The following is a 60,928-nucleotide window of genomic DNA, read 5'->3' on the forward strand; positions in this document are numbered from 1 at the left end:
TCTTCTTCACCCATTCACCAATCACCTCAACACCTCTTCCCCAAAAACCCTTCACCTATCAAATCCCATCTTTCTCTTCACCACTCACATCCATCCTTCATAAAACCCCACCTACCTCACCCTTCAAATTCAAACCACTTTCCCTCCCAAACCCACCCATACATGACCGAACCATGAGCCCCCCCATTCCTATATAAACCCATCTTCACTCCTTCATTTTTACACAACCAAACCACCACTTCTCCCCCTTTTTTTGCCGAACACAAAGCCATTCCCTCCTTCTTCATTTCTTCTTCTTCTCCTCTCTTCTTTCTTCTTTTGCTCGAGGACGAGCAAACCTTTTAAGTTTGGTGTGGTAAAAGCATTGCTTTTTGTTTTTCCATAACCATTTATGGCATCTAAGGCCGGAGAAACCTCTAGAAAGAGGAAAGGAAAGGCAAAAGCTTTCACCTCCGAGTCACGGGAGATGGAGAGATTCATCTCAAGGGTGCATCAAGACCACTTCTATGAAGTTGTGGCCTTGAAGAAGGTGATCCCCGAGATCCCTTTCAAACTCAAAAAGGGTCAACTTTGATCAAAGGTTGGACCAAGTCTTCATAAACATTTGTGAAGAGGGCGCTCAATGGAAGAGAAACTCAAGAGGGAAGCGCTCTCAACGGCGTTGGAAAGTAGACATCCTGGGCTTTCCAGCAATATATGATAGTCCATACTTTGGTCAAGATTTGATGGCCCAAACCGGCGTTCAAAGTCACCCTCAGAATTCCCAGCATTAAACGCCGGAACTGGCACAAGAATGGGAGTTAAACGCCCAAACTGGCACCAAAGCTGGCGTTTAACTCCAAGAAGAGTCTCTACACGAAAATGCTTCAATGCTCAGCCAAAGCACACACCAAGTGGGCCCGGAAGTGGATTTTTATGTCATTTACTCATCTCTGTAAACCCTAGGCTACTAGTTCTCTATAAGTAGGACCATTTACTATTGTATTTTCATCTTGGTTCTTCTGGTTCCCTCTCTGGGGCCGAAACCAATGATCACTTTTGTTCTTATGTATTTTCAACGGTGGAGTTTCTACACACCATAGATTAAGGTGTGGAGCTCTGCTGTACCTCGAGTATTAATGCAATTACTATTGTTCTTCTATTCAATTCCGCTTGTTCTTGTTCTAAGATATCACTTGTTCTTCAACTTGATGAATGTGATGATCCGTGACACTCATCATCATTCTCACCTATGAACGTGTGCCTGACAACCACCTCCGTTCTACCTTAGATTGGGTGAATATCTCTTGGATTCCTGATACACGATGCATGGCTGATTGCTTGACAACCGAGTGCTCACCTGACAAACGAGCCAGCCATTCCGTGAGATCAGAGTCTTCGTGGTATAGGCTAGAACTGATGGCGGCATTCAATTGCATAAGCTTGCCATGGAAAGGAGTAAGAAGAATTGGATGAAGACAGTAGGAAAGCAGAGAGACGGAAGGAACACAGCATCTCCATACGCTTATCTGAAATTCCCACCAATGAATTGCGTAAGTATCTCTATCTTTATCTTTATGTTTTATTCGTATATCACCCATATCCATTTGAGTTTGCCTGACTAAGATTTACAAGGTGACCATAGCTTGCTTCATACCAACAATCTCTGTGGGATCGACCCTTACTCGCGTAAGGTTTATTACTTGGACGACCCAGTACACTTGCTGGTTAGTTGTGCGAAGTTGTGTTTATGCCATAGTATTGAACACCAAGTTTTTGGATTCGTTACCGGGGATTATTTGATTTGTGAAAAGTATTGATCACAATTTCGTGCACCAGCTCACTTCCAAAATGTCCTCCATACTGTGATCCGTGGCAGTGCCAGAGAATCTTCTGTGCTTCTTCTTTAGGCACACATCTACGGATTACTCCGTTTGCACATCTCTTGAAGAGATATGGTTCATCCCAAAGATAGTACTATGCATCGGTGATCAATTTCTTTGATTGCTGCCTACTGTACTCTTTGGGTTTAAATCTCACTGCCTTGTAGTTTGCAATGTCTGCAAACCATGGCACTTCCTGGATAGCAAAGAGTTGCTCATCCGGAAAGTTTTCAGAGATCTCAGTAAGAGGGAGGGACGCCCCTTCTACTGGTTTTATTCGGGACAAGTGATCTGCTACTTGATTCTCTGTCCTTTTTCTGTCTCTTATTTCTATATCAAACTCTTGCAGAAGCAATACCCATCTGATGAGTTTGGGTTTTGAATCCTGCTTTGTGAGTAGATATTTAAGAGCAGCATGGTCAGTGTACACAATCACTTTTGATCCTACTAAATAAGATCTAAACTTGTCAATGGCGTAAACCATTGCAAGTAACTCTTTTTCTGTGGTTGTGTAGTTCTTCTGTGCGTCATTTAAAACACGACTGGCATAGTAAATGATGTGCAGAAGCTTGTCATGCCTTTATCCCAACACTGCACCAATGGCATGGTCACTGGCATCACACATCAGTTCAAATGGTAATGTCCAGTCTGGTGCAGAGATGACTGGTGCTGTGACCAGCTTAGCTTGCAGAGTCTCAATCGCCTGCATACATTCCTCATCAAAGATAAATGGCGTGTCAGCAGCTAGCAGATTACTCAGAGGTTTGGCGATTTTTGAAAAATCTTTTATAAAGCTCCTATAGAATCCTGCATGCCCTAGAAAACTTCTGATTGCCTTAACAATGGCAGGTGGTGGTAATTTTTCAATTACCTCTACCTTAGCTTGATCCACCTCTATTCTCTTGTTCGAAATTTTATGCCCAAGGACAATTCCTTCAGTCACCATAAAGTGACATTTCTCCCAGTTTAAAACCAGGTTAGTCTCTTGGCACCTCTTTAGAACAAGTGCTAGATGGTCAAGACAAGAGCTGAATGAATCTCCAAATACTGAAAAGTCATCCATGAAGACTTCCAGAAATTTTTCCACCATATCAGAAAAAATGGAGAGCATGCACCTCTAAATGGTTGCAGGTGCATTACACAGGCCAAATGACATCCTTCTGTATTCCAATACGCCGGATGGACATGTGAATGCTATTTTCTCTTAATCTTGGGGGTCTACTACAATTTGATTATAGCCTGAATATCCATTTAGAAAGCAGTAGTATTCATGACCTGCTAGTCTTTCTAGCATTTGGTCTATGAATGGTAAAGGAAAATGATCCTTTCTGGTAGCTGTATTGAACCTTCTGTAATCAATACACATACGCCACCCTGTAATTGTTCTTGTAGGAACCAGTTCATTTTTTTCATTATGGACCACTGTCATACCACCCTTCTTGGGGACGAATTGGACATGGCTTACCCAGGGGCTATCAGAAATGGGATAAATAATCCCAGCCTCTAGTAATTTAATGACCTCCTTCTACACCACCTCCTTCATGGCTGGATTCAGCCACCTCTGTAGTTGAACCACAGGCTTAGCATCACCCTCCAATAGGATCTTGTGCATGCATCTGGCTGGGCTAATGCCCTTAAGATCACTAATGGACCATCCAAGAGCTGTCTTGTGTGTCCTTAGCACTTGAATTAGTGCTTCCTCTTCTTGTGGCTCAAAGGCAGAGCTTACAATTACAGGAAAGGTATCACCTTCTCCCAAAAATGCATATTTCAGGGATGGTGGTAATGGTTTGAGCTTGGGTTTAGGAGGTTTCTCCTCTTCCTGAGGGATTTTTAGAGGTTCTATTATTCTCTCTGGTTCCTCCAGATCAGGCTGAACATCTTTAAAGATATCCTCTAGCTCTGATTCGAGACTCTCAGCCATATTGACCTCTTTTACCAAAGAGTCAATAATATCAATGCACATGCAATCATTTTGGGTGTCTGGATGCTGCATAGCTTTGACAACATTCAACTTAAACTCGTCCTCATTGACTCTTAGGGTCACTTCCCCATTTTGGACGTCAATGAGGGTTCGTCTAGTTGCTAGGAAAGGTCTTCCTAGAATGAGAGTTTCACTCTTGTGTTCCTCCATTTCCAGCACCATAAAGTCAGTGGGAAAGGCAAGTGGCCCAACCTTGATAATCATGTCTTCAATTACGCCTGATGGGTATTTAATGGAGCCATCAGCAAGTTAGAGACATATCCGGGTTGGTTTAACTTCATCAGTTAACCCAAGCTTTTTGATAGTAGCTGTAGGTATTAGGTTAATACTTGCCCCAAGATCACATAGAGCTTGCTTGGTACAAGTACCTTCTAATGTGCATGGTATCATAAAGCTTCCCGGATCTTTAAGCTTCTCAGGTAAGCTTTTCAGAATGACTGGACTGCATTCTTCAGTGAGGTAAACTTTCTCAGTTTCCCTCTAATCCTTCTTATGACTTAAGATCTCTTTCATGAACTTAGCATAAGAAGGTATTTGCTCAAGTGCCTCTGCAAATGGAATCTTTATCTCAAGAATTTTGAGATAGTCTGTGAAGCGAGCAAATTGCTTATCCTGTTCCGCTTTGCGGAGTTTCTGAGGATAAGGCATTTTGGCTTTATATTCCTCAACCTTAGTTGCTGTAGGTTTATTGCCTACAGATGTAGGTTGAGAAGCCTTTTTAGAGGGGTTGCTATCAGCACTTGTATGTGTCTGATCTCGAACTGGCATTTGAATGCCAGGGGTGGAAGCTGGAGTGGCGTTAGACGCCAGCTCCTTACCTATTTCTGGCATCTGAACGCCAGAACTGTGCTTCCTTTGGGCGTTCAACGCCAATTCCATGCTTGTTTCTGGCATTGAACGCCAGGACTGAGCATGGTTTGGGCGTTCAACGCCAGCTTTCCACCCATTTTCTGGCGTTTGAGCGCCAAGATTATTCTTCTCTGGGCTCTTATTGTCCTCAGATGGATTTTGGGTGAGTGGTTTGCTCATTTCTTGGATTCCTGCTACCTTGAAGTGAGGTATTTAATGTTTTTCCACTTCTTAATTGAACTGTTTGGCACTCTTCTGTTATTTGTTTTGATAACTGCTGTTTTGTTTGCTTTAACTGTACCTCCATATTCATATTAGCCATTCTTGTTTCTTGTAGTATCTCCTTGAATTTGGCTAACTGTTTTGTTAGAAAATCTAATTGCTGATTGAATTCAGCAGCTTGATTTACATGACTGAGTTCAGCAGTTACTGTTTTAGCCTCTTCGTTGAAGGAAGATTCACTACTTAGGTACAGATGCTAATTTCTGGCAACTGTATCAATAAGCTCTTGAGCTTCTTCTATTGTCTTTCTCATGTGTATAGATCCACCAGCTGAGTAGTCTAGAGAAATCTGAGCTCTTTCTGTAAGCCTATAGTAGAAGATGTCTAACTGCACCCACTCTGAAAACATTTCAGAGAGGTATTTTCTTAGCATCTCTTTGTATCTCTCCCAGGCATCATAAAGGGATTCATTATCTCCTTGTTTGAAGCCTTGGATGCTCAGCCTTAGCTGTGTCGTCCATTTTGGAGGAAAATAGTGATTCAGGAATTTTTCTGACAGTTGTTTCCATGTCTTTATGCTGTCCTTAGGTTGGTTATTTAACCACCTCTTAGCTTGGTCCTTTACAGCAAATGGAAACAGTAATAATCTATAGACATCCTAATCTACTTCCTTATCATGTACTGTGTCAGCAATTTGTAAAAATTGTGCCAGAAACTCTGTAGGTTCTTCCTGTGGAAGACCGGAATACTGGCAACTTTGCTGCACCATGATAATGAGCTGAGGATTCAACTCAAAACTACTGACTCCAATGGAGGGTATACAGATACTACTCCCATATGAAGCAGTAGTGGGGTTAGCGTATGACCCCAGAGTCCTTGTAGACTGTTCATTTCCACTTAGGTCCATGTTGGAGTAAAGGAGGTAATGTGGATTTAAATTTTTTTTTGGAATATCGGAAATTAAATGGAAGATAAAATAAAATAAATGAAAAATTAAATAAAAATTTGAAAATTAGAAAACCAAATAAAATAAAAAAATTGAAAACAAGAATAATTAATTAATTGAAAAGATTTGAAAAATTTTGGATATAATTTTCGAAAATTCAAGAGAGAGAAAAAGTGGTTAGGAAGTTTTGAAAAAGATATGATTTTAAAAAATTTGACCAAGTCAACCAAAAGGATTTGAAAATAATGAACAATTAAAGGAAAAGATATTTTTTTGATAGTTAGAAAAGATTTTTTTTTGAATTTGAATTTTATGATGAAAGAGAAAAACACACAAAAGACACAAGACTTAAAAAGTTTTAGATCTAATGCTCCTTGTTTTCGAAAATTTTGGAGGGAAAACACCAAGGAACACCAAACTTAAAAATTTTAAGATCAAAACACAAGGAAGACTCAAGAACACCTTGAAGATTCACAAGAACACCAAGAACAAAAGAAAGAACACCAAACTTAAAATTTTTAGAAAATCATAATAAAATTTTCGAAAATTAAAGAAAGATTAACAAGAAAACACCAAACTTAAAGTTTGGCACAAGATTTAATCAAAGAAAAATTATTTTTTGAAAAAAGTTTAAAAGGAAGATACCCAATTCCCAAGAACATAAGCCAACGCTCTAGCCAACTGAGCTATTAATGTAACGTGTTTTAATATTGTATATAAAAAATATATTTTTTTTGAAAACTAATATTTTGAAAAAACACATGGAAAACACGAAAAATACACAAAATAGGAAAAATCAAAGATCAAACAAGAAAATTTGACAAGAACAATTTGAAGATCAAGAAAAAATAAAGAACATAAATTCGAAAATTTAAAGGAAAATATGAAATATGTAATTGACACCAAACTTAAAGTATAAAACTAAACTCACATAAAAATTAAAAATTAATAAGGAAAAATAAAATTTTTGAGAAAAAAAATTTTTTTTGAAAAGAAAATAGAGGACTCAGATTTAATGACTCTATAGCAACAAAAATAAATTATTCCTAATCTAAGCAAAAAAATAAACCATTAGTTGTTTAAACTCAAACAATCCCCGGCAACGGGGCCAAAAACTTGGTGCACGAAATGGTAATCCCACCTTTGCAATCCGCACAACTAACTAGCAAGTGCACTGGGTCGTCCAAGTAATACCTTACGTGAGTAAGGGTCGATCCCACGGAGATTGTTGGTATGAAGCAAGCTATGGTTATCTTATTAATCTTAGTCAGGATGCCAATAAGGTTCTTTGAATTTAATTGTAAAAAGTGAAAGTGTTTGGAATAAGTAATTGTTACTCAATAATGGAGAATATGTTAGAGTTTTGAAGATGCTTTGTCCTCTTTATTTCAGCTTTTCTCTCCTCTTCACACACGCAAGGCTCCTTCCATGGCAAGCTGTATGTAGGGCGTCACCGTTGTCAATGGCTACTTCCCATCCTCTGAGTGAAAATGGTCCAAATGCTCTGTCACAGCACGACTAATCATCTGTTGGTTCTCGATCATGTTGGAATAGAATCCATTGATTCTTTTGCATTTGTCATCACGCCCAACAATCGCAAGTTTGAAACTCGTCACAGTCATTCAATCATTGAATCCTACTCGGAATACCACAGACAAGGTTTAGACTTTCCGGATTCTCATGAATGCCGCCATAAATTCTAGCTTATACCACGAAGATTCTGATTAAGAAATCTAAGAGATACCCATTCAATCTAATGTAGAACGGAGGTGGTTGTCAGGCACACGCTCATGAATTAAGGAAGGTGATGAGTGTCACGGATCATCACCTTCTTCATAGTGAAGCGCAAATGAACATCTTAGATAGGAACAAGCGTGTTTGAATGGAAAACAGAAATAATTGCATTAATTCATCGAGACGCTGCAGAGCTCCTCACCCCCAACAATGGTGTTTAGAGACTCATGCCATCACAAGGTATATAATTCAGATCTAAAAATGTTATGAGATCCAAAATAAGTCTCTAAAAGTTGTTTAAATACTCGACTAGTAACCTAGGTTTACAGAAAATGAGTAAACTAAGATGGATAGCGCATAAATCCACTTCTGGGGCCCACTTGGTGTGTGCTGGGGCTGAGACTTAAGCTTCTCACGTGCCTGGGCTGTTTCTGGAGTTGAACGCCAGGTTGTAACCTGTTTCTGGCATTGAACTCTAACTTGCAACCTGTTTCTAGCGCTAAACGCCAGACTGCAACATGGAACTGGCGTTGAACGCCAGTTTACGTCATTTATCTTTGCGCAAAGTATGGATGATTATATATTGATGGAAAGCCCTGGATGTCTACTTTCCAACCGAAATGAGAGCGCACCAATTGGACTTCTATAGCTCCAAAAAATCCATTCCGAGTACAGGGAGATCAGAATCCAACAGCATCAGTAGTTCTTTTTCAGCCTGAATCAGATTTTTGCTCAGCTCCCTCAATTTCAGCCAGAAAATACCTGAAATCACAGAAAAACACAAAAACTCAAAGTAAAGTCCAAAAATATTATTTTTTCCTAAAAACTAATAAAAATATACTAAAAACTAACTAAAACACACTAAAATCTACATGAAATTACCCCCAAAAAGCGTATAAAATATCCGCTCATCAAAATCCACCTAACTACTTTTCTCTCTCTAATTCTCGAAAATTACCTCCCTCTTTTCCAAAATTCTTTTATTAACTAATTTTTTCAAATTTTAATTTTAATTTTAATTCTTCTCTTAATTTTCGAAAATCACTAACCCTTTTTTCAAAATTAATTTTCGAAATTCTCTCTCTCATCTCTTTCTATTTATTTATTTAATTACTAACACTTCTCTTTATCTTAAAAATTCGAACCCCCTCTTCCTCTCTGAGTTCAAATTTTCCTCTTTTCCTTCTTCTATTCTTTTCTTCTTCTACTAACATAAAGGAATCTCTCTACTGCGGTAAAGAGGATCCCTATTATTATTTTCTGTTCCCTTCTTTTTCATATGAGCATGAGCAAGGACAAGAATATTCTTGTTGAAGCAGATCCTGAAACTGAAAGGACTCTGAAGAGGAAACTAAGAGAAGCTAAATTATAACAATCCAGAGATAACCTTACAAAAACTTTCGAAAAGGAAGAGGAGATGGCAGCCAAAAATAATAATGCAAAGAGGATGCTTGGTGACTGTACTACACCCACTTCCAAGTTTGATGGAAGAAGCATCTCAATCCCTGCCATTGGAGTAAACAATTTTGAGCTGAAACCTCAACTAGTTGCTCTAATGCAACAGAACTGCAAGTTCCATGGACTTCCATCAGAAGATCCTTATTAGTTTTTAACTAAATTTTTACAGATCTGTGAGATTGTTAAGACTAATGGAGTAGATCCTAAAGTTTGCAGGCTCATGCTTTTCCCTTTTGCTATAAGAGACAAGGCTAGAACATGGTTGGACTCTCAACCTAAAGATAGCCTGGACTTTTGGGATAAGTTGGTCACGGCCTTCTTGGCTAAGTTCTTTCCTCTTCAAAAGCTGAGCAAGCTTAGAGTGCATGTTCAGACCATCAAACAAAAAAAGGGGTGAATCCCTCAATGAAGCTTGGGAAAGATACAAGCAGATGACCAAAAGGTTTCCTTCTGACATGCTTTCAGAGTGGACTATTTTGGATATATTTTATTATGGTATATCTGAGTTCTCTAAGATGTCACTGGACCATTCTATAGGTGGATCTATTCACCTAAAGAAAACACTTGCAGAAGCTCAAGAACTCATTGACATGGTTGCAAATAACCAATTCATGTACACTTCTGAGAGGAATTCTGTGAGTAATGAGATGCCTCAGAGGAAAGGAGTTCTTAAAATTGATGCTCTGAATGCCATATTGGCTCATAACAAAATATTGACCCAAAAAGTCAACATGATTTCTCAATGTCTGAATGGATGGCAAAAATGCATCCAACAGTACTAAAGAGGCATCTTATGAAGAAGAAGCTTATGATCCTGAGAACCCTGCAATGGCAGAGGTGAATTACATGGGTGAACCCTATGGGAACACCTATAATTCCTCATGGAGAAATCATCCAAATTTCTCATGGAAGGATCAACAAAAGCCTCAACAAAGCTTTAATAATGGTGGAAGAAACAGGCTTAGCAATAACAAGCCTTTTCCATTATCTTCTCAGCAACAGACAGAGAATTCTGAGCAGAGTCCCTCTAACTTAGCAAATATAGTCTCTGATCTGTCTAAGGCCACTTTGAGTTTCATGATTGAAACAAGGTCTTCCATTAGAAATTTGGAGGCACAAGTGGGCCAGCTGAGTAAGAAAATCACTGAAACTCCTCCTAGTACTCTCCCAAGTAATACAGAAGAGAATCCAAAAAGAGAGTGCAAGGCCATTGATATAATCAATATGGCTGAATGCACAAAGGAGGAGAAGGACGTGAATCCCAGTGAGGAAGACCTCCTGGGACGTCCCCCAGATAGAAAGGAGTTCCCTATTGAGGACCTAAAGGAATCTGAGTCTCACATAGAGACCATAGAGATTCCATTAAACCTCCTTCTGCCATTCATGAGCTCTGAAAACTATTCTTCCTCTGAAGAGGATGAAAATGTAACTGGAGAGCAAGTTGCTCAATATCTAGGAGCTATCATGAAGCTGAATGCCAAGTTGTTTGGTAATGAGACTTGGGAAGATGCACCTTCCTTGCTCATTAGTGAACTAGATACATGGGTTCAGTAAACTTTATCTCAAAAGAAACAAGATCCTGGTAAATTCTTAATACCCTGTACCATAGGCACCATGACCTTTAAGAAGGCTCTGTGTGACCTGGGATCAGGCATAAATCTTATGCCACTCTCTGTAATGGAGAAACTAGGGATCTTTGAGGTACAGGCTGCCACATTCTGATTAGAGATGGTAGACAAGTCAATAAGACAAGCTTATGGAATGGTAGAGGACGTGTTAGTGAAGGTTAAAAGCCTTTACATCCCTGCTGATTTCATAATCTTAGACACTAGGAAGGATAAGAATGAATCCATCATCCTTGGAAGACCCTTCCTAGCCACAGCAAGAGCTGTGATTGATGTTGACAGAGGAGAGCTAGTCCTTCAATTGAATGGGGACTACCTTGTGTTTAAAGCTCAAGGATCCTCCTCTGCATCCATGGAGAGGATACACGAAAACCTTCTCTCAATACAGAGTCAAACAGAGCCCCCACAATCAAACTCAAAGTTTGGTGTTGGGAAGCCACAACCAAACTCTAAGTTTGGTGTTAAACCCCCACATTTAAATTCTAAGTTTGGTGTTGGGAGGTGCCAACATTGCTCTGATGATTTGTGAGGCTCCATGAGAGCTCACTGTCAAGCTATTGACATTAAAGAAGCGCTTATTAGGAGGCAACCCAATTTTTTTTATTTATCTATATTTTTATTATTTTTTTTTGTTTTATTAGGTTCATGATCATGTGGAGTCACAAAACAATTACTACAATTAAAAACGGAATAAAAAATAGCAGAAGAAACAGCATACCCTGAAAGAAGAGCTTACTGGTGTTTAAACGCTAGTAAGGAGCATCTGGATGGCGTTCAACGCCAGAACAGAGCATGAATCTGGCATTGAATGCCAGAAACAAGCAGCAGTCTGGTGTTTAAATGCCAGGATTACACCCTGAGGAGAGTTGGTGTTAAACGCCAGAAACAAGCATGGAACTGGCGTTTAACGCCAGAAACATGCTGCAGATTGGTGTTGAACGCCCAAAACAAGCATAGAGCTGGCATTCAATGCTAGAAACAAGCATCAATCTGGCGTTGAATGCCAGGATTGCATGCAGAGGGCATTTTACACGCCTTATTGGTGCAGGGATGATAAATCCTTGACACCTCAGGATCTGTAGACCCCACAGGTTCATCTTAGGATCTGTAGACCCCACAAGATCCCCACCTACCTCAACTTACCTTCTCTCTTCTTCACATAATCCAATAACACTCTTCCCCAAAAACTCTTCACCAATCACCTCAATCTCTCTTCCCCATCACCTCTTCACCACTCACATCTATCCATTATACCCCATAAACCCCACCTACCTTCAAATTAAAAATCCCTTTCCCACCCAAACCCCTCCCTAATGACCGAACCTACTACCCTCTCCCTCCACTATATAAACCCCTCTATCCATCTTCATTTTCACACCTCACAACCCTCTCTTCTCCCCTTTGGCCAAATACACACCCCTCTCACTCTCCTTCACATCTTCTTCTTCTTCTTCTTCTTCTATTCTTTTTTTCTTTGCTCGAGGGCGAGCAACATTCTAAGTTTGGTGTGGTAAAAGAATAGCTTTTTTGTTTTTCCATAACCATCTATGGTACCTAAGGCCGGAGAAACCTCTAGAAAGAGGAAAGGGAAGACAAAAGCTTCCCCCTCCGAGTCATGGGAGATGGAGAGATTCATCTCAAAGGTCTATCAAGACCACTACCATGAAGTTGTGGCCAAGAAGAAGGTGATCCCTGAGGTCCCTTTCATGCTCAAGAAAAATGAGTATCCGGAGATCCGACATGAGATCCAAAGAAGAGGTTGGGAAGTTCTGACCAACCCCATTCAACAAGTCAGAATCTTAATGGTTCAAGAGTTCTATGCCAATGCATGGATCACTAGGAACCATGATCAAATTATGAACCCAAATCAAAAGAATTATCTTACAGTGGTTCAGGGAAAATACTTAGATTTCAGTCCGAAGAATGTAAGGTTGGCGTTTAACTTGCCTATGATGCAAGAAGATGCACGCCCCTACACTAGAAGGGTCAACTTTGATCAAAGGTTAGACCAAGTCCTTATAGACATATGTATGGAAGAAGCTCAGTGGAAAAGAGACTCAAAAGGTAAGACGATTCAATTGAGAAGACTAGACCTTAAGCCTGTGGCTAGAGGATGGTCGGAATTCATCCAACGCTCCATCATCCCCACTAGCAATTGATCCGAAGTAAATGTGGATCGGGCCATCATGATCCATAGCATCATGATTGGAGAGGAAGTAGAAGTTCATGAAGTCATCTCTCTAGAACTCTACAAAGTAGCCAAAAAGCCCTCCACCTTGGCAAGGCTAGCTTTTCCTCATCTTATTTGCCATCTATGCTACTCAGCTGGAGTTGTCATAGAAGGAGAATCCTCATTGAAGAGGACAAGCCCATCACTAAGAAGAGGATGGAGCAAACAAGAGAGGCCATCCATGGATCTCAAGAGACGCATGAGGAAGCTCATCATCAAGAAATCCCTAAGATGCCTCAAGGGATGCACTTTCCTCCAAACAACTATTGGAAACAACTCAACACTTCTCTAGAAGACTTGAGTTATAACATAAACCAATTAAGGGTGGAGCACCAAGAGCATTCCATCATTCTCCATGAGATTAGAGAAGATCAAAGAGCTATGAGGGAGGAGCAACAAAGGCAAGAAAGAGACATAGAGGAGCTCAAGGACGCCATTGGTCCTTCAAGAAGAAGACACCACCATCACTAAGGTGGACTCATTCCTTAACTTCCTTGTTCTTATCTCTCTATTTTTCGATTTTTATGCTATATGTTTGTCTAGGTTTGTGTCTTTCCTACATGATCATTAGTATTTAGTAACTATGTCTTAAGGCTATGAGTAATTCCATGAATCCTTCACCTTTCTTAAATGAAAAATGTTTCTAATACAAAAGAACAAGAAGTACATGAGTTTTGAATTCATCCTTGAAATTAGTTTAATTATATTGATGTGGTGACAATACTTTTTGTTTTCTGAATGAATGCTTGAACAGTGCATATTTTTTATCTTGTTGTTTATGAATGTTAAAATTGTTGGCTCTTGAAAGAATGATGAACAAGAGAAATGTTATTGATGATCTGAAAAATCATAAAATTGATTCATGAAGCAAGAAAAAGTAGTGAAGAACAAAAGCTTGCGAAAAAAAAAGTGGCAAAAAAAAAAAACAAAAGAAAAAGAAAAAGCAAGCAGAAGAAGCCAATAGCCCTTAAAACCAAAAGGCAAGGTAAAAAGGATCTAAGGCTTTGAGCATCAATGGATAGGAGGGCCCATGGAAATAAATCCAGGCCTAAGCGGCTAAATCAAGCTGTCCCTAACCATGTGCTTGTGGCATGCAGGTCCAAGTGAAAAGCTTGAGATTGAGTGGTTAAAGTCGTAATCCAAAGTAAAAGAGTGTGCTTAAGAGCTCTGGACACCTCTAACTGGGGACTTTAGCAAAGCTGAGTCACAATCTGAAAAGGTTCACCCAGTCATGTGTCTGTGGCATTTATGTATCTGGTGGTAATACTGGAAAACAAAGTGCTTAGGGCCACGTCCAAGACTCATAAAAGTAGCTGTCTTCAAGAATCAACATACTTAACTAGGAGAATCCATAACACTATCTGAACTCTGTGTTCCTATGGATGCCAATCATTCTAAACTTCAAAGGATAAAGTGAGATGCCAAAACTGTTCAGAAGTAAAAAGCTACAAGTCCCGCTCATCTAATTAGAACTAATATTCATTGATATTTTGGGATTTATAGTAAATTCTCTTCTTTTTATCCCATTTGATTTTCAGTTGCTTGGGGACAAGCAACAATTTAAGTTTGGTGTTGTGATGAGCGGATAATTTATATGCTTTTTGGCATTGTTTTTAGGTAGTTTTTAGTAGGATCTAGCTACTTTTAGGGATGTTTTCATTAGTTTTTATGAAAAATTCACATTTCTGGACTTTACTATGAGTTTGTGTGTTTTTCTGTGATTTCAGGTATTTTCTGGCTGAAATTGAGGGACTTGAGCAAAAATCTGATTTAGGCTGAAAAATGACTGCTGATGTTGTTGGATTCTGACCTCCCTGCACTCAGATTGGATTTTCTGGAGCTACAAAACTTCAAATGGCGCGATCTCAATGGCGTTGGAAATTAAACATCCAGAGCTTTCCATCAATATATAATAGTCCATACTTTATTTGAGATTAGACGATGCAAACTGTCGTTCAACGCCAGTTCCATGCTGCATTCTGGAGTCAAACGCCATAAACACGTCACAAACCAGAGTTAAACGCCAAAAACATGTTACAACTTGGTGTTTAACTCCAAGAGAAGCCTCTGCACGTGTAAAGCTCAAGCTCAGCCCAAGCACACACCAAAGTGGGCCCCGAAAGTGGATTTCTGCACTAAAACTTATTTCTGTAAACCCTAGTAGCTAGTTTTAGTATAAATAGAACTTTTTACTATTGTACTAGGGGTCTTTTTTCCCTATTTTTCGAATTCATATGTCTTTTGTGGAGGCTGGCCATTCGGCCATGCCTGGACCATCACTTATGTATTTTCAACGGTGGAGTTTCTACACACCATAGATTAAGGTGTGGAGCTCTGCTATACCTCAAGTTTCAATGCAATTACTACTATTTTCTATTCAATTCAGCTTATTCTTATTCTAAGATATTCGTTGCACTTCAACATGATGAGTATGATGATCCATGACACTCATCATCATTCTCACCTATGAATGCGTGATTGACAACCACTTTTGGTCTATCTTAGACATAACGAATATCTCTTGGGTTCCTTAATCAGAATCTTCGTGGTATAAGCTAGAATTATTGGCGGCCATTCTTGAGAAACCGGAAGGTCTAAACCTTGTCTGTGGTATTCCGAGTAGGATTCAGGGATTGAGTGGCTGTGACGAGTTTCCAACTCGCGACTGTTGGGCGTGATGACAAACGCAAAAGATTCAATAGATTCTATTCCGTCATGATTGAGAACCGACAGATGATTAGCCATGCTAACAGAGCATTTGGACCATTTTCACTGAGTGGATGGGATGTAGCCATTGACAACAGTGATGCCCTACATACAGCTTGCCATGGAAAGGAGAATGAAGGATTGGATGAAAGCAGCAGGAAAGCAGAAATTCAGAAGGAACACAGTATCTCCACACACTTATCTGAAATTCCCACCAATGATTTACAAAAGTTTCTCTATCTTATTTTATGCTTTATTTATTATTATTTTCGAAAACTCCATAACCATTTATTATCCGCCTAACTGAGACTTACAAGATGACCATAGCTTGCTTCATACCAACAATCTCCATGGGATCGACCCTTACTCACGTAAGGTATTACTTGGACTTTCCAGTGCACTTGCTGGTTAGTTGTGCGGAGTTGTGATAAAGTGTGATTCACGTTGGAGAGCGCTACCAAGTCTTTGGCGCCATTGTTGATGATCACAATTTCGTGCACCAGTGGGTATGGTGCCTTTGGCACATAAGGCTTCAAGATTGGCTTTGGTGAAGATGGGCTAGGGACCTTTTCTTTCTTCCTATTTTCAGGCCTTTCTGTAGCTTCTTCTTCGTGGTTCTCCTGGTTTTGGGTGGCTTCTTCTATCACTTTTCTACTTCTAAGTGTGATGGCCTTGCACTCTCCTCTTGGGTTGGCCATGGTGTCACTTGGAAATGTGTGTGTAGGCATTGGGATTTACTTGGATAAGAACCCTACTTGTGCTTCCAGCTTTGAGAATGCTGCACCTTGGTTCTTTAAATTTGACCTGTATTCTTCTTGGTTGGCATCTATATTCTTTTTAGCTTGTGCTTGCCTTTCCAAGAGGGTGGAAATGGCCCCTGTGAGCTGTGATGATACCTGTGCTATTGCGGCCTCTACTCTCTCAAAGTTACCCTTGATTTCACACGGTTGTGAAGTTGGGGTTAGTGTGTCTTAATGGTGGTGTGTTTGCTGGTTGGAAGGATATGATGTGTGAGGTAGATTGTGGTAAGGTCTGTTGTTATTTGACTAATGGTTGGAGTTGTGATCTTGGTTGTGATTTTGTTGGTTCCCCCACCCAAAATTTGGGTGGTTCTTCCATCCTGGGTTATATGTCTTGGAGTTAGGGTCATATGGTGTTCGAGAGGGGTTATGCACATAGTTTGCTTGCTCACATTTAACTTCTGGTTCATTTTCTTCTTGGGGTGGTGCTTGAGCTTGGACAACTGCAACTTGATTATTTTTTATTTTCTTGGTTAGGGCTGCCAATTGTGCTGCAATTGCCTTGTTTTGTGCCAATAGGGCATCCATATAATTGAGTTTCAGCACCCCCTTCTTTTGGCCTCTTTTTGAAGCATAGAAGTAGTCATCAGCTACAGTTTCAATGACATCTATGGCTTCCTCAATGGTCCTCTTCTTGTTGACTGAACCCCTTGAAGAGTGGCCCACAACCTTCTTCAATTCATAGGTTAATCCTTCATAGAAAATGTGGAGCTGCACCCACTCATTAAACATATCCGGTGGGCATTTTCTTGTTAGTTCTTTGAACCTCTCCCAGGCCTCATAGAGTGTTTCACCATCTAGCTGTCTGAAGGTTTGCACCTCAGCTCTTAGCCTATTGATCCTTTGTGGAGGGTAAAATCTCGCTAGAAATTTGTTCACAACATCCTCCCATGTGGTTAGGCTCTCCTTGGGGAATGATTCTATCCACTTTGTTGCCTTATCTCTGATCGAGAAAGGGAACAAAAGTAGTTTGTGGGTGTCAGGGTGTACACCATTGGACTTTACAGTATCGCATATCCTTAAGAATGTGTTGAGATGTAGATTTGGATCTTCTTGAGCACTTCCTCCATATGAGCAGTTATTCTGGACTAGTGTGATGAGTTGAGGTTTCAACTCAAAGTTGTTGGCATGGATTGTTGGCTTGAGGATGCTGTTGCCACAGTTTCCTGGATTTGGGTTGATCTAGGAGCCTAAGACTCTCCTCTATTGCCCAGCTTGATTTCCAGCTCCTCCTCCAACATCTTCGTGCACTTCGTCTTCCATGGTGGTCGTTAGATCTTCTTCTACTAGTTCTTCTCCAACTATACCCTTGCCTCTAGCCTCCCTCCTCAATCTAAGGAAGGTTCTCTCAAATTGACTATCAAAAGAGGATGAAGTCTCTCCTTTTCTACTTGTCATACAATCAACACACAGCAAGAAAATAGCAAGTGAAGGAATTTCCTTAGTTAAAATTAGTGATTAGCTTGAGTGATGCAATTAATCAAACTGTTAGAAGAGTGAAAGTATAAACAATGAATAGCTAAAGAAATATCAAAAAGACAAGAAAGAAAAACAGAGATTAGAAAGGAATTTAAAGGTTACACTAGGAAATGAATAAGAAAACAATTAAGGAGAAAAAATAAAAAATAAAAAAATGCTTAATCTAGCTCTCCAATCAGTTTAATCATTGTCAAATTCAAACCAATCCCCGGCAACGACGCCATAAAACTTGATGGGCGGAATTCACTACCCTTTCCCAATAATATTGATGAATCTGCTCTTGGCAAGCGCACCAAAATTATCGTCAAGTATTAACCCATAGTGGAGTGGGATCGTATCCACAGAGATTGGTAGATTTGAGCAATTTTAATTAATTGGTCAATTAGTCAAGCTCAACAGAATAAGTTGTAAGTGCAGAATTATAAATGGCAGAAACATAAATGGCAAAGGAATAAAAGAAAGCAATAAAATGCAGAAATGGAAATAACAGGAATGTAAAGGGGAATGGGATTTTGCAGAATGTAAGTAAAGCTATAAAAGAATGGGAGAGATAAGAATGGGGGAATTCATTGAGATCAGGAGATATTGTCTCTTTGGATTAAATCCAGCTCATATCCTCTTAAATCATGCAACTCATTGACCTCTTAGCAATCATGATTGATTGAGCCCCAATCCCTTGGTGACTCAATCTCTCAGATATTGATCAATAGCCAATTCCTTGGTCTAATTGCTCATGAAAAGAGATATGCTTGGTCCCTAATTATATCACACATCATCATAGGTCCAGGTAGAGGGAGGATTGTATGTCACCATATCCAAACACCAAACCTAGATTCTACTCAAGTGTGAGAAGGGATTTCTAGCACGGTTTCAGGTTTCCTTTTCCAAGGTTCCCATGAAACCCATTTTGCATTCAATATCTTTTCCAAGTTAATTGAACACTAAGCATGAAAATCAAAATTCCTTCTAGCAAATCAAAGAGAAGATGAAGAGAAGAAGAAATTTACTATCATTAGTCCATCAAGTACAATAGAGCTCCCTCTCTCAATGAGAGGGAATTTAGCTACTCATAGCTCAGAGAGAAAGTACAAAAGATGGAAGGGATGAAGTGTGAAAACTAAAAAGTGAAATCCCCAAAACTAAACTATGTGACTTGCTAACCCCCTTTTTCTAATACTTCCAAGGGTATTTATACTACTCCTAGATCTAGAAAATAAAAGAAAATTACAAAAGTGAAAAGAAAATTACAATTTGGAGGGAAAAGAAACACAACAAACGTAATCTTCGAGCTGGCGTGTGACTGGCGCTTCTCTGGTGTGTCATGCTCCTTCTGTTTCTGATTTGGTGTGCCACGCCTCTCTATTCAAGTGGCATGCCATCCTCTGTTTTACCCCTGGCGTGCCATGCCTTCAAGCCTAAGTGGCACGCCCAGGACATTTTAAATGGCCAAGTAACCTGGCGTGCCACGCTTTCGAGCCAAAGTGGCACACCCAAGGTCTTCTTCCTTATCTCTATGCTTCTGAAAATTTGTACCAGCATGGCACGCTCAGGGTCTAGTGTGCCACGTCCTTCTTAAAGCTTGATGAGCGGATAATTTATACGCTTTTTGGCATTATTTTTAGGTAGTTTTTAATAGGATCTAGCTACTTTTCGGGATGTTTTCATTAGTTTTTATGCTAAATTCACATTTTTGGACTTTACTATGAGTTTGTGTGTTTTTCTGTGATTTCAGGTAATTTCTGGCTGAAATTGAGGGACCTGAGCAAAATTCTGATAAAAGGCTGACAAAGGACTGCTAATGCTGTTGGATTCTGACCTCCCTGCACTCGAAATGGATTTTCTGGAGCTACAGAACTTCAAATGGCGCGCTCTCAACGGCTTTGGAAAGTAGACATCCAGAGCTTTCCATCAATATATAATAGTCTATACTTTATTTGAGACTAGACGACGTAAACTGGTGCTCAACGCCAGTTCCATGCTGCATTCTGGAGTCAAACGCTAGAAACACGTCACGAACCAGAGTTGAACGCCAAAAACATGTTACAACTTGGCGTTCAACTCCAAAAGAAGCCTCAGCTCGTGTAAAGCTCAAGCTCAGCCCAAACACACACAAAGTAGGCCCCGGAAGTGGATTTCTGCATCAATTACTTACTTCTGTAAACCTTAGTAGCTAGTCTAGTATAAATAAGACATTTTACTATTGTATTCGGTGTCTTTTGACCACGTTACATCTTTAGATTGTATTTTTTGATCTTTTGATCACGTTTGGGGGCTGGCCATTCAGCCATGCCTGAACCTTCATCACTTATGTATTTTCAATGGTGGAGTTTCTACACACCATAGATTAAGGGTGTGGAGCTCTACTGTACCTCAAGTTTCAATGCAATTACTACTATTTTCCATTTAATTCCGCTTGTTCTTATTCTAAGATATTCGTTGCACTTCAACATGAAGAATGTGATGATCCGTGACACTCATCATTATTCTCACCTATGAACGCGTGACTGACAACCACTTCCCTTCTGCCTTAGACCGGGCGCATATCTCTTGGATTCCTTAATCAGAATCTTCGTGGTATAAGCTAGAATTGATGGCGGCATTCATGGAAATCCGGAAAGTCTAACCTTGTCTGTGGTATTCCGAGTAGGATTCCGGATTTGAATGACTGTGACGAGCTTCAAACTCGTGATTATTGGGCGTGATGACAAACGCAAAAGAATCAAGAGATTCTATTCCAACATGATCGAGAACGACAGATGATTAGTCGTGCTGTGGCAGAGCATTTGGACCATTTTCACTGAGAGGATGGGATGTAGCCATTGACAACGGTGATGCCCTACATACAGCTTGCCATGAAAAGGAATAAGAAGGATTGAAGGAAGGCAGTAGAAAAGCAAAGATCCAACAAGGACAAGCATCTCTATACACTTATCTGAAATTCCCACCGTTGAATTACACGAGTAACTCTATCTTTATTTCCTGCTTTATTTACTATTCTAAAACTCCATAATATTTATTATCCGCCTGACTGAGATTTACAAGGTAACCATAGCTTGCTTCATACCAACAATCTCCGTGGGATCGACCCTTACTCATGTAAGGTATTACTTGGACAACCCAATGCACTTGTTGGTTAGTTGTGCGGAGTTGTGGCTAAGTGTGATTCACGTTTGAGAGCGCTACTAAGTTTTTGGCGCCATTGTTAATGATCACAATTTCGTGCACCAAGTTTTTGGCGCCGTTGCCGGGGATTGTTCGAGTATGGACAACTGACGGTTCATCTTGTTGCTCAGATTAGGTAATTTTCTTTTTTATTTTCTTTTCAAAAAGTTTTCAAAAATATTTTTCAAAATTTCTCACCTGTTTTCGAAAATTTTCAGAGTTTTCAAGAATGAATCCTAGAGTTTCATATAACATGTTTTAGCTTGGCTGGCTATTAAGCCATGGCTAATTCACAGGATTTTGATTGAGGACTTTGGATTCATTACTTTCTTTTTCCTATATGTTTTTCGAAAATATAAAAGAAAATCCAAAAAAATTATAAAATCATAAAAACCAAAAATATTTTGTATTTCTTGTTAGAGTCTTGAGTCAATTTTTAAGTTTGGTGTCAATTGCATATTCATATTGTTCTTGCATTTTTTCGAAAAATTCATGCATTCATGGTGTTCTTCATGATCTTCAAGTTGTTCTTGGTAAGTCTTCTTGTTTGATCTTGATGTTTTCTTGTTTTGTGTCTTTTGTTGTTTTCCATGTGCATCTTTGCATTCATATTTTATAAGCATTAAAGATTTCTAAGTTTGGTGTCTTGCATGTTTTCTTTGCATCAAAATTTTTTTTCAAAAATATGTTTTTGATGTTCATCATGATCTTCAAAGTGTTCTTGGTGTTCATCTTGACATTCATAGTGTTCTTGCATGCATAATGTGTTTTGATCCAAAATTTTCATGTTTTGGGTCATAATTGTGTTTTTCTCACTCATCATTAAAAATTCAAAAATAAAAAAAAATATCTTTGACCTTTTATTCTCAAAATTTCGAAAATTTGGATTGACTTAGTCAAAAATTTTTTAAAATTAGTTGTTTCCTGTAAGTCAAGTCAAATTTTCAATTTTAAAAATCTTATCTTTTCAAAATCTTTTTCAAAAATCATATCTTTTTCATTTTTTACTATTTCTCGAAAATTTTAAAAATTATTTTTCAAAAATCTTTTTCTTTATTTTATCTTTATTTTCAAAAATTATGCTAACAATCAATGTGATTGGTTCAAAAATTTAAAGTTTGTTACTTTCTTGTTAAGAAAGGTTCAATCTTTAAATTCTTGAATCTTATCTTTTAGTTTCATGTTAGTTAAGTAATTAATTTTAATTTTAAAAAAATTAAATCTTTTTTAACCATATCTTTTCTATCTTATCTTCTTATCATATCTTTTTATCATATCTTTTTATCATATCTTTTATATCATATCTTTTCCAAAAATTTTATCTTTTTAAAAAAAAAAACTTTAATTTCAAAAATATCTTCTTATCTTCTTATCTTTCCAAAATTGAATTTCAAATCTTTTTCAACTAACCAACTAACTTTTTGTTTGTTTCTTATCTTTTTCAAAACAACTTAACTACTTCTCCCTCTCTAATTTTCGAAAATATCTCCCCCTTTTTCAAAATTATTCTTAATTTAATTAATTATTTTAAATTTTAATTTTAATTTTATTTCTTATCTTAATTTTCGAAAATCACTAACTCTTTTTCAAAATTTATTTTCAAAAATTTCTCTCTCTCATCTTATTCTGATTATTTATTTATTTACTAACACTTCTCTTCACCTCTCTTCATCTCAAATCACTGCCCCTACCTTTAACCTTTATTTAGACTATTCATTCTTTTTCACTCTTATTCCCTTTCTTCTTCTACTAACAATAAAGAACCTCTTTACTCTGACATAGAGGATTCCTCTTCCTTTTCTGTTCTCTTCTCTTTCATATGAGCAGGAACAAGGAAAAATACATTCTTGTTGAAGCTGATCCAGAACCTGAAAGGACTCTGAAGAGAAAACTAAGAGAAGCTAAATTACAACAATTCAGAGACAACCTTGTTGAAATTTTTGAACAAGAAAAGGAGATGGCAGCCAAACCTAACAACAATAATGCATGAAGGATGCTTGGTGATTATACCACACCTACGTCCAAGTTTGATGGAAGAAGCATCTCAATTCCTGCCATAGGAGCAAACAATTTTGAGCTGAAACCTCAATTAGTTGCTCTAATGCAACAGAACTGCAAGTTTTATGGACTTCTATCAGAAGATCCTTACCAGTTCTTAACTGAGTTCTTGCGGATCTGCGAGACTGTTAAGACTAATGGAGTAGATCCTAAAGTCTACAGGCTCATGCTTTTCCCTTTTGCTGTAAGAGACAGAGCTAGAACATGGTTGGACTCTCAACCTAAAGATAGCCTAGACTTCTGGGATAAGTTGGTCACGGCCTTCTTGGCTAACTTCTTTCCTCCTCAGAAGCTGAGCAAGCTTAGAGTGGATGTTCAAACATTCAAACAAAAAGATGGTGAATCCCTCTATGAAGCTTGGGAAAGATACAAACAGATGACCAAAAGATGTCCTTCTGACATGTTTTCAGAATGGACCATGATAGATGTATTCTATTATGGTCTATCTGAGTTCTCTAAGATGTCACTGGACCATTCTGCAGGTGGATCCATTCACCTAAAAAAAACGCCTGCAGAGGCTCAAGAACTTATTGACATGGTTGCAAATAACCAATTCATGTACAATTCTGAGAGGAATTCCGTGAATAATGGGACGCCTCAGAGGAAGGAAGTTCTTGAAATTGATGATTTGAATGCCATATTGGCTCAGAACAAAGTGTTGACTCAGCAAGTCAACATGATTTTTCAAAGTCTGAATGGATGGCAAAATGCATTCAACAGTACTAAAGAGGCATCTTCTGAAGAAGAAGCTTATAATCCTGAGAACCCTGCAATAGCAGAGGTAAATTATATGGGTAAACCTTATGGAAACACCTATAATTCATCATGGAGAAATCATCCAAATTTCTCATGGAAGGATCAACAAAAGCCTCAACAAGGCTTTAATAATGGTGGAAGAAATAGGCTCAGTAATATCAAGCCTTATCCATCATCTTCTCAGCAACAGACAGAGAATTATGAACAGAATACCTCTAACTTAGCAAATTTAGTCTCTGATCTGTCTAAGGCCAGTTTAAGTTTCATGAATGAAACAAGGTCCTCCATCAGAAATCTGGAGGCACAAGTGGGCCGGCTGAGTAAGAAAATCACTAAAACTCCTCCTAGTACTCTCCCAAGCAATACTGAAGAGAATCTAAAAAGAGAGTGCAAGGCCATTGATATAATCAATATGGCCGAATGCATGGAGGAGGGAGAGGACGCGAATCCCAATGAGGAAGATCTCATGGGACGTCTCTCAAGCAGGAAGGAGTTCCCTATTAAGGATCCAAAGGAATCTGAGGCTCATATAGAGACCATAGAGATTATATTAAATCTCCTTCTGCCATTCATGAGCTCTGAAGATTATTCTTCCTCTGAAGAGGATGAAGATGTAACTGGAGAGCAAGTTGCTCAATATCTAGGAGCCATCATGAAGCTGAATGTCAAGTTATTTGGTAATGAGACTTGGGAAGGTGAACCTCCCTTGCTCATTAGTGAACTTGATACATTGGTTCAGCAAACTTTACCTCAAAAGAAACAAGATCCTGGGAAATTCTTAATACCCTATACCATAGGCACCATGACCTTTGAGAAAGCTCTGTGTGACCTAGGGTCAGGCATAAATCTTATGCCATTCTCTGTAATGGAGAAGCTGGGGATCATTGAGGTACAGCCTGCCATGTTCTCATTACAAATGGCAGACAAGTCAGTAAGACAAGCTTATGGATTAGTAGAGGACGTGTTAGTAAAGGTTGAAGGCCTTTACATCCCTGCTGATTTCATAATCTTAGACACTAGAAAGGAGGAGGATGAATGCATCATCTTGGGAAGACCTTTCCTAGTCACAGTAGAGCTGTGATAGATGTTAACAGAGGAGAATTAGTCCTTCAATTGAACAAGGACTACCTTGTGTTTAAGGCTCAAGGATCTTCTTCTTTAAAAACGGAGAGGAAGCATGAAAAGCTTCTCTCAGTACAGAGTCAAACAAAGCCTCCACAACCAAACTCTAAGTTTGGTGTTGAGAGGCCACAGCCAAACTCTAAGTTTGGTGTTGAATCCCCACATCCAAACTCTAAGTTTAGTGTTAGAAGTCTACAACATTGACCTGATCACTTGTGTGGCTCCATGAAAGCCCACTGTCAAGCTATTGACATTAAAGAAGCGCTTATTGGGAGGCAACCCAATTTTTATTTATCTAATTTTATTTTTTATTTTATTGTTCTTTTATGTTTTATTAGGTTCATGATCATGTGGAGTCACGAAAAAATATTAAAATTAAAAACAGAATAAAAAATAGCAGAAGAAAAATCACACCCTGGAGGAAGGACTTACTGGCGTTTAAACGCCAGTAAGGAGCATCTGGCTGGCGTTCAACGCTAGAACAGAGCATGGATCTGGAGTTGAACGCTAGAAACAAGCAACACCCTGCTGTTCAAACGCCAGGAATACACCCTGAGGAGAGCTGGCGCTGAATGCCAGAAACAAGCATGGAACTGGCGTTCAACGCCAGAAATATGCTACACATGGGCGTTGAACGCCCAGAACATGCATCAGTTCGGCGTTTAAACGCCAGAATTGCATGCAAAGGCATTTTACATGCCTAATTGGCGAAGGGATGTAAATCATTGACACCTCAGGATCTGTGGACCCCACAGGATCATCTCAGGATCTGTGGACCCCACAGGATCCCCACCTACCATATTCTCCCCTCTTCTCAACATTCGTCCTCTCTTTCCAATAAACACTCTTCCTCAAAACCCTTCACCAATCACCTCAATCTCTCTTCCTAATTACCCCTTTCACCACTCACATCCATCCACTCTTCCCCATAAACACCACTTACCTTCAAAATTCAAAATTTCTTTCCCACCCAAACCCACCTTAAATGGCCAAACCTACTACCTCTCCCCACACTGTATAAACCCCTCGATTCTCCTTAATTTTCACACAACACAACCCCCTCTTCTACACCTTGGCCGAATACACCTCCCTTACTCTCCTCCATCTTTTCTCTTCTTCTTCTTCTTTTCTTTCTTCTCTTGCTCCAAGGCGAGCAATATTTTAAGTTCGGTGTGGTAAAAGCATAAGCTTTTTGTTTTTTCATTACCATTGATGGCACCTAAGGCCGGAAAAACCTCTAGAAAAGGGAAAGGGAAGAAAAAGCTTCCACCTCCGAGTCATGGGAGATGGAAAGATTCATCTCCAAAGACCATCAAGACCACTTCTATGATGTTGTGGCCAAGAAGAAGGTGATCCCCGAGGTCCCTTTCAAGCTCAAGAAAAATGAGTATCCGGAGATCGGACATGAGATCCAAAGAAGAGGTTGGGAAGTTCTAACCAACCCCATCCAACAAATCGGAATCTTAATGGTTCAAGAGTTCTATGCCAATGCATGGATTACTAGGAACCATGATCAAAGTATGAACCCAAATCCAAAGAACTATCTTACAATGGTTCGGGGGAAATACTTAGATTTTAGTCCAGAAAATGTAAGGTTGGCATTCAACTTGTCCATGATGCAAGAAGATGCATGCCCCTACACTCGAAGGGTCAACTTTAATCAAAGGTTGGACCAAGTCCTTATGGACATATGTGTAGAAGGAGCTCAATGGAAAAGAGACTCCAAAGGCAAGCCGGTTCAACTAAGAAGACTGGACCTCAAGCCTGTGGCTAGAGGATGGTTGGAGTTCATCCAACGCTCCATCACCCCCACTAGCAACCGATCTGAAGTTACTGTGGATCGGGTCATCATGATCCATAGTATCATGATTGGAGAGGAAGTAGAAGTTCATGAAGTTATCTCTCATGAATTCTACAAAATAGCCGATAAGCCCTCTACTTTGGCAAGGCTAGCTTTTCCTCATCTTATTTGCCATCTATGTTACTCAGCTGGAGTCATCATAGAAGGAGACATCCCCATTGAGGAGGACAATCCCATCACTAAGAAAAGGATAGAGCAAACAAGAGAGCCCACTCATGGATCCCAAGAGATGCATGAAGAAGTTCATCACCAAGAAATCTCGGAGATGCCTCAAGGGATGCACTTTCCCCCCAACAACTATTGGGAACAACTCAACACTTCTCTAGAATATTTGAGTTATAATGTGGATCAATTAAGGGTGGAACATCAAGAGCACTCCATCATTCTCCATGAAATTAGAGAAGATCAAAGAACAATGAGGGAGGAGCAACAAAGGAAAGGAAGAGACATAGAAGAACTCAAGGACATCATTGGTTCTTCAAGAAGAAAGCGCCACCATCACTAAGGTGGATTCATTCCTTGTTCTCATTTTTTCTGTTTTTCATTTTCTATGCTATATGTATGTTTATGTTTTGTGTCTCTACTTCATGATCATTAGTATGTAGTAGCTATGTCTTAAGGCTATAAATAATTCCATGAATTCTTCACCTCTCTTAAGTGAAAAATGTTTCTAATTCAAAAGAACAAGAAGTACATGAATTTCGAAATTATACTTGAATTTAGTTTAATTATATTGATGTGGTGACAATACTTTTTGTTTTCTGAATGATTGCTTGAACAGTGCATATTTTTTATCTTGTTGTTTATGAATGTTAAAATTGTTGGCTCTTGAAACAATGATGAACAAAGAGAAATGCTATTGATAATATGAAAAATCATGAAATTGATTCTTGAAGCAAGAAAAAGCAGTGAATAGCAAAAGCTTGCGAAAAAAAATTATTAGAAAGAAAAAGAAAAAGCAAGCAGAAAAAGCCAATAGCCCTTAAAACCAAAAGGCAAGGGTAAAAAGGATCCAAGGCTTTGAGCATCAATGGATAGGAGGGCCCAAGGAAATAAAATCCAGGCCTAAGCGGCTAAATCAAGCTGTCCCTAACCATGTGCTTGTGGCATGCAGGTCCAAGTGAAAAGCTTAAGACTGAGTGGTTAAAGTCATGATCCATAGCAAAAAGAGTGTGCTTAAGAGCTCTGGACACCTCTAACTGGGGACTTTAGCAAAGCTGAGTCACAATCTGAAAAGGTTCACCCAGTCATGTGTCTGTGGCATTTATGTATCCGGTGGTAATACTGTAAAACAAAATGCTTAGGGCCACGGCCAAGACTCATAAAAGTAGCTGTGTTTATGAATCAACTTAACTAGGAGAATCAATAACACTATCTGAAATTCTAAGTCCCTAGAGATGCCAATCATTATAAACTTCAAGGGAAAAAGTGAGATACCAAAACTGTTCAGAGGCAAAAAGCTACAAGTCCCACTCATCTAATTAGATTTAATATTCATTGATATTTTAGGATTTATAGTATATTTTCTTATTTTTATCATAATTTATTTTCAGTTGCTTGGGGACAAGCAACAATTTAAGTTTGGTGTTGTGATGAGCGGATAATTTATACGCTTTTTGTCATTGTTTTTAGGTAGTTTTTAGTAGGATCTAGCTACTTTTAGGGATGTTTTCATTAGTTTTTATGCTAAATTCACATTTCTAAACTTTACTATGAGTTTGTGTGTTTTTCTATGATTTCAGGTAATTTCTGGCTGAAATTGAGGGACCTGAGCAAAACTCTGATAAAAGGCTGACAAAGTACTGCTAATGCTGTTGGATTCTGACCTCCCTTCACTTGAAATGAATTTTCTGGAGCTAAAAAACTCCGAATGGCGAGATCTCAACGGTGTTGGAAAGTAGACATCCAGAGCTTTCCAGCAATATATAATACTCTACACTTTATTCGAGACTAGATGACGTAAACTGGCGCTCAACGTCAGTTCCATGCTGCATTCTAGAGTCAAACGCCAGAAACACGTCACGAACCAGAGTTGAACGCCAAAAACACGTTACAACTTGGCGTTCAACTCCAAAAGAAGCCTCAGCTCGTGTAAAGCTCAAGCTCAGCCCAAACACACACCAAGTGGGCCCCGGAAGTGGATTTCTGCATCAATTACTTACTTCTGTAAACCCTAGTAGCTAGTCTAGTATAAATAGGACATTTTACTATTGTATTTGGGGTCTTTTGACCACGATACATCTTTGGATTGTATTTTTCGATCTTTTGATCACGTTTGGGGGCTGGCCATTTGGCCATGCCTGAACCTTCATCACTTATGTATTTTCCACGGTGGAGTTTCTACACACCATAGATTAAGGGTGTGGAGCTCTGCTGTACCTCAAGTTTCAATGCAACTACTACTATTTTCTATTCAATTCCTCTAGTTCTTATTCTAAGATATTCGTTGCACTTCAAGATGATGAATGTGATGATTCGTGACACTCATCATCATTCTCACTTATGAACACGTGACTGACAACCACTTCTGTTCTACCTTAGACCGGGCGCATATCTCTTGGATTCCTTAATCAGAATCTTCGTGGTATAAGCTAGAATTGATGGCGGCATTCATGAGAATCCGTAAAGTCTAACCTTGTCTGTGGTATTCCGAGTAGGATTCCGGAATTGAATGACTGTGACGAGCTTCAAACTCGTGATTATTGGGCGTGATGACAAACGCAAAAGAATCAAGGGATTCTATTCCAACATGATCGAGAACCGATAGATGATTAGCCGTGCTGTGACAGAGCATTTGGACCATTTTCACTGAGAGGATAGGACGTAGCCATTGACAACAGTGATGCCCTACATACAGCTTGCCATGGAAAGGAATAAGAAGGATTGAAGGAAGGCAATAGGAAAGAAGAGATCCATCAAGGACAAGCATCTCCATACACTTATCTGAAATTTCCACCATTGAATTACATGAGTAACTCTATCTTTATTTCCTGCTTTATTTACTATTCTAAAACTCCATAATATTTATTATCCGCCTGACTGAGATTTACAAGGTAACCATACCTTGATTCATACCAACAATCTCCGTGGGATCGACCCTTACTCTCATGTAAGGTATTACTTAGAGGACCCAGTGCACTTGCTGGTTAGTTGTGCAGAGTTGTGGCTAAGTGTGATTCACGTTTGAGAGTGCTACTAAATTTTTGGCGGCAATGTTGATGATCACAATTTCGGGCACCAAAGCTTCACCCGCTTGCCGGTGTGCCACGCCTCGTCATCCAAGTGGCACACCTGAGTTCATTGGCTCCTCTTCTTCCTCTCTGGAATATACTACAAGCGTGCCACGCCATGAGACTGGCGTGTCATGCCCTTCATTTGCTTCATCTTCTTGCTGGCGTGCCACGTCTCATCTCACAAGCGGCACGCCTGAGTTCACTGGCCCTTTAATTCCTCCTCTGGAAAACACTACCAGCGTGCCATGCCATGAGACTAGCGTGTCACACCTTTTATTTGCCATGGTCCCAGAGGTTGGCGTGCCATGCCTGGATGTTCAAGTGGCACGCCAAAGTGAGATGATTGAGCTGGCGTGCCACGCCTTCGATACCAAGTGGCACGCCCAGCTTTATTTGGCCTCCTCAGGTGCTGGCGTGCCACGCCTCATCACTCAAGTGCACGCCTTTGTGGGACTTCTTGTGCTGGCGTGCCACACCTTCGATACCAAGTGGCACGCCTAGCTTTTGCATTGTCTCATTTTTCACTAGCGTGCCATGCCTTGTTACTCAAGTGGCACGCCCATTCACTTGTGGGTCTCATAAGCTTGGCGTGCCATGCCTTGGTCTTCAAGTGGCACGCCTAAGTGAACTTTGGGGCTGGCGTGCCATGCCTTCAACACAAAGTAGCACGCCATATTGATGGTTCTTTTAGCAACGAATTGGCGTGCCACGCCCTACTTCTGGCATGCCACACCCCTTTGATGGTCTTCATTTTTGCTCTTTGGAATGTTGTACCAGTGTGCCATGCCCAACTTCTGGCGTTCCATGCCAATACATTTTTGTAGTGTTTGTTCCAAGTGGCACGCCTGCTTCACACGCCCCCACTTGTTTTGTTGTTTTATTTCCCATTTTTGATGTCTTCTCCACCTGAAATCCAGCACAAACTCATTTTAAAGCAATGTACTATGATATTCATCAATTAAGGCATGAATTGCAATGATCAAATGAGATTATGCCTCTTTTATGGTCCTTTTTATGCAAGAAAAAGGGTAGATGATGTAAGTCATCACATGTGCATACAAGTATTGGAAGGCTAGCATGATTAATTGTTGCTCAATTGCATTAGATTTGATTTAATTGAATTTTTTATCCGGGACATTTTGTGGAATCTTTTGAAATCATGAAAACCTTGAAGAAGCAATTACAAGTTAAGACAAGAAAAGAAAAAGGGAAAGAATGAGAAAGCTGAAGGCTCTGAGTACCAATGACAATTCAATTGTTAAGTGCTTGTGGTGTTTATGTATCAAGCAAAAAGCTTGAAAACAAAACACTTAGAGTCAAGGTTAGGCTCAAAGTGCAAATGCACTCCCTCAAAGCTTAAGGCTCTGAGTATCAATGATTAGAGAGTAAAGAAAAGAAACAAGTGAGCTTAAAGAAGTTCTCTAATTAAATGCTTGTGCTACTTATGTATCAGGTGGTAATACTTGAAAACAAAGCAGTTAGAGTCGTAGTTTTGTTATCAACTCATGGGGCAAAGCACCCAAAAGGAGAAGCTAATAAGAAAATGAAAAGCTTGTTTCAAGGAAGAAATATAAGGAAAATATTTCATAAAATGAGCTAGATAGAAGCATCAATCATTTATAAGTCTTTTTGTGATTGCGGCATGCATAGAAAACTAGCCAACCATGAACCTTGAGTTGCTATTCTTCATACCTTGGATTATCAATCTCTATTGCATGATTCTTTTCTTTCTTGGGGACAAGCAAGGTTTAAGTTTGGTGTTGTGATGACATCTCATCATGTCATATTTTTCTATGCTTTTTCATACAAGAAATTGATAATTAGTGCTTAAATATTGCATTCTTTTATGTTTAAATGGTATATTTCCTTGATCTTTTGATTTTATAAATTTTGTAGGAAATAAGTGGAAAAAGAAGCAAAAAGAGCACAAAATAAGCTAAAAAGGAGAAAAAAAAGAATTTTGGGACACACTTTGAAGTGGAGCACGCTTTGGAACTTAGGCCACGCTTTGGAAAGCATGACCCAAGGCACAAAAGCATCACGCATCAAGGAAGCAAGGGACCAGTGCTCACTAATTGAGCGCTGTGCTCTCTATTTGAGCGCTAGTGGAAGCACCAAGGCACAACAAGCATAGCGCTGCGTTGAGAGAGTTAACTGAGCGCCCAAGGAAGCAAAGAGAACAAGGCAAAATCAATAGCGCTCAGTTAGCTTTGTTAACTTTATTGGGCTCCTCATGAAAAAAAAGCAAGGCAATGTCAAGGAAAGGTGGAGCCAAGGTTCGAACCTTGTGCTAACAAGGAAGGAGCAACACAAGGCTTTGGTAAGGAAATTAGCCAAAATGGCTTCACCATGGTTCGAACCTTACACATGAGGCATAAAAAAAGCGCTACAAGGCTTAGCAAGAAAAAGGACACATATGCATTCACCGAGGCTCGAAGGGGGAGACATAAGGAAAGCAAAAGGGGCCTTCCACAAACAAAGGGTGCTGCCTTAATTTCCTCAACTGAGCGCTACTCTACTTGGGCCAAGGAAATTGGGCACAAATGCATTCACCAGGATTCGAAGTGGAGTCCCACACTCAAAGCAAAAGGGCGCTGCGCTATTTCTCTTCACTGAGTGCTACTCTACTTGGGCCAAGGAAATTGGCCACAAATGCATTCAAGAGGGCTCGAATTGGGAGCCTCCACTCAAAGCAAGGGCGCTGCGTGAGCTGATTCAACTGAGTGCTACACAAGGCACGCAAAAAATTGAAGGCCCAAGGCAAGGGGAGTGTTGCGCTCTCTCTTTTAACTGAGCGCTCTCCTAGAAGGTCCCCATTCCTCCAACCAACTTGAACCAAGCAATCTTGACCTATGCTCCAAACCAATTAAACCAAGGCCAACCGGACCCATCTCTCTTCAAATCCAAAGCAAGCAAAGCCCACATCATCACTCAAAGGCACAAGAACAAGCTAGATTAGGAATTTCATTTAATTTATAATTTGTTTTCAATTTCAATTTCATTTTCATTTTGTAAAGCCTATAAAAAGGCATCAGTTTCATTTTATTAGGGAGGTTGGCTCCAATAGGGAGCAGTAGGAGTAAAATTAGAGTAGAAGGCTCTCTTGAAACACTTTTTCTTCTCTGCACTGTCTACATTTCAATCTTGAATTCAATTTCACTTTTGCACTTTCCATCTCTACAATTCTCTTCTGCAATTTCTTTTCTGCACTTTTACATTTTGCTTGAGCTGAGTTTGGTTTCTCTACAATTTAAATTCTTTGCCTCTTTGCTAATTTACTTTTTGCAACTTTACATTTGAGCTTTCTTTGGTCTAAATTTACTTTTCTGTACATTTACATCTTCTGCAATTGCTCAAAGTCTTGATATATTGCTTTTTTAAATTCCCTGCACCCAAATTCCCTTTATATCTGCTGAAATTTACATTTCTTGTTCTTTAAGATTCTGTCAATTTATTTCCCTGTAAGTTAGATCTGATACAATTTTACTTTTCTTGCTCTTACATTTCTTGTTCTTTAAGTTTTTGTCCAATTTACTTTCTACAATTTAAATTTCACTGCAATTTACTTTCTATTGCTCAATTTCACCCAATTCACCAATGTTAGCTTGAGTAAACTAATCACCCACTAAAGTTGCTTGATCCATCAATCCCTGTGGGATCGACCTCAATCTAAGTGAGTTATTACTACTTGATGTGATCCGGTACACTTGCCGATGTGTTTTAGTGTTGGAATCAAATTTTCACCCATCACGTACGCACACATACCTGTGCGTACGCACGAGCGCATCCTGGGTAGTAAATTGAAAGCTGCCCTATTACGCCACTCCTTAGCCCCTTTCTTCTTTCCATCTTTCTTCTTCTACCTCCCTATCCAGACCCTCTCTCTCTCTCTCTCTCTCTCTCTCTCTCTCTCTCTCTCTTTCTCTCTCACTTCTCTTTTCTCCTTCTTTCTTCTTTTTTCCTCTTTCTTTCTTTCTACTCTCTTTCTTCTCTTCTCCAGCGAAGTTCCATCGTCGTGAGCCTCGCAGCGGCTAACACACGTGCCACTGTTGCCTATCCCTCTCTTTTCTATCCCTCATCTTTTTAATTTTTTTTGTTTTAACCTTCTTGATTATATTTAGTTGCTTGCTTAATTTTTATATTTTTTAATTAATTTTGGTTATTTAGTTTAAGTTATCTTAATCATTTTTTTGTTTGTTGCATTGCAAGTGTTCAATTTTTGACTTATGGGTTGTTCATGCTTGAATTTTTGCTTGGATTGGATGAATATGTGCACTGCACTCCATGTGTTTGACATAATGCCTAGATGAACTTTTTGTTTAATGAATTTGTTGTCACAACCATATTTGTTAGACTATATCCTTGTTTGGCATTCTAATCAAGAATTGTGCACTTTTGAATGATTATGAAAATATCTTGGATTGGGTTTTCAATAATGTACTAGTTTAATGCTTTGAGTTGCTAGCACCAAATTGATTTGAAAAGTGACATTTGACTTCTTTTGGTGAAATTTTTAACAAGTACATATTGAATTTAGTGAATTGAATGAAATTTCTGGTTCATCATGATTTTTAAGTCAATATAATCACATCACAAGGTATTTGCTCCTTGTTAATGCTTTGCATTTGTTTGAGTTAACTTGACTTGATTTTTATCAAAACTTGTCACTTTTTGTAGCAAGCACCTTTCCATGTGATTATTGTCTTATTCTTAAGGATGAATATGTAGTTTCTTTTCATCATTGCATTGGTTGTTGTTTGTTGTGCTATTTTATATCAATTTTGATCTTTCACTTGCACAACTTCAATATCCAATAATTCCTAAACTCAATTCACTCTTGTTGTGGTTGCCTAAGTTTGTTTGTCCTTAATTGATGCTCATCTATTGCTCCTTTACCTTTTTCTGCTACTTGCCTGATGATTCTTAATTATACTTTATTTATTCTTTTTGAAGATGAGACATAATGGCAAGGAATCAGGAGAGGAGAAGAACACCGTGGACGAAGATGCCGACAATGCTTTGGACTTGGTAATTCCACACAACCCAAGCCCCCATACCCGCTAACCGAAGGTGGAGGAACTTAGAGACATTCTCCCCGGATTGTGTTCATGCACAGAGGACCATGCAACACTTACGTGTGGGGGAGGATTCGCCATCTTGGGGTGTAAACTTTCTTTTCCGAACACTTTGCACTTTATTTTTGTTTCTTTTTATTATGTTTCTTGTAGATATTTAGAGTGCTTTTGATTATTGCATTGCATTTTCTTCTAGTATATATATATCTTAGCTTATGCATAGTTTTTTCTAGTTATTGCATGTTGCATTTTTGCACCTTTATTTTGATCCTAATTGTTCATGTTACTTTTTGCTTGTTGAAAATCAGAAAAAGAACTAGAAAATTTTGAAAAAAATATTGCATCCATCACAACATCACACATACATATAGGAAATAATTTTTGTAAGAAACAACAAGGATTTTTCAAGAATTTTGTTTTAGGGCATTCTATTGAATTGATTTGAAAATTGTTTCCAAACTTGCTTGAATGATTCTTCTTGGAACATAGAAGAGTAAAGAACAAAATACCTTGTGAGTTTTTGGGCTTATAATGAGTGGTTACACATTATAACCATAATTTTTGTTCACTATGTGCTATATCTCTTCTATGATTGTGATCTTGGTTTGCTCGATTCTTTATTTCTGATGTTTGATATCTTGAATGCATTTAGCATGATTGAGGCCATCTTTGAATTAAACTCACTCACCCATATGGACTTACCCTTGCATCTACCTTTGTTAACCCTTTTGAGCCTCTTAATCCCTTTTATTCTAATTGTTAGCATATCACAACCCTAAGTAAAAAACCATGAATTACCTTGAATTGTATCTTTGATTAGCTTAGGTTAAGGAGTGTGTCATTTAAGTGTGTGAGAAATTTTGGGAAGCATTGGTAGAAGAAATATTTTGTTTTAGGTAATTATTGAAAAATTTGGAAAATGGGTGCACATTCATGTTTCAATTTGCTTTAACCGTATGCATTTGTCATAGAAAAAGAAAAATAAATAGAAAGGAAAAAAACAAAAGAAAAAAATGAAATGAAAGAAAAATATAGTAATAAGATGGGATAATCCTAAAGAAAAAAAAAAGAAAGAAAAAAATTTGGAATAAGAAATGAATCTGTGTTTTGAATAGAAACTAAGGCATAAATGTGTGTAAAAAGAAGTAATGGGGGGAGGGGGCTAGAATGCATTTTTGTGATTTGATTGATATAGGTTGAGTTGGATACTTAAGCTAATCAAAGATTCAATCTTTTAGTCCACTTAGCCATATATTCATCTTACCCTTACCCCAACCCCATTACAACCTTCTAAAGACCTCATGATACTTGCATACATACATCAAATGTTTGTTAATTGTTAGATGAAAAGCAAATCTATGAAAGCATGATTAGAGGAGATTTGAGTGAATTGATCCTAAACACCGAGTGATGAGAGTGTATACACACCTAGTGAGGGTTCAATTACTCGATTTTATGTTTCCATGCCTCTTATCACGTATTCTTGCGAGTTGTTTCATTTTTATAAGTTGAATCAATTCTTTAGATTTTGGTTGCATTGGATTAATTCCTCGCTTTGCCCTATTTGTCTATACTTGCTTGGGAATTTGATTATTTGTTTTCACCAATTTTATATAGATATTATAGATAGATATATAGGTATAGATAGTATATACATACTTGCATGCATATAGATAGTTTCATTCAATAAGTTGATTACCCCTTTTTGATCATTCTCCTTGTTGGTTTAGCATGAGGACATGCTATTGTTTAAGTGTGGGAGAATTGATGAGTCTATATTTTTCGATATATTTTGGCGTGATTTGGATGGATTTCATCACATAAACTCACACTTAAGCACGAAAATAGCATACTTTGTGTTTGATCCCTAATTTGGACTTAAATGTGAAAACATGCATTTTTGTGCCTAAATTGAGCAATTTAATTCCACTTTTATTCCATTTGATGCCATGACATGTTTGTTGAGTGATTTCATGTCAATTAGGCAAGAATGGATAGCCAAAAGTGGAAGAAAGTATATACAAGGGAGAAAACATGAAGAAAACAAAGAAAAACACACACAGCGGAGTGTGTGTATGCACAAGTAAATGTGCATGCGCACAAGAAAGAATTTCCATGTGTGCGTGTGCACAAGCACCTATGCGTACGCACAGGTCAATTTTCAGCAAAGTGTGCGTACGCACAGGACCCTTCACGTGATTTCATTAATGAAACACGTGCTGCACAATTTCTGAAGGCTCTTGGCCCATTTTAGAAGGCTGGAAGGCTAAAATGAAGTGCTATATTAAGGGGGATTGAAGCCGTATGAAGGTATTAGAGTAGAAGGCCTCATTTTACACTTTTTAGCATAGTAATTAGGAGTAGGAGTAGTGTAGAGTAGAATGCTCTCCTAGGGTTTATGTAGTTTTCATGTATCATTTTATAGCAAGCTTTAACTTTGGATTTTGCTCATCTTTTGTAAGTACTCTTAACCATTTCTTTAATTATAGCACTTTTACTTTCATTTCCTTTGGTTCAAGATACTTTGTTCATATTTGCAATTTAGTGTTCTTGAAGTTTTGATCAATGAACTTTATGTTTCATTCTTCCTGTATGTTTGATTGCTTATTTATGTTTGGTTTTGTTGATAGTTAGTTGTAGTTTTCCATTTCACTTTGAAATTTTCTATGTTTTACTTTTATGCACACGTGTTTGTGAAAATTCCAACCTTAGAATTTGAATATGTTTTCACACCTTGGCTTGGAATTTGAGTTCCTAGGATACTAGAGTCATAATGTCCGACATTTAGTAGTGATTCTTGGGGAGTTAGTTGACTCTTGTTTCCATTGACGCTAGCTTTTTATCAACTAGTTTGGTAAGTTAGCTAGGACTTATGGATTAAGGTCAATTATGCTTGCTTGACTTACTCCTTGATGGCTAGGGTTGACTAAGCGAGATTAACTCATGATAATTACCATAGTTGTGATTATGGCAATGATAGGATTCCTTAGATCCTCTCATTCCTAAGTCAAGGCTTTATTGCATTTATAGGATTTTCACTAGTTTCTGATCTTGTTTCTCTTTACTTGCATTAATTCACAATTTTGCTCATTCCTTAGTTCATTGATTCCTTAGTTCTTTTAATATTTCATTTCTTGATTTCAAAACCCTTTTTGCCTCCACAACTGAAAGAATAACACTTTCAATTGCTTTTTAGGGAGAACGACCCAAGGTTGAAGTACTCCTGATCTCGGTTATATTTTGATTTGAAAAATAAACTGTGATAGAGGATTATTTGTTGGTTTGGACTATACTACCAATGAAGACATTGTTTTGCTAATTTTCCGAACCATACAAGAATCTCTTCATCAGTAAGTTAGCTAGGACTTATAGATTAAGGTCAATTATGCTTGCTTGACATACTCCTCGATGTTAGGGGTTAACTAAGCGAGATTGACTCATCATAATTATTATAGTTGTGGTTATGGAGATGATAGGATTTGATATGGAACATAAAAGGATAAACAAGACATGAATTGAAATTGAATAAAAAAGATACATTGAAATTGAAATAGAAATAAAAAAGATAGATTAAAATTGAGTACAAAGAGAATCACTCTACTTTCTACCCAATTTTTTGACGCAACAAGAAAGGGACTCCTCAACCTAACTTGTCAATGCCATAATTTGGAAATTGAATCAAAGGGACTCCTCAACCTTCTATCCAATTCCCGGATGCAATAAGAGAGGGACTCCTCAACCTCAATTGTCCACACCATGGTTTCATCACGAAACCAAAAAGGGGTTTTGAAATCTCTAAAAATTCTATACTACGACTATCCTAATTTATGAGGTATTTATAACATTTTATTAGGTTGAAACAAAGAAAAACCCTAAAACCCATAAACATAAGACCCAAACTAGTAATTAAATAAAAAAAATCAACATACATCAAATTAAATTAAAATATTCTAAATATGCAAACTAATATCTTCTAATAATACTTGAACTCTTCATATCTCGATTTTTTTAAAACAATAATGAAACACAAACGGAAAAAAAGAACACAAGAACATAAAGAAAGACAAGACATGCATTGGACTCTTTTTTTAATTGATAAAAGAAGAATAGATATAGATTAATAAGAATTATTCTAATACCGGAGCTCTGATACCAAATGATACAGAACATAAAAGGATAAACAAGACAAGAATTGAAATTGAATAAAAAATATACATTGAAATTGAAATAGAAATAAAAAAAGATAGATTAAAATTGAGTACAAAGAGAATCATTCTACTTTCTACCCAATTTCTTGACGCAAAAAGAAAGGGACTCCTCAATCTAACTTGTCAATGCCATAATTTGGAAATTGAATCAAAGGGACTCCTCAACCTTCTATCCAATTCCCCGATGCAACAAGAGAGGGACTCCTCAACCTCAATTGTCCACACCATGGTTTCATCACGAAACCAAAAAGGGGTTTTGAAACAACTAAAAATTCTATACTACGACTATCCTAATTTATGAGGTATTTATAACATTTTATTAGGTTAAAACAAAGAAAAACCCTAAAACTCATAAACATAAGACCCAAACTAGTAATTAAATAAACAAAATCAACATACATCAAAATAAATTAAAATATTCTAAATATGTAAACTAATATTTTCTAAATAAATCTTGAACTCTTCATAAAAGGATAAACAAGACAAGAATTGAAATTGAATAAAAAATATACATTGAAATTGAAATAGAAATAAAAAAGATAGATTAAAATTGAGTACAAAGAGAATCACTCTACTTTCTACCCAATTTCTTGATGGAACAAGAAAGGAACTCCTCAACCTAACTTGTCAATGCTAATATTTAGAAATTGAATCAAAGGGACTCCTCAACATTCTATCCAATTCTCCGATGCAACAAGGGAGGGACTCCTCAACCTCAATTGTCCTCACCATGGTTTCATCATGAAACCAAAAAGGGGTTTTGAAACCTCTAAAAGTTCTATACTACGACTATACAAATTTATGAGGTATTTATTACATTTTATTATATTAAAACAAAGAAAAAGCCTAAAACCCATAAACATAAGACACAAACTAGTATTTAAATAAACAAATCAACATACATCAAAATAAATTAAAATATTCTAAATATGTAAACTAATATCTTCTAAATAATACTTGAACTCTTCATAAAAGGATAAACAAGACAAGAATTGAAATTGAATAAAAAATATACATTGAAATTGAAATAAAAATAAAAAAGATAGATTAAAATTGAGTACAAAGAGAATCACTCTACTTTCTACCCAATTTCTTGACGCAACAAGAAAGGGACTCCTTAACCTAACTTGTCAATGCCAATATTTGGAAATTGAATCAAAGGGACTCCTCAACCTTCTATCCAATTCCCCGATGCAATAAGAAAGGGACTCCTCAACCTCAATTGTCCACACCATGGTTTTATCACGAAACCAAAAAGGGATTTTGAAACCTCTAAAAATTCTATACTATGACTATCCTAATTTATGAGGTATTTATAACATGTTATTAGGTTAAAAGAAAGAAAAATCCTAAAACCCATAAACATAAGACCCAAACTAGTAATTAAATAAACAAAATCAAGATACATCAAATTAAATTAAAATATTCTAAATATGTAAACTAATATCTTCTAAATAATACTTGAACTCTTCATAAAAGGATAAACAAGACAAGAATTGAAATTGAATAAAAAATATACATTGAAATTGAAATAGAAATAAAAAAGAGATTAAAATTGAGTACAAAGAGAATCACTCTACTTTCTACCCAATTTCTTGACGGAACAAGAAAGGGACTCCTCAACCTAACCTGTCAATGCTAATATTTAGAAATTGAATCAAAGGGACTCCTCAACATTCTATCCAATTCCCCGATGCAACAAGGGAGGGACTCCTCAACCTCAATTGTCCACACCATGGTTTCATCACGAAACCAAAAAGTGGTTTTGAAACCTCTAAAAATTCTATACTATGACTATACTAATTTATGAGGTATCTATTACATTTTATTATTTTAAAACAAAGAAAAAGCCTAAAACCCATCAACATGAGACCCAAACTAGTAATTAAATAAACAAAATCAACATACATCAAATTAAATTAAAATATTCTAAATATGTAAACTAATAACTTCTAAATAATACTTGAACTCTTCATAAAAGGATAAACAAGACAAGAATTGAAATTGAATAAAAAATATACATTGAAATAGAAATAGAAATAAAAAAGATAGGTTAAAATTGAGTACAAAGAGAATCACTCTACTTTCTACCCAATTTCTTGACGCAACAAGAAAGAGACTCCTTAACCTGACTTGTCAATGCCAATATTTGGAAATTGAATCAAAGGGACTCCTCAACCTTCTATCCAATTCCCCGATGCAATAAGAGAGGGACTCCTCAACCTCATTTGTCCACACCATGATTTTATCACGAAACCAAAAAGGGGTTTTGAAACCTCTAAAAATTCTATACTACGACTATCCTAATTTATGAGGTATTTATAACATGTTATTAGGTTAAAACAAAGAAAAACCCTAAAACCCATAAACATAAGACCCAAACTAGTAATTAAATAAACAAAATCAACATACATCAAGTCAAATTAAAATATTCTAAATATGTAAACTAATATCTTCTAAATAATACTTGAACTCTTCATATCTCGAACATTTGAAGCACGTATCAGCATTCCTTGGATCCTCATTCCCAAGTCAAGGATCTTTATGCATTTATAGCATTTTCACTAGTTTTAACCTTATTCCCTTTTTATTTACATTAATTTCAAATTGGATATTTTCTTAGTTCTTTCATTTCTTAGTTCTTTTAATCTTTTGTTCCTTGATTTCAAAACCCCTTTTTCTCACAATCGAAAGCGTAACCTTTCAATTGCATTCCAAGGGAGACCGACCCGAGGTTTCATTGTTCTCAGTTTATGTTTTGTATTTGAAAATATTAAACTTTGATGTTTGGGATTTAATTTCTAGTTTGGACTATACTCACAACGGAACTATTTTATCTAATTTCCGAACCGGTGCAATTCCCTCACATCAAGTTTTTGGCGCCGTTGCTGCAGATGCAATTGGTGTTATGTTTTTGGTTGTTGTGAATATGTTAATATTATAAATAGCTTACTTTTTGGTTGTTTGGTTGTTTTTGCTAATATTTAGATGTTTATTTTTCTTGTTTACTTATGTCTTTTGCTTTTATTTTTTGCTTTCTCTACGAGTTATCACCCTTGTTGCTTGGAGCTTGGTGTTGAGTATTTTTGTAGTGTATGATGAATTCAAGTTGGGATTGCATCATGGAGTGGGAGAATCAATTTAGGGAAGAACCATTTGCGTATAAGCAACACTCATCCAAACCTTCAAGCTCCACACCCTCTACCTCCATGGAATCAAAATGTCTATACACCTTACTACCAACCATATGAACCATCACCTCCTTATACACTACCTCAATACCCTCACCCACATGACACACCTTCCAACTATATAACCTTTCTCCCAACCATTGAACCATCTTCACCTCAATATGAAGTTCTCCACCCCTTGCCCCAAGAACAACAAGATCTTCAAGTTTTTCTCTAAGAGCAAGGAGAATTCCGAAAGAAACAAGGGGAGTTCATAGCTACTATAGCCGAAGCGGTGAACCGCTTAGCCTCACTACATTTAAGCAATCAAGAAATTCCCCTTGAGGAATGTAGTAGAGCAACGAAGGAGTGTAGAAAGAAGGAGAACATGGAGTCTCAAGGGAAAGAAGAAGAGCTAAGATAAGAATTGTAAAAAGAGGAGGAAAGTAGAACTAGTGAACCGGAAGAGGTAAATAGAGAATTGAGGGAGTTTGATCAAGAAGTGGATTGCATCATCAATGATTTTTTGTTCACCTTGGTCAACCCCCTCAATGATCTTGAGGAACCATCTCCTCTTGAGTTTGAGGGAGATAGAGAAGAGCTTGAAAAGGGTGGTGAGGAAGAGGTGATCATCCAAGAAGTGGAGGCATTCATGCAAGAGTCCAAGAGAGTAACTCCAACCCAAGGGCAATTAAAGTGGGTAATAATATCTTCAATGTGCTTCATTGGCCCATACCAATATGCTCTCTTGGAAACGGATCACCAACTTAAGGTGCTTCTTGGAGTGTTACATGGTGAATGATTGGTTATTAGTTGCCAAAAGAATTCAAGGTATAAATGGTGCAAGGTTCAATTAGAGAGTCCAACATTCAATTTGGTGCTTCAAAGGTGCTTAGGGAGGTTGTTCATCTAAGTGCAAGAGCAGGAATCAACAAGAGGATGATAGGGAAACCTAGGTGTGGGATCCGAGCATACAATTCTACAACCAACAATTTTGGGTCTCAATTGCTTGCTTGAGGTTGTTTGAGAGCTTAATGTACTCCGTTTGGGATACCGGAGGAGCTTTGAAGAGCAAACATGGGTGGTGACTCAAGGATGAATGGAAGCATAAGCCACCATGACACAAGCTTCACTCAAAACTCCAACTTGAGGACTTAAAACCAAAGTGCTAGGTGGGAGACACCCCACCATGGTAATATCCTTCCAACCTTTCTCTTCTTTTATCTTTTGCTTATTGAATTTTGTCTCTTTGATTAGCTTAGTTTGATTGACTTCTAGGTTTAATTTAGTTACATTTTGGTGTTTATTAGGTAATCTTAGTAGAATAACATGTTTTTGGGTTTAAAATGTTTTGGGGCTTGAAAAAAAACTGTTTTGGGAGTCATGTTGGTGCCATAGAGGTATTAAAAATTTTGTAGAAACTGGGCAGTGTGCGTATACACACACCTATGGCTATGCACACTTTCCCCAGATTTTGACATCTGTGCGTACGCACAGACCTGTGCATACTCACACTCACCAGCATCCATTCTTTTGGGAGCATTCGCGCAAGTTGTGCACGCGGACCCCAAATTTTTTTTCTCTTGTGCGTATACACAACACCTGTGCATACCCACACATGTCCTTTTACCCTATTTAAAAAAAAGGAGTCTTCTGTGCGTACGCACAGCCCTGTGCGTATGCACACGTCTTGACAACCTTCCTGCCAAGAGCGGTAGCACACCCTGTGCCTTCGCATCCCCTTGGTTTTTCTCTTTTGTGCATGCGCATGATGCCAAGGCATCTTAAGCTAGTTTCACTAGCCTTTTTCTTTTGATTTCATTAGGTTTTATGCACTTTCTTGAGATATAAGCAATCATTTGGGTTAAAAGTACATGTATACCTTGAAAGTACATGTATACGTTGAATCATTCAAGCATGGTTAATTTGATGCATTGTCATGAGATTTTGGCCATAATTACTTGTGTGCTATGAATGATGCAATTTCTCATGACTATAGCAAGGCATTCATGCATATATTAGTTGATGACAGGTGATGAAATACATGGAAAGAAGTTGAGGAAATGGCCATTGAAGGATGAAGAGGAAGCAACATTGGTGGCCAAAGTTGGACCACCAATTTTGCCTCAAACGTTAGGAGAACGGCAGAGCAAAGTTTTGCATAATTTTCTGGTGCCAACATTGAAAGGAATGTTGGCAAGCCAACGTTACCTCCAACGTTTTGATACAATGTGCTTTCTGGAAAATTGGAAAAATTATGGCGACGCGTACGCGTGCTATACACGCACGCGTGGATAGGCCAACACTGGAGGGAACGTTGCCACTCGAACGCTGATGCCAACGTGCACGATTTGAGCTCCAAAATTTGATTTTGAAAAAAGCGCATCGACGCGCACGCGTATGCTACGCCTACGTGTGAACGTGGATAAATCAACGTTGGAGGGAACGTTGCCACTACAACGCTGGGTCCAACGTCTTCGATATCCTCTCAAAAATTGGAATTGGGGAATTTGCATCCACGTGCACGCGTAGGTGTCGCGCACGCATGGATGTGTATTCTGGCCCAAACACGCACATGCACAGGCAGCGTGGTCATATAAAGTGGTGAATTGACCCATCCTCGCGTACGCGTATGGCACGCATACACGTGGATAAACGGACGTTGGCAACCCAACGTTGAGTCAAACATTGATTGCAGCACTCAGAATCCATTTTTCCTAAAGGACGTTTGACTCAACGTTTGCCCTCAAACGTGGACTCCAACGTTTACATCAAAATGCACAATTGAGTTCTATTGTAATTCAATGGATCAATAATAGTTTTCATCTTCTTATTCTTTCTTTTCTCTTGATTTTTGCTAGAACGCTTTCGATCTTAATTCAATTGGATAGTTGTCTTGACAGAGAAGCTATCCATAATTGGAATTCCTTTGATCCTTGAGAGAGGGATGAGGACTTCATCCTAGAAACGCTTTCTCACGTTGGATTAGATTGGGGCTTGGATGGATATCGTGACATGTAATCTTACTAATACCGTGATCTATTAATTTGTGTGCTATAATCAGTGACTGAACTTCATCCCTTCCCATGAGAAATTAAATCAAGACATTAGACAATTGTTCAAGTTTAGATAGATTGGTGAGCCAAGACATTGGGATCATATCACCTAAGATTGTCAAGAAAAGTCAGTGAATGCATTGATTGAGGAAGAGATGAGAATGATTTGATTTGGAGAGTTCAATATCTCCTAACACCCAATGAATTCCCTATTCTAATCTCACCCATTATGTTTACATTCTGCTCTTTAATTTCATGCTTAATCCCCAGTCCCATTTAATTTCTTACAATTTAAGCTTCTGCACTTTAATTTCATGCAATTTCCTTTCTGCCATTTAAATTCTGCCATTTACCTTTCAATTATTTACATTTCTTGCATTTTAAATTTTCTGCCAATTTAAATTCTGAAATCTCAATTCAATTTTGATGCAACTCAACTAGAACAATTCTCCAATTAACATTGATCATCCAACCAATCCCTGTGGGATTCGACCTCACTCTATAGTGAGTTTTACTTGACGACAATCCAATGCACTTGCTAGTAGGAAATTTGTTGAGAGATGAGTTTTTGCGTATCAAGTTTATGGCCCCGTTGCTGGGGATTGGTTTTGTATTGACAATTACTAAATTGGAGGATAACTAGATTGAGCATTTTTCTTTTATTTTGTTGTTTACTATTATTTTCTTTACTTTTTTTGGTCATTTTCATTGATCATTTACCTTCCAGCTCACTAATTCACTAATCCCACTAACTATTTGTTTAATTTCTCTAACCATAATTTTCATTAACGGTGAGTTTTTCCACTTGCTGTTGCTGTGTTTTGCTACTTTTATGACAGGTAGAAGAGGGACTTCAACCTCTTTTGACAGTGAACTGGAGAGAACCTTCCTTGGATTAAGGAGGGAAGTAAGAGGCAAGGGAGTAGTTGGAGAAGAAGAGTTAGAAGAGGATCTGGACGTTGTTATGGAGGAAGAGGTTCACAACCATGCTGGTGAAGGTGCTGGGAATCATGCACCATAAGAGAGGAGAGTGCTGGGGTCCTACATTTATCCCAACCCAAGGAATTATGGGAGCAGCATCCTCAAGCCAACCATCCAGGCCAACAATTTTGAATTAAAATCATAGCTCATCACCTTGGTTCAAAACAATTATTCTTTTGGAGGAAGTGCTCAGGGAGACCCCAATCAACACCTCACTACATTCCTAAGGATCTATGAAACGGTGATGTCAAATAGTATCCATCCCGATGTCTACAGATTGCTTCTATTCCTCTTCTCCTCTAAGGGATAAAGCAACGAAGTGGCTAGAATCCTTTCCAAAGGAAAGCCTGACAACTTGGGAGGATGTAGTCAACAAGTTCTTGGCAAAGTTCTACCCTCCACAAAGAGTCAATAGGTTGAGACCAGAGGTTCAAACATTCAGATAGCAGGATGGTGAAACACTTTATGAAGCTTGGGAAAGGTATAAAGACTTGACAAGGAGATGCCCCCCCAGAAATGTTCAATGAGTGGGTGCAACTACATATCATCTATGAGGGGCTGTCATATGAGTAAAAAAAGGCTCTAGACCATTCTTCTGGAGGCTCTCTCAACGAGAAGAAGACCATAGAGGAAGCCATTGATGTCATTGAAACAGTGGCTAATAATGAATATTTCTATGCCTCCGAGAGAAGCAACAACAAAGGAGTGATGGAGTTGAACAACATGGATGCAATCCTGGCTCGGAACAAGACAATTGCTAAGCAATTGGCAGATCTCACAAAGAAGATGGAGGCAAACCAAGTTGCAGCAATTCACACTCAACCATCAGCACAAGCAGAATCAAATATAGAGGAAGGAGTTGACTGGGAACAAGCCAACTATATTGGAAATTCATCTAGGAAAGCTCATGATCCATACTCAAAGACTTACAACCATAGTTGGAAAAACCACCCAAATGTTGGGTGGGAAAACCAACAAAATCTAAGCCAAGATCATAGACCCCACAACTCTAACCAATTCAACAATTCCACTCACCAACACCCCAACCAAAGACCATATCAATCCCAAAACAACCAGCCTCAACATCCAATGTCCAATCTACCATCTGAGGATAAGCTATCTAGCATTAAAGCTATGCTAGCATATCTTTCCAAGGAATCTGATGACATAAAAAAATTCAAGGAGGAAGTGAGATCCAACTTGCAAAACCAAGATGCTGCCATTTAGAAACTTGAAGCACAAATTAGACACCTGACTAAGCAAGCCCCTGCCCATACTCCCTATAGTTCAACCCAGACAAATTTAAGGGAGGAATGCAAGGCTATTACACTCAGGAGTAGAAAGGAGTTGAAGGAGACCTTAAAGGAAACACAAGAACATAAATTGGATGAAAACTCAAAGGACGGGGAGAAAGAACAAACACCTGCACCCGACCCACATCAAGAAAAAGAAGTTCTGAGGCTGTACATTCCAAAAGCCCCTTATCCTCAAAGATTAAGGAAGAATGAAAATGACACCCAATTCTCAAGATTTTTGGAAATCTTCAAAAGACTCCAAATCAATATCCCATTTGCTGAAGCACTAGAGCAAATACCTCTCTATGCCAAGTTTTTGAAGGAGTTGATGACTAAAAAAAGAAGTTGGAGAAATGATGAAATTGTGCTGTTAACTGAGGAATGTAGCGCCATCATCCAACACAACCTATCTCAAAAATTGAAAGACCCATGGAGCTTCCAAATTCCTTGTATCATAGGAAAAATCATAGTGGAGAAGGCCCTATGTGATTTAGGAGCTAGCATAAATTTGATGTCCTTAGCAATGATGAGAAGAATGAAGATTGAGGAAGCCAAACCAACAAGAATGGCACTTCAATTAACAGACCAATCATTCAAATTTCCTCATGGAATAGTAGAGGATTTGCTGGTGAAAGTGGGAGATTTCATCTTCCCAGCTGACTTCGTGGTGTTAGATATGGAGGAAGAACCCAAAGCTTCAATAATTTTGGGAAGGCCATTTTTAGCAACTGCTGGAGCCATAATTGATGTCCAAAAGGGTGAACTTACCCTTAGATTACATGATGAGAAGATGGTGTTCAGTGTGTTCAAAGCCATGAGCTATCCGTAAGAATCACTAGGGGAATGTATGAGAGTGGATATAGTGGAGGTTTTGGTACAAGAAATTTTCAATGAAGAAGAACTAGAGGAAGTGCCAGAAGATGTCAATCAATGAAGCTACAGTGATCCAACCAATTAAAGTACTAACTCCAAGTCCATCAGAATAAAAGAAGGAATGGAAGGAAGCTCCAAAAATTTAACTGAAAGCACTACCTTCTACCCTCAAGTATGCATACTTGGAAAGTGATGAATGCTATCCAGAAATCATCAATTTCGCCCTTAGTCAAGAACAAGAAGAAGAACTAATCAAAGTACTGCAGCAGCACCAAAATGCCATTGGGTGGACTCTTGCTGACTTAAAAGGGATAAGTCCATCCATGTGTATGCATAAGATCCTGTTGGAAGAAGATGCGAAGCCTTCTATTCAACCCCAAAGAAGATTGAACCCAACCATGAAAGAAGTAGTAAAAAAAGAGGTTATGAAGCTGTGGTAGGCAGGGGTAATCTACCCAATCTCAGATAGCCCTTGGGTAAACCCTGTCCAAGTAGTTCCTAAAAAAAGAGGAATCACTATTGTGCCAAATGAAAGAAATGAATTGATACCAACAAGAACAGTGGCTGGATGGTGTATGTGCATAGATTATAGAAAGCTCAATGAAGCCACAAGGAAGGATCATTTTCCCCTACTCTTTATGGATCAAATGTTAGAGAGGCTTGCTGGACATGAATATTATTACTTCTTGGATGGATACTCAGGCTACAATCAAATTGTGGTGGACCTTAAGGATCAAGAGAAGACTTTCTTTACTTGTCCTTATGGTGTCTTTGCATATAGGAGAATGCCCTTTGGATTGTGCAATACACTTGCAACATTCCATAGGTGCATGCTATCTATATTCTCTGACATGATTGAGAGGTTTATTGAAGTGTTTATGGATGACATCTCTGTATTTGGTGATTCATTTTCTAAATTCTTGTACCACCTTGCCTTGGTGCTAAGGAGATGTCAAGAAACCAACCTAGTATTAAATGGGAAAAATTGCCATTTTATGGTCACTAAGGGGGTGGTTCTTGGTCATAAAATCTCCAAAAAGGGTATTAAGGTAGACAAAGCCAAGGTGGAAGCAATTGAGAAATTACCTCCACCTTGCAATGTCAAAGCAATTAGAAGCTTCTAAGGACATGCTGGTTTTTACAGAAGGTTTATCAGAGATTTTTCCAAAATTGCCAAACCATTGAGTAACTTGCTTGTCTTTGATACACCTTTTGTATTTGATCAAAAATGCATGCTGGCCTTAGAAGATCTAAAAAGGAAACTTTCCTCAGATCCTATTATTGCCCCAGCTGACTGGGATTTGCAGTTTGAACTGATGTGTGATGCACCAGATTTTACTATTGGGGCAGTGTTAGGACAAAGGAAAGGCAATCTAGTATATGTCATATACTATGCCAAAAAGGTCCTTAATGACACTCAAAAGAATTACACCACCACTGAAAAGGAACTATTGGCAATAGTGTTTGCATTTGATAAATATAGATCATACCTCATTGGCTCTAAAGTGATCGTTTTCACAAATCATGCAGCACTTAAATACCTATTTGCCAAGCAAGAAACAAAATAAAGACTGATAAGGTGGATCTTGTTATTGCAGGAATTCATCATTGAGATTAGCGACAAGAAAGGAGAGAAGAATAAGGTGGCAGATCATCTTTTGAGAATTCCTTGTGAAGAAGAAAGCTCACAAAGTCCAGGTGTCAATAAAAGTTTTCCTGATGAACAGCTAGTGTTAGTTCACAAGGCACCCTGGTTCGCGGACATTGCCAATTTCAAAGCCACTAGGGAGGTGCCTCATGAATTTAACAAACACCAGAGAAGAAAACTCACTAATGATGCTAGGTACTTTATCTGGGATGAACCGTACCTTTTCAAGAAATGTTTAGATGGAATACTTAGAAGGTGTTTCTCGGAGGAAGAAGGAAGGGAAGTCTTATAGAATTGTCATGGTTCTTGCTATGGAGGACACTTTGGAGAAGAAAGGACTGTAGCCAAGGTGCTGCAGAGTGGCTTCTTTTGGCTCATTATCTTCAAGGACGCAAAAGAATTGGTGCAACATTGTAATGAATACCAGAGGGTTGGGAACTTGAGTTGTTTGATGTGTGGGGGATAGACTTCATGGGTCCCTTCCCAACCTCATACTCAAACAAGTACAGCTTAGTGGCAGGAGACTATGTGGTGGACGAAATTGTGTTTCCTATTTTCTTGTAATTGGATTTTAGAAATTGGCACGAGTGGACACAACTCCGTTCAACTAACCAGCAAGTGTACTGGGTCGTCCAAGTAATAAACCTTACGTGAGTAAGGGTCCAAGTAATAACCTTACGTGAGTAAGGGTCGAATCCACAGAGATTGTTGGTATGAAGCAAGCTATGGTCACCTTGCAAATCTCAGTTAGGCAGATTAAAATTGTTTATGGGTTTTCGAAAAATGCAAGTTAAGGAATTAAACAATAAAAGGGATAGAACACTTATGCAGATTCATTGGTGGGAATTTCAGATAAGCGGATGGAGATGCTGTAGAGCTCTCGGACGCCTGCTCTCCTACTCCTTCTACTCAGTCCTTCTTACTCCTTTCCATGGCAAGCTTTGTATAGGGGTTCACCATCAGCTGTGGCTACTTTCTTCCTCTCGGGAAAATGATCCTATGCGGTTGTCAGTCGCACGGCTAATCGTCTGGAGGCATCACCCATGGCTGATGGCTACATCCCATCCTCGCAGTGAAAACTAATGCACGCACTCTGTCACAGTACTGCTAATCACCGGTTGGTTCCCGCTCCTACTGGAATAGAATCCCTCTTTTGCGTCTGTCACCAACGCCCAGCAGGTTCATTAATACTTGAGGTACAGCAGAGCTCCACACCCTTAATCTATGGTGTGCAGAAACTCCACCGTTAAAAATACATAAGCAAGGAGTTCAGGCATGGCCGAAAGGCCAGCCCTCTCTAACATGATCACAGGATTCAAAATACAATCCAGGATGTCTAATACAATAGATAAATGTCCTATATATACCAGACTAGCTACTAGGGTTTACATGAGTAAGTAATTGATGCATAAATTCACTTCCGGGGCCCACTTGGTGTATGCTTGGGCTGAGCTTGATCAATCCACGAGCTAAGGCTTCTCTTGAAGTTGAACTTCGAGTTATGACGTGTTTTGGGCGTTCAACTCCGGATCATGACGTTTTTCTGGCGTTTAACTCCAGACAGCAGCATGAACTTGGCGTTCAACGCCAAGTTACGTCGTCATTCTTCGAATAAAGTATGGACTATTATATATTGCTGGAAAGCCCTGGATGTCTACTTTCCAACGCCGTTGAGAGCGCGCCAATTGGAGTTCTGTAGCTCCAGAAAATCCATTTCGAGTGTAGGGAGGTCAGAATCCAACAGCATCAGCAGTCCTTTTGTCAGCCTTCTTCAGAGTTTTGCTCAAATCCCTCAATTTCAGTCAGAATTTACCTGAAATCACAGAAAAACACACAAACTCATAGTAAAGTCCAGAAATGTGAATTTAACATAAAAACTAATGAAAACATCCCTAAAAGTAGCTCAAACTTACTAAAAACTATATAAAAACAATGCCAAAAAGCGTATAAATTATCCGCTCATCACTATGTATCTAAGTGGGTGGAGGCCATTGCAACCCCAGCAAATGATAATAAGGTGGTACTGAACTTCCTCAGAAAGAATGTCTTTAGCAGGTTTGGAGTCCCTAGAGCACTTATCAGTGATGGAGGAAGTCATTTTTGCAACAGACCATTAGAGACTCTACTCTTGAGATATGAAGTAAAGCATAAGGTGGCAACACCTTATCAGCCCCAAACAAGTGGGCAAACAAAGGTATTCAACAAAGAATTGAAAAGGATCCTGGAGAAGACTGTGGGATCTTAAAGAAAAAACTGGTCAAAAAAACTGGACAATGCTCTTTGGGTATATAGGACAGCCTTCAAGATGCCAATTGGGATGTCCCCATATCAATTAGTTTATGGGAAGGCTTGTCATCTGCCACTAGAGCTGGAACACAAAGCTTTCTGGGCTCTCAGGTTGCTAAACTTTGACAGCAAGGCTACCAGTGAAAGAAGGCTTTTGCAACTGCAAGAACTAGAAGAGTTCAGATTCCAGGCATATGAGAATGCAAAAATTTACAAGAAAAAGAAAATAGAAAGACATGACATCAAGTTGGCACCAAGAAGTTTTGAAGAGGGACAGAGAGTGCTCCTCTATAATTCCAAGCTAAAGCTATTTCCTGGAAAGCTAAAGTCAAGGTGGTCAGGACCTTTTCTTGTCACCAAAGTTTCCCCTTGTGGACATATAGAAATTATGGATGAGAAATCACATGAAACATTCACTGTAAATGGACAAAGGCTCAAGAACTATCTGGGTGATATGAAGGAAAGGCCCAAAATGAAGTACAGACTCAACTGAGAGTGCCAACCGTCAAGCTAGTGACGTTAAAAGAGCGTTTGTTGTGAGACAACACAACCAAAGGTAATTTTCTTTTCAGAGCTTGTCAATAAAAGAGCCAAGGAGATTTCTCTGGATCATAAATAGCTGAGTTTGGTGTTGCGCACCAAAAGAATTCAAAGGTGAATGTGCAATTCTAAGTTTGGTGTTCCACCATAGAGTTCACTAAAAGCACATTGCACCCCTCAGCAAACTGGTTAAGAGTTCCAAACAATCAGAGAATTTACTTAACAAATGTTTGATTTTTTTTTCACAGTTCAATTGCTTAATAAAGGCACTTGATGATTCATGTATGTAGTCACTTTGCTGCATATAGAAGTAGAAAAAGAACTAAGTTTGGTGTTCAAACACCAACTTAGTTCCATAGACTCACAAGCATACATACAGACTAACTATTTTTCAAGTGCTTGGGGAACAAGTAACTTTCAATAAATTTTGCAGAAAGACAATCAAGCCTTTGGAGAGACTATGCACCATCATTCAGGGAGACAAAAAGAATATCAAGGCTATGAAGGATGATGAACAACTAAAAAGAGGACAAAAGGTTGTATTGTTACTTAACTGCTCCAAATTTGAAATGTTTTAATTTGGAAGTCTAAATGTACCCTTGCTGAGCAATTTACCTGTGTTAGGATTATGCTAGTTTAATGTTTTTAAATTTTCAATTAAGTGTTTAGCCTAAGTACCTAGTTTAACTTCATCTTGTTAAATTATATGTCTTGTCCCCTTGTGTTTTAATTAAATAAAAGAATGTTGTTGAAACAAAAAGTAAATTTGTTCATTTGGCAAGGAATAAAATAAAGATTGAGCGGTGGTACGTATGTCTGATTGTGTAGCTAGCTCACTAATAACTAATAAAAGGGTAGAGTGTCCCTCTTTAGTGTAAACTAGGCTGCTGTCTATGAATCTTAGCAAATAAAACTCCTTGAAAGAAAGAAAGAACAATTATGAAAGAAATAAAGAATAAAAGCTAGGCACCTATTGATCTTAAGGCATGTATCTGTGGTATTTTTGTGCAAGGATATGCTTGAATGAGTAAGTTCATAGGAGTGCTTCATCACTTGACAACTTGGGTTAACTAACCCGAGATTGTCAACTGAAAAATCACAATCAAGAGCAACCTTGTCACAAAATATTTAGAAACCCAAAGAGGTGCTGGACACCAAGGTCTAAAGAGTGAATAACAAACCATGTGCCTGCAGTGGATATGTGCTGAGGAGAGACTTGGTTAATTAATTTCAGAGGGGTATTTCAACACCTAGTACCTTGAATCAACTGGTTCGGGAGAGTTGACTAAAAGCCTACCTTAAAGAGTTGCCTAAAAAACATGACACTGAGCTATAATGGAGAATAAGTTCACAGAAAAAGGAAAACAAAGAAAAGCAATTACCAAGAATGAGTGAATAACGAGAAGTCATAGCAGCATGTTAGTTGATGCTTAACAGAGACATTCCTCACTTAAGAATCAATAAAAAGTGAACTGCAACATTTTCTGCATAAAACTCCATGAATTAACCTCAATTACTTGCTGATATGGACACCACCTTCTGTTTCATTCATTCTTCTCATAGTTCATTGCTTGCTTGGGGACAAGTAAGATTTAAGTTTGGTGTTGTGATGCCAAGGCATCTTAGGCTAGTTTCACTAGCCTTTTTCTTTTGATTTCATTAGGTTTTATGCACTTTCTTGAGCTATAAGCAATCATTTGGGTTAAAAGTACATGTATACCTTGAATCATTCAAACATGGTTAATTTGATGCATTTTCATGAGATTTTGGCCATAATTACTTGTGTGCTAAGAATGATACAATTTCTGATGACTATAGCAAGCTTTGATGCATATATTGGTTGATGACAGGTGAAGAAATACATGGAAAGAAGTTGAGGGAATGGCCATTGAAGGATGAAGAGGAAGCAACGTCGGTGGCCAAAGTTGGACCACCAACGTTGCCTCAAACGTTGGGAGAAAGGCAGAGCAAAGTTCTGCATAATTTTTTGGTACCAACGTTCAAGGGAGCATTGGCAAGCCAACGTTACCTCCAACGTTTTGATACAATGTGCTTTCTGGAAAAATTGGAAAAATTATGGCGACGCGTACGCGTGCTATACGCGCACGCGTAGGCCAACGCTGGAGGGAATGTTGCTACTCTAACGCTGATGCCAACGTGCGCGATTTGAGGTCCAAAATTTTATTTTGAAAAAAGCGCATCGACGTGCAAGCGTATGCCACGTGTACGCGTGCACATGGATAAATCAACGTTAGAGGGAACGTTGCCACTCCAATGCTGGCTCCAACGTCTTCGATAGCCTCTCAAAAATTGGAATTGGGGAATTTGCATCCACGCGCATGGGTAGGTGACGTGCACGCGTGGATGTGTATTCTGGCCCAAACACGCACACGCACAGGCAGCACGGACACGTAAAGTCGTGAGTTAGCTCATCCACACGTATGCGTATGCCACGCGTACGCATGGGATGAGCCAATTCACCATTTTACGCGGACGTTGGCACCCCAACGTTGAGTCAAACGTTGATTGCAGCACTCAGAATCAATTTTTCCTAAAGTACGTTTGACTAAACGTTTGCCCTCAAACGTGGACTCCAACGTTTACATCAGAATGCACCATTGAGCACCTATCTCTCCTCAACAGCATCGGAACCCAATCCAATCAACTTCAACAAAGGTCAAATGCCTAATTTAGATGATTTGAAGATCAATTGAAGAAAGTGTATAAATAGCTTAGAGTTTAAGTAGAATAGGACTTTTACACACTTTGGGAGTATTGTTACTCTGCAGAATTCTCTTTTCTCTGTAATTTGATTTTGCTATAATGTATTTTCAATTTCTGATTTCCATTTTGAGAGTTATGAAAAACAAAACCCATTTCATTGGGTTAGGGAGCTCTATTGTAATTCAATGGATCAATAATAGTTTTCATCTTTTTCTTCTTTCTTTTCTCTTGATTTTTGCTAGAAAGCTTTCGATCTTAATTCAATTGGATAGTTGTCTTAACAGAGAAGCTATCCATAATTGGAATTCCTCTGATCCTTAAGAGAGGGACGAAAAATTTATGCCATAAACGCTTTCTCACATTGGATTAGATTGGGGTTTGGATGGATATCGTGACATGTAATCTTACCAATACTTTGATCTATGAATTTGTGTAGTATAATCAGTGACCGAACTTCATTTCTTCCCATGAGCAATTAAATCAAGACATTGGACAATTGTTCAAGTTTAGAGAGATTGGTGAGCCAAGACATTGGGATTATATCACCTAAGATTGCCAAGCAAAGTTAATGAATGCATTGATTGAGGAAGAGATGAGAATGATTTGATCTAGGGAGTTCAATATCTCCTAACACCCAATGAATTCTCTATTCTGATCTCACCCATTCTGTTTATATTCTGCTCTTTAATTTCATGCTTAATCCCCAGTCCCATTTAATTTCTTGCAATTTAAGCTTCTGCACTTTAATTTCATGCAATTTCCTTTCTGCCATTTAAATTCTATCATTTACCTTTATGTTATTTACATTTCTTGCGTTTTAAGTTTTCTGTCAATTTAAATTCTGAAATCTCAATTCAATTTTGATTCAGCTTAACTAGAAAAATTCCCCAATTAACATTGATCAACCAACCAATCCCTGTGGGATTCGACCTCACTCTATAGTGAGTTTTACTTGATGACAATCCGGTGCACTTGCCGGTAGAAAATTTGTTGAGAGACGAGTTTTCGCGTATCAGCGCATACGTCCTTGTGCGTACGCACAGGTTGCGTTCTGGGCATTAATCAGGAAGGGTGCCCTATTCCGCCTTCACTTTCTATCCCATTTCTTTCTTCCTTATTCACCCATCATGCCCTTCAACACTGCCCAGCCCCTTCTTCCGGCGACTACCGCCGCCCCCCCCTCCCCCTCTCTCTCTCTCTCTCTCTCTCTCTCTCTCTATTTCTTCTCTTTTCTTCTTCTTCTCCTTCTTCTTTCTTTCATTTCTTCTTCCTTCTTTCTTTTTCTTCTCTTCTCTCTTTCTTCTCTTCTCCGGTGAAGCTTCGCCGCCGTGAGCCTCGTTGTGGCTAACACAAGTGCAACTCTTCCCTATATTTTTCTTTTCCATTCTTCAACTTTTTAATTTTCTTGTGTTAATCTTTGTTTTATTTCCTTGCTTGCTTAATTTTCATTTTCATTATTTAAATTTGGTAATCTAGGTTAAGTCTTGCTTCCTCGATCGTTTGTTGCATTGCAAGTGTTCAATTTTTGGATCTATGGGTTGTTGATACTTGAATTTTGGCTTTAATTTGAAGAATATGTTCATTGCACTCCATGTGTTTGACATAATGCCTAGATAAACTTTTTGTTTAATACATGTGTTGTCGCGACCATATGTGTTAGATTCTATCCTTGTTTGGCATTCTAATTAAGAATTGTGCACTTTTGAATGATTATAATGTTATTTTGGGATTGGAGAACATGTCCATTTGGAGAACATGTCTGGAGGGCATTGCCTAGTCAGTAGCTTGTATCTCTCCCAAGCTTCATACAGAATTTTACCATCCTTCTGTCTGAAGGTCTAAACCTCCACCCTAAGCTTAGTTAGCTTCTTTGGTGGGAAAAATTTACTGAGAAACTTAGTAACCACCTTGTTCCAAGTATCCAAACTCTCCTTGGATTGAGAATCTAGCCATAGCTTTGCTCCATCTCTCAGAGTAAACGAAAAGAGCATGAGTTTGTACACCTCTGGGTTTACTCCATTTGTCTTCACAGTATCAAAGATTTACAGGAAACTATAAATAAACTGATTTGGGTCTTCGTGGGGAAGACCATGATACTGGCAGTTTTGTTGCACCAGGGTGACCAGTTGTGGCTTCAACTCAAAGTTGTTCGCAGCTATAGGAGGCACCACAACACTTTTTCCATACAGATCTGCAGTTGGGGTAGAGTAAGAGCCAAGTACTTTTTTTGTTGCTCATTCCCATTCGGATTTGCCACATGGGCATTAGCAGCATCATTAGGATCCAAAATGGATTCTGCAGCCTTGTAAAGTCTTGCTTGTTGTAAACATCGCCTGAGAGTCCTTTCAGGTTCAGGATCAAAGTCTAAGAGATATTCTTTGTCTCTGTTCCTGCGCATAAACAAACAAATATATATTTTAAAAATATTTAAAACAAAATTTAAATAAAAAATAAAAAATAAAAATAAAAATAAAATGCCTAATCTAAGCAATTAAACAACTAATAGTTGTTAATCACTACCAATCCCCGGCAACGGCACCAAAAACTTGGTGCGGTATTTTATAACCCACAAACTAACCGGCAAGTACACCGGGTTGTACCAAGTAATACCTCAGGTGTGTGAGGGTCGATCCCACGAGGATTGATGGATTAAGCAACAATGGTTTAAATGATTTACTTAGTTGGGGAATCACCTTTTCAACTTGCTTATGGCATAGAGGCCATGATTTCGTAGAGATCGTTGAAGAATATCCAAGAGTCAGATTCTATGATGAAGTGATAAATGTCCAAACACGAAAGGAAGAACTCGAACTTCTCCCAAACAATATGCACACCCAAACAATGTCACACAGATGCATATGATGAATGCCTGTCCTAGTGGCTGATGAGTCTCATCTGTCGGTGATAAACCACTATTTTATGGTTTATATTGTATTTAATTAAGTGGTTTTATCAAGCTTTTCACCCACTTATTCATATGATTTGCATGATTTTATAATTTCTTTCTAGTTTAGTTCTATGATTGAAAACATGCTTCTTTGGTCTTAATTTAGCTAATCTTAATCCTCTTTTATTACCATTTGATGTCTTGATCTGTGTGTTAAGTGTTTCAGGCTTCATAGGGCAGGAATGGCTTAGTGAATGAAGAGAAAGCATGCAAAAATGGAAGGAATACAAGGAATTGAGGAGATGACCAGCAAGAAGTCACGCGGTCGCATGGATCACGCGACCGCGCGAGATGGAAGAAATCAGAATGACACATTCGCGTGCCTGACGCGACCGCGCGGATTGGAAGCTGCACGAACGATGCGAAAGCGTGGACGACGCACACGCGTGGTACGAGAAATGCTAAGTGACGCGAACGCGTGGACGACGCGAACACGTGACGTGCGCGATCTGCAGAATTACAAAAGTCGCTGGTAGAGATTCTGGGCCGCATTTCAACCCAGTTTTTGGCCCAGAAACACAGATTAAAGTCAGGAAACTTGCGGAGACTCAACAGGCTCTCATAATTCATAATTCATTTAGATATAGGTTCTAGAGAGAGAGGTTCTCTCCTCTCTCTTAGGATTTAGGATTTTAGGATTTCTATTCGTTTAGTTCAATTCATCTTCATTCCAGGTTCTATGTTCCTTCAATATTTATTTTCCACTTTTATTTACTCTAATACCTTTATTTGTATTTGAATTATGTTGCCCAATTGGCTTATGAACATTTCCATGTTATGACTTGAATTTATATTTAGACGTAATTTGATATGTGTCAGATTTATGATTGCTTTAGTTACATGAATGCTTTCAATTTAATTTAGAATTTTTCCTTTTGGCTTGGGTTAAATAATTGGTGACGCTTGAGTTATCAAACTCGAGGTGTTGACTAAAAATTGGAATTTTTCAAGGATTAATTCGAGATCCGATAATTCTAACTTTTCCCAAGGAAAGACTGGAATTTGAGGATTCGAATTAGTTCACCCACTTAACTTACCTTCATAGTTAGAGGTTAACATAGTGGGAGAAAAATCCAATTCTCATCACAATTGATAAGGATAACTGGGATAGAACTTCCAATTTCTCATACCTTGCCAAGAGATTTTATAATTATTAATTTATTTTTCTTTATGTCTGTGCCCATTGCGCAAATTCCAAAACCCCTAATTTACAAAACTCATAATCAATAATAAGAACATACCTCCCTGCAATTCCTTGAGAAGACGACCCGAGGTTTAAATACTTCGGTTATCAATTTATTTAGGGGTTTGTTACTTCTGACAACCAAAATGTTTGTAAGAAAGGTTGATTGCTTGGTTTAGTAACTATACTTACAACGAGAGTATACTATAACTTCTAAACCATCAATCTTCAGTTCTTCAAAATGGCCAACTCGACAAGTCCTGGTAGCTAACAATTGGACTGTCCCTCTGTCATTGATGAGCGGATAATTTGTACGCTTTTTGGCATTGTTTTTAGTATGTTTTTAGTATGATCTAGTTAGTTTTTAGTATATTTTTATTAGTTTTTAGTTAAAATTCACTTTTCTGGACTTTACTATGAGTTTGTGTGTTTTTTTTGTGATTTCAGGTATTTTCTGGCTGAAATTGAGGGACCTGAGCAAAAATTTGATTCAGAGACTAAAAAGGACTGCAGATGCTGTTGGATTCTGACCTCCCTGCACTCGAAGTGGATTTTCTGGAGCTACAGAAGCCCAATTGGCGCGCTCTCAACGGCGTTGGAAAGTAGACATCCTGGGCTTTCCAGCAATATATGATAGTCCATACTTTGCCCAAGATTTGATGGCCCAAACCAGCATTCAAAGTCACCCACAGAAATCCCAGCGTTAAACGCTGGAACTGGCACCAAAAAGAGAGTTAAACGCCCAAACTGGCATAAAAGCTGGCGTTTAACTCCAAGAAGAGTCTCTACACGAAAATGCTTCAATGCTCAGCCCAAGCACACACCAAGTGGGCCCGGAAGTGGATTTTTATGTCA

The 60,928-nt window shown here is 38.4% G+C and overlaps 1 non-coding gene across 1 annotated transcript; it reads right to left on the reverse strand.

The window, feature by feature from the left end:
• Window positions 1-23,413: 23,413 nt before the first annotated feature.
• LOC127746372 (small nucleolar RNA R71) lies at window positions 23,414-23,517 on the reverse strand. Its single transcript, XR_008007991.1, has one exon. It is a non-coding gene; the product is annotated as a small nucleolar RNA R71 (small nucleolar RNA).
• Window positions 23,518-60,928: the final 37,411 nt, after the last annotated feature.

This window comes from Arachis duranensis, chromosome 3 (genome assembly GCF_000817695.3).
Source record: "Arachis duranensis cultivar V14167 chromosome 3, aradu.V14167.gnm2.J7QH, whole genome shotgun sequence".
Classification (NCBI taxonomy): Eukaryota; Viridiplantae; Streptophyta; class Magnoliopsida; order Fabales; family Fabaceae; genus Arachis; species Arachis duranensis.